Raw genomic sequence first — 72,089 nt, forward strand, 5'->3', positions numbered from 1 at the left:
ATCATTCCCTTCTCCAAAAAGACTGGAATAGACAGCTTTAGTGATTACAGACCTATAGCCCTCATGTCTGTAGTCATTAAGTGTTTTTTCAAAGATGACTGCTCCTCCCTAAACCTGGTTCTGCCGAAGGTTTCTTCTTGTTAAAGTTCTTCCTTCCCACTGTCACCAAGTGCTGCTCACATAGGGCCATTTGGTTATTGGCTTTTTTCTATTATCATGGAGTCTCTGCTTTACAAGATAAAGTGCATTGAGGAGACTTTTATGATTTGGCACCATATAAATAAAAGTGAATTGAATTTTACCTTTTATGCTGTCCTCTTGTGATTAGAGAACCATAAAAACAGCAAATTGATAAAAACCTGTAAGTCTGTAGTTTAAATTTCGAAATGTCTTTAACAAAGAATATGTGTCTAATTTTGGTTACTTTAAATTTCCAATAAAAGTGTGGTAACTTTGTTTGCAGAGTGTAGCACCATTTCTCTTATTGTCAATATCAATTAACTTCAATTTATTCAGTTCAGTTGATCTGGATTACTGTAAAAATTGCAATGCACATTGTACAATAACAGCTCTCTAATGACAGAGGAGCGTGCTGAGTTGGGAAATGCTGGCTGCACTGTTTTTGTTTTTGTTTTTTGCTTGTGCTTGTTTTTGTCATTCTAGAAACAAATGTATCTGGAATGTTCATTGTAAACTGGCAGGTTGGGTATTTATCATGTCACATGTAGACACACTAAAAATCCCACTTGGAAAATAGCAATTAGTATTATAACATTACATTCCTAATACTGTCAATGGTAAAGGTAAAAGTTATGGGTGTGTATGACAAGATTAATGTTAGTAATTTGTCACTGAGCTAAGCTCCTCGGACGATTTTCTTAAACCCATAAAGCATCTCTGCGCCACTTAGCTCAGCTCATCTCTTCGTCTGCGAGGGGAACAGTCAGAGTGTCAGAGAGCAACAAAGAGACACGAGGAGACATCGTTCCACAGCTGCTTAACAGATGGCTGGAGCTTACACTGCATTCACTGTTTGTCACATATAAACTGCAGGTAAGCACCAACTCTTTGTTTGGTAATATGACTGCTTACCACTGACCAACTAACACTGTGTATATGCAACAAATGTTGATGTCATCTGAAGAAACCTTTTTTTAAGCTATCAAATCTATTGGTGTCGATGCAAATTAAGGATGTATATGAATCATCATCTCTGAGTCATCTTGCATCATTGTAACAGTGACATTTTTGGTTTTAGGATTTCCGTGACCTTTAATACAAATATGTTTGGTGCCCTCAGTATGGAATGCAATAACCGAAGTGCTTTATTTTAATGATTTTGACACAGACTTCATCGTCAGCAGTAAATTACACTTGATGTTGTGTGAAAACAGAACAGCTGGGGGTTAGCATTTTTTATTTTTTTACGGGATGGCCTCAGTTACTTATTTTGGGCCTATTTTTGCTGTTTGTCTACTTCACTGTCAAGTTTCTTTATCTAATTTGAATTGAACAGACAGCTTTTAAATACAGCACTTTCACACGAGCGATTTAGGGTTGCGTAGCAACTGTGAACAACAACATTTCATAGATTTTGCACTGTGGATCAAAGTGACTCTTTCCTGAGAGTCTAGATCGTCTAGGCTATCAAGCAGGCCACTTCATTTCCTGAAGAAAGTGTAGTCTGAATAGCTGAATGATTTGAATTCAATAGCTGTAACCTTCAAATTTGGGGGAAACTTGTTGAATCAGAATATTGAAAGCTCACATACTTTAAATCACTTAAGTCTGTAATTATGTCAAATCTCAAACTCAAAACCAAAATATTTGCATGTTCTGTTCACTCTAATATATTGTGCGTGTGTGTGTGTGTGTGTGTGTGTTGTATTTTATTTTAAAATACGTATGTTTCAACTATACAGACTGAAAAAAGAGGAATTACATTAGATGAGCTGAAATGTGGGGGATTCACTACAGACAGATAAATGGTTGAAATTCTAATCATCCAGTCAGAAAAGACAAATCTGAAAACCATCAACTGACATCAACTGCCCAGATTTAAACCACCTGTCTGCCAAAGAAAAATTCATCAACTGAAAGTACCTGCCAACAGCTTTCGGTTGGACTGCAGGAAATAGTGACGTACTGTCACTCTGCAGCAAATCCCTGGTAAATTTGGTTCAAACTCCAGCAAGACCTTAACCAGCAAGTCCACTGGTGTTGCTCCTGGTAAATTGCTCCTGTTGAGCAATTTAAAAACTAGGGTCTTTCCTGCTGTTAAGACAATCTCCTCATTGAAAATACATTGTGCATCTATGCTTCAGTTACAAGGTACTCCCTCCAATCGGATCTGTTCACATCTGTTAGCTTTGAGAGATTCATCACTTTCATCACTGGAAAGAAGAGAAACGGTGCTACATTTTGAGGGTCAAAGAATGGCTGCAGACTGAAAGCTGTGGACACAGCAGCAGCTTTCAGATGAATCCTTTCTGCCACACTGCCAGTTGCTTCTCTCACTGTAGCTGTCAACAGTGCGTACCATGCATACGGGCTCAGGGGGTTGGGAAGCGCATCTGTATCCGGAAGGTCGCCGGTTCGATCCCTGGGCTCTCTGTCCTGGTCGTTGTGTCCTTGGGCAAGACACTTTACCCTACCGCCTACTGGTGTTGGCCAGAGGGGCCGATGGCGCGATATGGCAGCCTCGCCTCTGTCAGTCTGCCCCAGGGCAGCTGTGGCTACAACTGTAGCTGCCTCCACCAGTGTGTGAATGTGAGAGAGAATGAATAGTGGAATTGTAAAGCGCTCTGGGTGCCTTGAAAAGTGCTATATAAATCCAATCCATTATTATTATAAAGTTGTGTAGTTCAATGTCTTGGCTTCGTTTTAAAGTTTAAATGGTGTCTATAGATGAACGTATGTGGAAGCAAGTAGAGTTGAAAGAGAAGTAGGTTGAATGAGGATTTAAACACTGAAATACATTAGAACATATATGCACACATGTTCAAAAGAAGCAGAATCGACGTTTTTTCTAAGTTGAACAATGTTGAAGATGCCAAAAACGACTTGGATCTCATTACTGTCAATGCTTAATCAGCGTTCACACTAATCTTTCTATAGTATTGCTGAATCTAATAGCTTGGAGCCGATGAATGTTTTTTCCATGTCAGACGTCTCTATTCCCCTGTCATCAGAATATTGTAGGTTTTCCTCAGCTGTGAGCAGTCACATCATTTTAACACTTTCCACATCGGAGTGTTTTGAACTTACCAGTGACTCATGAATCACTAATAATTAAAGACCTCTCACAGAGTTAAGAAAGTGCAGAAAGCTAGATTTAAAAACAAAGAACACAACTGGTTGCTGTGAAAACACTGAAAACACAGTGTTAAGTATGCTCATTGTTTCTGTGATGGGAAGCTTCTTCTACATCCAGCAGTGTTGCTCTGTTTCAAGTTTGGTATAAAAATATTTAATTAAAATAAACTTTATCAGAGGATCCCTCATCAGATATCAGCAACTCCTTTCTACATTTTAGCTGATAAAATAACTTTGTCCATTCACATAATCTTCAGAACTCACCTCGTTCAATTTCCTCCTTCCTTCCTGTCTGTGATGAAAACATAAGCTAGCAGCTCTCTGCTGTCCTAGAACTGCACTAGCAGCAGTAAATTAACTGAAGAAGACAAAAAGAAAACGTGAGCCAACAGTGATTGTGTCCTTGTGTTTCTTCTGAACTAATAAATCATCATTGTGAGGCTCTCTGCTCAGGCTGCATGGCTCTGCCAGCTGTGGCTGAGTGTTGTACAACATCTGACAAGAGCTGAGACATGAACAGCATAGTCTTCAGCTGAGAGCACAAAGCCTGGACAGCAGCTGCTTAGAAAGCTCTGGAACAACACAAGTGAAAAATTCTGATGGTCTGGCAGCCCTGCTGGGGTCAAAGGGCATAGATGACATTAGGAGGGGAAAGGGGAGGGGGCTGGGTCATGCAAAGGTCTATGGTCTTTGAATTCAAGCACTATAATGTACCCGCTGCCTTACAGTATATATAACAACTACAGCAAAACTGTAGGATAAGGTAGAGTAAACGTAGTTCAGACACAAAAATGCACTGTGAAGGATTCGTCTGAAACTTTACAAAAATGCTAAAATCAAGAAAAGCAAAGTAATGCTCGTGAAACTGCTGCAGCGGAAAACAGACAAAGAAATAAAATCTGAAAACACTGAATTCAGTTCATTTTGATTCAGTTTTATTTATAAGGTGTTCACGTTATCATTTTGTACTTAAGCTACTTCTTTGTGGTACAGAAACCGTTCTGATATCAAAACGTTCAGCTGCTTCTGGAAAAGTGTGCTACATTTCTTTTTTCCGGCTTTTTAACATATTTAACTTTTCAATAATTTTTTTTCCACTCAAATGAATGGAGAATGCTTCTCTTCAAACCCACCATATTTTGAAACTTCATTCATGCTCACTTCAGCATACTTTGAGTTAGAGAAAATAAAACCAAGTGACTTCTTCAGTCTCAGGCTACGTCCACACTAATACAGGCTTTCAAGATGGCGGCGCACGTAGTTGCAGCAGCTCAGTGTTCTACCGATCGATGCTATGTTTGGATAATTTTGTACGCCTTATGTTTGTTTTTGTGTTCTACCAGCCAAGCGAATAACATCTATAGCCGACATGATCTCCTCAAGATTGGAGTAAGCTACCGCGAGAGCGTGACTAGCAAATTTGTCCGCTTACACAAGATACCGGTGGAAATAGCGAGGAGTCCGGGCTCCCCATGGATTGTTATCCCTTCGGGGTGGAGGCGCAGGCGGCGTCGAGAGAGAAGGAGACGGCGAGGCTGCAGGGCCGGCGCGCTAGCCAGGCTACGGAGGCAGCCACTCAAACCACCGCTCCCCAGCCTATTCATCACAAATGCCAGATCCCTCGCAAACAAGTTGGACGAATTGAGATTGCAAATAGCAGCGAATAACTTCATCAAAGACTCATGCATCCTTCTTATCACTGAATCCTGGCTACATCAATCCATTCCAGACTCTGCTATTGAGCTAGCAGGCTATACCACACAGCGACATGACCGAACAGTGGACTCCGGTAAGCGCAAAGGAGGGGGGCTCTGTATGTATGTGAACAACAGCTGGTGTACCAACACAGTGATAATAGACCGTCACTGTTCACCGGACATTGAATATCTGACTGTTAAATGCAGGCCCATCTACCTACCTAGGGAGTTCACCGTTGTCATAATAACAGCTGTTTACATACCACCAGATGCTAATGCTAACTCTGCGATCGCACTCCTGCATACAAACATCAATAATAAACAGAGCACTTACCCTGACGCTGTACATATCGTAGCAGGGGACTTCAATCACGCAGACTTAAAAAGAGCAATCCCCAAATTCCACCAGCACGTCAAGTGTGCCACTAGGGGTGACAAGATTCTGGACAAAGTTTATTCCAACATCAAAATGGGCTACAGGGCCAGACCTTTGCCACATCTGGGTCAGTCTGACCACTTGTCACTGTTTCTAATCCCTGCATATGCCCCCCTCAAGAAAACTGCTCTTACCATCACAAAGAATATTACCATATGGCCAGAGGGTGCCTCTCAGCAGCTGCAGGACTGTTTTGACAGGACTAACTGGGATATCTTTGAACATCAGGACTTGGAAATGTTCACAGACAGTGTCCTCTGCTATATAAAACACTGCATAGACACTGTTACAGCAGTCAAACGGATCCGGGCTTATCCCAACCAAAAGCCCTGGATGACCCGGGAGGTCAGGCAGCTGCTGAAGGAGAGGAACATTGCGTTCAGGTCTGGCAACAGGGATTACTACACCACAGCCCGATCCAACCTGAAGAGAGGCATCAGAGAGGTAAAGGGGGACTATAGGAGGAGGATCGAGGACCATCTGAAGAGTAATACCAGCCGGCAGGTGTGGCAAGGCATCCAGCACCTAACCAACTATAAGATCAATCTCGGAGCTGCGGACGGTGACCTGGAGCTGGCAGAGGAGCTGAATATCTTCTTTGCCCGCTTTGAGACCAGGGTACCGGAGGTATTGGAGCCACAGCAGCAACACGCCACCCATAGCAGCACCACCCTCACCCTGGAAGAGCACGAGGTGAGGCGCATGCTGCAGGCTGTTAACCCGAGGAAGGCGGCGGGTCCTGATGGTGTGCCAGGTCGAATATTGAGGGATTGTGCAGAACAGCTGGCTGGGATCTTCACCAGGATCTTCAACAAATCCCTCGCACAGGCGACTGTCCCACTCTGCCTGAAGTCCTCCACCATAGTCCCCTTGCCTAAGAAGCCCCACATCACCGGCCTGAATGACTACAGACCGGTGGCACTCACCCCAGTGGTAATGAAATGCTTTGAGAAGCTGGTCCGCAGACACATCACAGCAGCCCTGCCCCGCAGCCTGGATCCACACCAGTTTGCCTACAGAGCAAACCGATCCACGGAAGACGCTGTAGCCACAGCACTCCATGCTGCATTAACTCACCTGGAAGAGCATGGTAGCTATGTGCGGATGCTCTTCGTGGATTACTGCTCAGCTTTTAACACCATCCTTCCACACAAACTGGTGGCCAAGCTACAAGACCTGGGGCTTCCATACAGCACCTGCATGTGGATCAACAGCTTCCTCTCGGGCCGTAGACAGAGAGTCAGAGTTGGCCATCACACATCCTCAGCCCTGAGTCTCAGCACTGGCTCACCCCAGGGCTGTGTGCTCAGTCCACTGCTCTACTCTCTCTACACACACGACTGCACTCCTCGCCACCACAGCAGCATCTTTGTGAAATTTGCAGATGACACCACAGTGGTGGGGCTCATTTCCAAGGGAGACGAGTCTACGTACAGAGACGAGGTGGAGCAGCTGACGTCATGGTGTAAGGCCAATAACCTCCTCCTCAACACTTCAAAAACCAAAGAACTCATAATAGGCAGAGATCCAACCACTATTCATAAATGGGGACTGTGTAGAAAGGGTGGCAAGCTTCCGCTTCCTGGGAGTCAATATAGAGGAGAACCTTTCCTGGAGTGTGAACACCTCCGAGCTGCTGAAAAAGGCCCAACAGAGACTGTACTTCCTGAGAATTCTCAGGAGGAATAACATCACACAGAGACTGCTGGTGTCCTTCTACAGAGCCACCATTGAGAGTGTTCTAACTTACTGCATATGCATCTGGTACACTAGCTGCACAGGGGCTCAGAGGAAAGCACTCCAAGGGATCATTAACACCGCCCAAAAGATCACTGGCTGCCCTCTCCCCACACTGGAAGTTCTACACAACGCCCACTGTTTTAAAAAGGCCCAAAACATCATAAAAGACACCTCACATCCTGGCCACTCCCTGTTCGAACTGTTGCCCTCAGGCAGACGGTACAGGGCAATCAGAGCAAGGACTAATAGACTCAAACACAGCTGTTATCCAACTGCAATAACACATCTGAATACTACAAAAAAATGTCCATCACGCCACTCTTGTGTTAATCTATGCACGGTCTGAAGCATGTGTGTGGGAATGTATGTGAATGTTTTACTGTTATATCTTATTAGTATTTTAAGTATTCTATCTATTTTATTTATTGAATTTTATTGTTTTATTTATATTTTGATATTGCTAGGGATGATGCAATGATCGGGGACCATTCTTAATTTCGTTGTTCTCATGACAATGACAATAAAGTTTCTGATTCTGATTCTGATTCTGATACGTTATTGATTGAAAACACATCTTTTTCTCTCCGTTTTGGCGTCCCGTCCACACTGAGACGCCGTCTTTGGTCAAGGAAAACGCAACGTTTTGAAAACGCTCTCCAAAGTGGACACATTTGAAAACGCCGTTTTCGAGTCCCAGTGTGGACAGTGAACCCGGGGCCTTTTTGAAAACAGTGATGATGCATTTTAGTCATGTGATGCAGTCATGTGACCAATTAAACTAAGATAGCGGAGGGCGTTATACAGCAGTTGCGCTCCAGATATCTTTTCTTCAAATTCTTTAATGCACACTTGCGTTTGCAACTTTGTACTTTTGTGTTACTCGCAGCAACAACTCCACCTCATTGTTAGTCCATTTGAAAAACTCGGTGCTTTTCCTCGACATTTTGCCGCAACGTTTCAAAGAGCCGGAAAGTAAATAAGCGGCAGAAAGAAATGAGGCAGGTCGAGTCGTCATGCATGTCACGCATGCGCAGGACTGGAACGTAAGCGTGTTCGGCCATTTCAATGTGGACGCACAACTGTGAAAACGAATGAAAACGATAGTGTGGACGCGGAGCGTTTTCAGACACGGGCACCATTTTCAAATTTATCCGGGCTAGTGTGGACGTAGCCTCAGCTGACTGCAGGTTTCCAACCTTATAAACAGCACATCTGCACAATGACTGAAACCAGCCCACTGAATGAACAATGGGCTGTGAGGTCAGTTCCAGGTCATTAATATGCAAATTGTCATGACCACTGATCAATGGCCATGAGTCCCATTCACAGAGAGTTGAATGGCTGCAATCACAGCATTGTAAGATGGTGACAGATGTACCCTTGGGCCCCTCGTTGATTCAGAGATGGTCTTTCCCCTTTCATGTAAATGGCCTCCTTGACTCCGCGCTCAAACCAGCGTTCCTCCCTGTCCGGGATGTACATCCTCATCATTGAAAGAGTGTTGTAGTGTCCTGATGACACCCAGTTTGTGCTCCATCATCATCATCATCATCCACTGGAGCACAAACTGGGTGTCATTAGGACGCTACAACACAGAACAAGCACCGTTCCCACAAACACTGCATCTCTGTGGCTTTTAAACCCCAGAACATGCTGCACCAAAAATGAGCCAGGCTTCATACATGCAGACTGCACACTCCAGCCCAGGGGTGGGGAACTCCAGGCCTCGAGAGCCGGTGTCCTGCAGGTTTTAGATCTCACCCTGGGTCAACACACCTGAATAAAATGATTAGTTCATTATCAGGCCTCTGGAGAACTTCAAGACATGTTGAGGAGGTCATTTAAATCAGCTGTGTTGGGTCAAGGACACATCTAAAACCTGCAGGACACCGGCTCTCGAGGCCTGGAGTTCCCTACCCCTGGTCCAGCCTATGTTGGACAAAACCAGTTACCTTAAAACCATCCCAACCTTCCCTCCCAAGAAGATTTAATTGGGAATTGAAATGGTAATATGTTTGTAAGGTCTGAAAGTTTAACGTTATTAGAATCTATTTATTCTACTTCTATCCAACTACAAACTACTGAGCTTGTCCTGTAGACACAGTAATACATTTCCATCATATAAATTAATTTTGTGCTCCAATAGGGAGGTTTAAATACCTTTGATATTCCAATTCTCGTGTATTGTGACGACCAGTATGTCTGTGGAAAATTGCAAATAATATGGGTGACCGTGTTCATCCTTGTCTGGTCCCTCTCTCCAGGGTGAAACATTGTGATATGACCTGTTGGTGGGTAAGTTATATAGAGCTGTTATCCAATGAATAAAAGACTTTCCAAAACCAAAGTTGTGAAAAAACTATGAAAAAGGACCAGTCAAAGATTTGTTCTGATTCTAGTGACATTACTATACTATGACATTATGATGCTTCTGGTGCAATTATCTCATAAATAACAGAAAGCCAAAGGTTCACTGTGGTTGTGTTACAAGACAGAGCATCCACAGCAGTAAGAGGTTAATGGTTTAGGGCCCGGATGGCTTGGGGATAGAAGCTCCTCTTGAGTCTCTCTGTCCTTGCCCGGAAGATGCAGAACCTTCTACCAGATTGCAGAAGTTGGAACAGTTTGTTGCCTGGATGGGACGGGTCCTTCAGTATCTGCTCTAGTCCGGCATCTCCTGGTGTAGGTGTCCTGAAGCGGGGGAAGAGCAATCCATCGGCCCCTCTGGCCATCACCAGTAGGCGGTAGGTGAAGTGTCTTGCCCCAGGACACAACGACCAAGAGCCGGGGCTCGAACCGGCAACCTTCCGGTTACAAGACAAACTGCCAACTCTTGAGTCACGATTGCCCCGACGGATGTTAGAGAGGCATCTACCTACCCAGTTCTCCCAGTGAGGAAGTCCAACACCCATGCACACAGATGGCTGTTGAGTCCCAGATCCCTCAGCTTTGTGAACAGTCTGCAGGGCACTATTGTGTTAAACGCTGAAGTGTAATCAACAAACAGCATTCGCACATAGTTACCCTGTTTCTTGTCCACGTGGCTGAGAGTGGTGTGCAGGACGTGGGCGATGGCGTCCTCTGTGGATCTGTTGGGTCGGTAGGCGAACTGAAGCGGATCTATGGTGTCTGGGATGGAGGAGGAGATGATGTTTTTCAGCAGCCTCTCGACCGCCTTCATTACTACCGAGGTCAGTGCAACTGGCCGGTAATCGTTCAGGGATGAGGGTCTGCTGTTCTTGGGCAAGACGGAAGTGAACACACCTGCTAGCTGGTCAGCGCAGCAGACAGCCGGTGATGCCGTCTGGCCCCGCCGCTTTAAATAATTTCCCCCAGGGATCAATAAAGTATTCTGATTCTGATTCTGATTTCCTTGTGTTCACATGGTCAGAATTAGCCCATGAAAATGTGATAAAAGTTAAAAAAGGAAAACTCATTTTGTATTTTCATTTAAATACCCTGACAAGGCACACCTGTGAAGTGAAACCATTTCAGGTACATCATGAAGCTCATTGAAAAACAAATAGTGGCTACTTTGAGGAATCTAAAATATAAAACAGATTTAGAGTTATATATTATCTTTATAATCCCATATAATCCCATCTTCAATTCAATTCAGTTTTATTTATATAGCGCCACATCACAACAAAAGTCGCCTCAAGGCGCTTCTTGCTTCATATATGTGATGTTTTCAGTTTGTATCTACACAAAAATACAGAAAAAACACTGAACGAGAAGCTGTGTCCAAACGTTTGACTGGTAGTGTGTATATTTATGCAAATAATTAAAAAGTCACACTACGCCAGCTTGTAGCTTTGTTTGAGAGTGTGTAGAACAAACCTGATGACAGGAACTCCCAGAAAACTTAAAAGTAATAAAAAATCAATCAAAGTTTGAGAGCTGTGAGCAAAAAACGAAGCCGTAAACAGCTGGAAACCTGTGTGCTTATTACAGTAAACACAACAGTCTTGTATGTTTTACTTTATGAATTCATTTCTTTTGATCAACACAAATATTAACAGAGGGAGATACTTGATGAACCACACTGATCATTACAGTCTGCACTGGGCTTGTCTGCATCATCGTTTCACCGGACAGCATAATCACGATGTGGCGATAGCCAAACTGGCCAGCAGATGTCACCACGGAGTTGAGTTTCAGATCGTTTCAAAGCCTCGAGACACGTTTGGGTCAAAATCATCAGCAAAAGCGGAGCCGTTACACCACACGATGTCACATTATCTGACATCATCTGTACATGTCTTTCCTTCTAAAGGTATAATCTATAACTGGAGTCTGACAAACTCAATGCCTCATGTAATACGAAAATAAGTAAACATGGCTTTAAACAAAATAATTTGAGTGTCATATGCATCTGTTCAAGACAACCATGTGCTTATATTACAGCTGATGTGGGTACATTTGTGTTTTCAGTGACATATTACTGAAACACTAATTTCATGAAAAATAGTGCAAATTCCTAATTCATTCTCTCTGTAAATTAAATGCTGTATTATCCACGTTTTAAAAAGGGTCCAATTTTCAAGCATTTCCAGTAGTAACACAGCTGACGACAACATTAAGTTCCTTCTTTTAGCAATCAGTTGTGTTGGCACTGTATGAATATGGTCACACATGCACAGCAGTAAGTGTGCCTACATGTATGTATGGATGGGAATGTGTCTGTAGCCCCCGATCTTTAATCATTTGCAATGCATAAAACAAATAGCAGCAGGGGACAGGTTGTTCTGCGTCTGTCTCTGAATCACACACATCAAGTATCTGGAGTCGAGATTGAATGTTTTACCTCAAATACGAACACTCTTACACACTCCAGTTATTTTTGAGTTTGAGGAAGAAGCCGGTGTAATGAGTCATGAACTTAACAACCACATATCCTAAGGTTAACTTTAACTGAAGCCTGAGCTTTGCTTAACAGAAAATGACGACCTTGCAGAATCTAAACCTAACCTTTTCTGGTTCTCACCAGTTTTTATACACAAAGACGTGTTGCACGTGACCTCGGGGCCTTTGTACACTCACTGTCCTGTTGCATTTTTTATTGTCAGTCCCATTATCATGTTCTCGCCCTTCTCTCATTTATTCTTAATGCTAATTAGTTGCGGACAGCTTGCTGCTCGATTAGAAAGCTTGAGAACGTGGAGCATTGCTCCTATCTGATCCCCATCAGGTTTTTCATAGCTGTGTAAGTGTTTGTTGGGTTTTTGGTTTCTATTAGTCTACGTCTGACAACCCAATGTGTGTCTGGTTCATGATTGGTTCACGTATCGCTGGAAAAAAAAATTTTCTTTAAAGGTAAAATTTATGAATAATAATTTTAAAATCTGCTGAATTAAGAGGTTTACTTTTAAGTTATTAAATACTTTTCCATACTCCATCTACTCTGTTATACGCCTGCTAAGGTGGCAACTCATCTGTGACTTTGATAAATCACTTAATGTCATTTACTTGGTAATGCTAGCTGAGTTTCACACCAAGCACAGGTTGTAACTGATCTCAGTGCATTTAGCTGTGCATGTGCAATTCACCAGAAAAGCAGCTGCCGGCATCTCAGCTTTGCACAGCTTCAGTCGTTGTTAACGAGATGGACACAGAGAACGCTAGCGTAGCATAAGGATTCACGACAGCACGTCTGATATTAAAGGAGAGAGATCGCTTTACTTTCGTACGTTTTAATTTAGACAAGAGGAGCATTGCTTGTCTCGCTTGCTCTGAGGGAATGCCACAAGTTTCTCCCTTGGTTGAAACTCGTCAGGAAAATAAAGACACATCCTTGGAACAAGTTCTCAGTGCATTTTGACTTTCATAGCATAAGAACACAGAAAAAAACAACAATAAAGATTTCATAATTTAAACATTCGTGTCAAATGTCTGAGTGATAATGATCTAAAGAAGAGAATGAGTTGGACAGAAAACAAAACCAGTATCTTTTGACTGTTTTACAATACCCCCACCGTGATCAAATAAAATCAAACCCTTAATTAAACCACAGAAAATGTGTTGTTGCTATGGTTACATTAAGTGAACGCTGTGATCCCTTTAGCTGCAGCTACATTCTGGCTGTTGGCACTCGCTGTTAGAAGCTACGAGCACAGAGTGAGTATTGTGGTGGGGAATAAAGAGAAGAAGAGAGAGCAGAGAGAGACAGGACAGGAAGCACGCTACAGGAGAGAACCAGAGTTTAATCACTGCTCATAATTAAATACAGAGAGGTGAGTGAAGAAGAAGTGCTCCGTGCATCATGGGAAGCCCCCCAGCACCCGAAGCATATTGCAGCACATCTACAAGATGGTTCAGGTCACCTGATTAAAACTTTACTTTTAGTAAAAAGTAGAATGAGTATCTGTATCCACAATCAATCTATGTCCTCCCTATTGTAGTGTTACCTTACAAATCCATCAATAACAGCTCAGACACCGTGCAGCTAGTTATATAAATAGAAAGCTAAATAAAACTTGAGAGCACCGACTCACTGACCTCTGAAAGCATGGGACTGCTTTTGCAGGGGTTGTGGTGTTACTGTAAAACAGAATTACACTACATGTGATTAATGTCACAGAACAAAGTGGAAGACTTTTTTGTTCAGGAAATAAAACTAAACTGTAGCAGTTGGGCTAAACTCTGTTCAGGACACAGTTTTATGAACGCCCTAAATCATAGTTATACTCTGTTATGAATATTATTTACAGAGTTCTGGCATCCACCCCTGTTCAGGAGGCAAATCCCCAAAGACCCAATAAAACTCCTCTTTTCTTGGCTAACATTATCTCCTTCTACACTTGATTTGAGCTATTTTTCTCTTAATAAGCATCCATCTCCATCACCACCAAGCCACTGCTATGACACGTTTTCTTAAATCACATACTCACTTTCAACTAAAAGTAACTAAAGATATGCATGTTTATTAGCTGTTACTAACAATCAACTGTATTGCAATTTGCAATATTTAAAATTTACAACAGCAGCCCTCCTGCAAGAACAAGATTCTCACACATTCATTTTAAACTACATGTGGATATAGAGTGTCTCAATTTTCTTTCATTAATATAATTAGAAAATCTTTCCGACTTGCAGCAGGAATCCTCTGTTTGACTTCAGCGTTGCCACAGTAGTATTATAGCCTCCATAACTTGTGTTTGTTACAGATACTGCAGGTAAAACCCTGTTACATGGCATCGTTTAGTGTTCATGTGTACTGACTCTTATGCCTCAGGATGAGAGCCCAGTGGTTAAATTATAGTTCGGAGGATTTTGAGACATATTTAGGCTTATTCAGCAAAGCAGTTTCAAAAACAGTCTACAACTGATCTACTAGCCATAGTGTCCATACGGCTGATCAAGCCTACTGTTTATAGCATGGGCTCAACTGCTTAACAATTAATCTTCTTATTAAACTGATGGTATGTTTGATACTGTGTTAGCTCCATTTAATTTCGTGTGTCACTACCAACAAGAGTGAGCCAGGCTTCGTCCTGCAGCTGAGAGACGAGCAGCGCTTAGCTAAACGGAATCAGCAGAATTACCCTGACATCTGAAAACAGACTGAAGACGAAGCTTTTCCTGCTCTTCCTCCACCATCAGTCAGTAGTCCCTTTCAATCAGTGCAGTGTCTTCGTGGCTCTGCTTCAAATCTCCTCCTCTGCAGTGACTGGGTTTTAAAGAAATTAGGTTCTTTCACATGTCAACATTAATTTTTGGTAGCGCAGTGTCTCTCGCAGTGGAGTGACAATTTTATTTGTTTCTGATCTTTCCAGTAAGATTTAGCCGTCGTATTCCTCGTTAGATGTGAAAAGTTGTTCGAATCCATTTCTGTGGTGATCCATACTTTTAGACACGAGGCCGGTTCTTATTTTTTCAGTGCAGTACGGTCAGCTGACAGTTGGAGCTACGCAGCAACGTGGCCGATCAGGTATATGTTATCGTAGAGGTGGCCTACGAAGTCATCCGAAACATTGTGTGCTGCTCGTCGTGTGTTCCTGATAAACTCCCTCTTGGACATCTTGTTTTTCACGTGTGGGCTGGTGAGGTCGATGGAGAGCAAGATAAGGCTGTAGCACAGCACATACACAGCATCTGCAGAGAGAAGGCACCAGATTGGAATTGGAGAGAGGAACAGAAAGTGGAAAAACTCGTCAATCTGAGTGATTTCTACTACTAAATAGCTCTAGAGCATTCTTGTTTCCAAGACTTTCCAGAGGGGACAGGTGGTTAGATTACCACATCCATGAAAAGGCAGTAATCCATCCCTCTCTAGTCTTGGGCTCTAAAGTGTCAGACTGATCCTGCTACAATTCCTAACCACACAAGCAGTTCAGACGAGTTAGCAATAATCCAGAGAGGCATTGGTTTCTCTGTGTTCTGCTGACATTAACAAAGCCTTTGGTAAATGCAGGGAAAGAATAAAACCTTCTGACATCCTTATTATGTGGCAGTGAATGAGGTTTTCATGTCATGTCTGCATACTACAGTTTGTTGTTACTACAGCAGGACGATGAAAATCACACTCCCTCGACATTTCTGAATCCGAAAAACTGAAGCTTCCAGTTTTACTCTTATTATCATTTATCTGTTTCAGAAATCAAATACAAGACGGTTCGCTGTCAATGACAACATCAGTTTAACAGTTCTGGCAAAAACAAAATATCCACGAATGTTAGCATCTTAGTGTTTGCTGGGCATCTCTTTAATGCTAGCACCAAAGAAAAGGTTTTACAGAGAGTTGTGTGTGAGGGTGGACATTATGAAAGGACTTGGACTGGCAAGGCAGAGAGATTATTAAGATGGAAAAGATGTGCAGCAGATTAAGGATAGCAGTGGCTATGTGCTAACAGGTAAAGATAGTGTGTTGAGTAGATAAAAGGAGTACTTTAAGGAGATGATGAACACAGAAAATGAGAGAGAGGAGGGCGGATGGAGGACAGAGTGAATGAGACAAAATCAGGGCCGCTATGAAGCAGATGAAGAGTGGAAAGGCAGGTCGTTCAAATGACGTACCGTGTCTTATTTTGGAGGAGTTTTTGATCAGACTATTTAACAAAGGATGGCTGAGGAAGGGTACAGTGTTTCCAAAACAAGAGTGATGTGCAGCAACTACAGAGGGATAAAGCTGGTGAGCCATCTTCATGCCAAGAAAGAGCTCTACAGATGCAAATGAGATGTTCTTTGAGAGGGTCAAATGGAGCTGCTAGGAAATGTGTATGAGGAAGTCAGAAAATCAGAAGCATAAATAGCTGGGGAAGGATAGTAAGGAAGTGAGACAGTGGTGAGGTGTGCGGTCGGAGTGACAGATGGATTCCAGGTGGTTGTGGAATTAAATCAGGGATCAGCTCCGAGCCCCTTCTTGTTTGCTATGGTGATGGACAAGTTGGCAAATAAGGTCAGGCAGGAGTCTCCATGGACTTTGATGTTTGCAGATGAGAGCAGGTGAAAGAGAGCTTGCAACAGTGGAGCTATGCAGGAGCAAGACAGAATACACTTGTGTGTGTGAGAGGCAGGCGGGTGCTACGGTGAACACAGAGCAGAAAGAGTGAAAGGGGATGAATTTAAATATGCTGGGTCAACCGTTTAACGCGAAGCACAAGAAAGGTAAACAAGTGCACGCAGGGTGGAGTGGGTGGAGATGGACGTCAGGGTGATTTGTGACAAAAGGAAGGTTTACAAGATGATAGTGAGACCTGCTATGATGAATGGTTTGGAGATGAATTCAGAGAAGCAAGGATTAGATGGTTTTGGGCATGTTTAGAGAGGCGATAGTGGACACATTGGACAAAGGATGTTGAATTTGGAGCTGTCAGACATGAAGAAAAGAGGAGGCCCACAGAGGAGAGGACATGCACGGGCTTGGTTGGACAGAGGAGGATGCGAGGGATACGGTGAAATGATCCTATGTGACAAGCCCTAAAGGAAGCAGCTGAAGAGGAAGAAGACTATCTTCTATCAAAGAGCCATCTCGAGGCCCAGACACACTGGTGACACTTAAGTTAACTCCTGTACTTAAAGCAGGAACACTAAGTACTAACCAGGACTGAGGCCCAGCTCTCGAACAAGCCCAGGGTTACAGGTACAAAACCTGTGGCTGAACTTGGTAATAAGGGTTTCCAGATATTCTCCTCTCTCCTCGGGCGCATGGATGTGTCTGAAGAAATCCCTCAGAGCATTGGGGAGAAACTGGTTACTGAAGTTATGGAGCTTCACCAACTCATCCAGGACATCCCGTCTGCCCACACAGAAACATACAGTCACACAAGCTGCAGTCACAGAATAGCATACAGATACTATCTTTATTTATTTAACCTTTATTTATCCCATTGAGATTCAATTTGTCATTTACAAGAGAGACTTGTTCCAGACAAACATATTAAAATATCTATACTAACATGAAAATACATTTAATAGTTAGCAGTAAAGGCATATTTATATATTTGGGGATAGTTAGGACCAAATGTATTTGGACACAGTAGGTAAACATTTTCCCTCTGAGCACCATCACACTGGACTGCAAACTAATCTATTATGATGTGACTGTCTCTAAACATTCATGGACCTATGAACTGCAAGTGTCAACCTTTCAGCTTAACAAACTGTTGTGAATGTCAAGTGAAGAGTGGTGTGTGTGTGTGTGTGTGTGTGTGTGTGTGTGTGTGTGTGTGTGTGTGTGTGTGTGTGTGTGTGTGTGTGTGTGTGTGTGTGTGTGTATTAACCTCTCATCCAGATAAATCCTTAGCATCTTCCAGTTGAGCCGTCTGGTGTAGAAAATAAACTTTGCCAGCTCAGTGGGGTGATCCACTAGTATACCTTTGGACATGAAGTAACTGATACCCTACAAACACAAAGAGGAAAATGATGCTCTGAAATAGCAAAGACTTGTAGGACTAAAGTTAGAATCTAGACACTGACTCAGCGACTCAGGGAAGGGGGACGTCTGCGTCTCAGGGTCAGACACAGAAAGCCCGCCGAACAGAGAGGCAGCTCTAAAACAAATGCTTCCCAAGAGAAAACTACAAGTTGTAGCCGACAAATTCTTTTACTGTGAGCGGCAGCGTCTCCCAATCTACAAAACACTCAATTTTCATGCAGTATTTATTATATAGGCGTGGTGACAGCGTAACGACAGCTTGGTTCTTGCACTCTCACTACGATTAGCTGATTTCAGTCCGTGTGTTGGGGAAAGGAAAATAGTGGCACAGTTTATAGTGTGGATACGGACATTACTTCGATTTTTTTCGCACAAAGGGACACGAGCGCAATGGTAAAGTAGAGACTATTTGAGGACAGAAACAACAGCACAATGTTGCTAACACAACATGCACCTGCACAGACAGCATGCTAAAGCTAAGCTAGCCAATAACCCACAATGACACTAACGTTGAGTAATGCTGACCCCAGCCCAGCGCCGTCATTTGCGCTGTTGAACTACAAGAGTTACCAAACTAATGAGCAGTCAGGTTGCTAGTTTATTTTGTTATGCTAGCAATCTCCCACTCTAGCTTGTTGATCAACCAAAGACCTAAACAGAGTTTTCATTCATTTGAAAGCCTGATGCTTAGCCTTGTCCACCCCTGTTGGAAAACGCAAACTCAATTTTGACCATTCGAGAAAAAATTACCCATAATCATCTCACAGATGTAACATTATCTACAGCTACTTTCAGCACCATTGATATTTATTTAGAGATTTTTCTTTCTGAGTTAACTTCAATAATTACTTCCTCCAAACCATCAACGTGTCTTTTAGACCCCATTCCTACAAAACTGCTCAAAGAAGTCCTGCCATTAATTAATTCTTCAATCTTAAATAGGATCAACCTATCGACTCAATTGGTTATGTACCACAGGCCTTCGAGCTGGCAGTAGTTAAAAAGCCATCACTTTTAGCCACTTTTTAGCCATCACCAATCATAAGTCAGTCTCCTTTCATATCAAACATCCTTGAAAGAGTAGTTGTCAAACAGCTAACAGATCATCTGCAGAGGTTTATTTGAAGAGTTTCAGTCAGGTTTCAGAGCTCATCACAGCACAGAAACAGCTTTAGTGAAGGTTACAAATGATCTTCTTATGGCCTCTGACAGTGGACTCATCTCTGTGCTTGTCCTGCTAGACCTCAGTGCAGCGTTCGATACTGTTGATCATAATATCCTATTAGAGCGATTAGAACATGCTGTAGGTATTACAGGTACTGCACTGCAGTGGTTTGTATCATATCTATCTAATAGACTCCAGTTTGTGCATGTAAATGGAGAGTCCTCTTCACACACTGAGGTTAATAATGGAGTTCCACAGGGTTCAGTGCTAGGACCAATTCTGTTTACATTATACATGCTTCCCTTAGGCAGCATCATCAGAAGACATAGCATACATTTACACTGCTATGCAGATGACACCCAGCTCTATCTGTCCATGAAGCCAGATAACACACACCAATGAGTTAAACTGCAGGAATGTCTTAAAGACATAAAGACCTGGATGGCCGCTAACTTTCTGCTTCTTAATTCAGATCAAACTGAGGTTATTGTACTCGGCCCTGAAAAGCTTAGAAATATGGTATCTAAGCAGATTCTTACTCTGGATGGCATTACCTTGGCCTCCAGTAACACTGTGAGGAACCTTGGAGTCATTTTTGACCAGGACATGTCCTTCAACGCACATATTAAACAAATATGTAAGACTGCTTTCTTCCATTTGTGCAACATCTCTAAAGTTAGAAATATCCTGTCTCAGAGTGACGCTGAAAAACTAGTTCATGCATTTATTGCTAAAAACTAAAAGCTCCTTGAAAAGCCTTCAATTGATCCAAAATGTTCCAGCAGGAGTACTGACAGGGACCAGAAAGAGAGATAAATATTTCTCCTGCATTGGCTTCCCTTCACACAGATGCTATTCATTTATTTGTAAGTGAGCAAACCTACAAATTCAGCAGGGGATCAAATACTTATTTCCTCCAGTGTATAACTGTATCAACTGTTATCACTGAAGGTTTAGACAACAGACTGCAGATGCCCCAAATCCAGATGTGCGCATCAACCAATACTGACCCTTTGACTAAATCATTAGGTCAGGTGAAGGACGGGGATTAAGTTATTTTGTTCTTACACTGAAATCCTGGAAAAATTAACATATTGGCTGGCAGGAGATTTGATGGAAACAAAAGAAATATTCACAGTTGATGCGTCTCTACTACAGATCCTGGGTGTAACTTTATATATTACCTCCTGTGGGTTAGCATTGAATGTCAGGCTGCCTTCATCTAGCTGTAGGTATAGTCTTCTATATGAGAAACCAGCAGGAAGCCTTCTGTTGTAGATGGAGCAGTGGCCCCAAGTGGACTTACATAGCCTGGAGGAATTGACATGGATTATTAAAAAAAACAACAACAACATAGACATTTGTAACACTTCTAGTAAAAATGTAATTACCACAAGAAAAAACCGAGGTGAAGTGCCTTACCCCTGCCAAAGATATTCATCATTTCCCAGACCCTGCCACACACATCCAGCCAGGCACAGATCAGTAGCATTCAGGTATGACAGTATGGTGATGCCCAGTTCAGGTGGCAGCATCTCCAAGTCTATAAAACCATGAGGTTCCTTACCTACCAAAAAAGGAGAGACAAAATAGACAGACGTATTCAGATTTAGTTGTAGCATTTTTCTGTATTTGGTTGCACTGCGTGCTTTTAGAACATATGAGCTGTGAAATTGATGAAGACGTTTTCATAATTTGCTCTGTTTTTCGATTTGCATACATTTTCTTAAGCTGCAGTGTGTTCAGACCTCGGGGCCAACTAAGAGACCCCAGTACCAGGACTCCAAAATGCAAACTGACTTGAAGCACTGTACGCGTACTTTGTCCTGATTTTAAGTACATGCTAAAAAACTCATTTACTAAGCAGAACTCATGGCAGAACTCATGGCCAAACAGCTATGCCTCTCACTAATTACACCCAAATTTCTTGGAAACCTTCGGACAGCATACAATCCTTTCCTACAATAGAATAGTTACAGCCCACCAGCCTCACCTAATGGCAAGATCCAGGTTGAAACCCCGGATGGAGCCTTTCTGTGTGGCTAATAATCAAGTTGGATGAAAGTATTTATCTCTTTCTTAGGTTTAACGTCCTGCATATGAATCAAAAGTAATAGCCTATTAACTACAGCTATTCTGATTATGTACAAAATGTTAAAAGAAGCAACTAAACAGTACTGAAGTGGAGATGAAACACTACATTAATAAAGGCATCGATTTAACATTATATGTCAAGTTGGCTTTAAGAAATAAGTGTCTAAAGTTACATGTTTAGTACAGAGTATGATGTCATTGGGTTGTTTGGTTGCTGCCAATAGACTTTGATTAGTTTATGTTGGACCAACAAGCTGTAGTTACTGACACTGTTTGATTGTTTCTTGTTTAGTTAGGTTTATCAAGTGGTGCAATCAACTGACAGAGCAGATGTCTGCAAGATGCGATCAGCATGGTTTTATTCAATAAAGCGGTCCCTCTTCCAAACAGTTTACAACATAACAAGTTAGTACATGTGCATCACAAGTTTTTACCCAAGCACGATCGTGTCAGAGGGGGACCCGACTGATGTGTGGAATGGACAATGTAACAAACACACAAACAAAAATGGAGCCTCAAAGGACAGGATGCTACAGAAACCTATTTCCTTGTTTTAGTTTAGAAATCCTTATCTCACATGATCTCACTGAGTGGATTATTTCATAGTGAAAGTGAAGAGAAGTGAAGCCCAAATGAAAGTAAACGAGAATGAAGGACTTTTTCCTCCCTGGGGACATGGTCACAGATGTTTGGATTCCCGACAGGCATGAATTGTTAATACAGATTGCATCGTGTGTGTTTGTATGTTTATACCGCCACTGCGTGTTCTCAGCAGATGATAGATGTCAGGCCGATAGCAGTGCTGTGGAGCTCTTTTCTGCGAGCCTGCATCTCTCCCTGGGTAAAGAATAAAATGTTTTTCTATTCAGTCGCAGACATTGAAATTCACCTCGAGGAGAAAAATGAATCATTTTCTGACTCTAAGCTTCACCACTGGTTAATTGTTTTCAGTGGATTTGGTAGAAACTGCCAAAAGTTAAAAATAAACCTAAAGAGGAGAGGATAAATGCAGTTAGCTGTCAGTTCAAATGACAGCATGTGTAATTACTGTACATGGCATAAGAAACTCATTAATGCTTAATAATATATACAGATTTAGGAATAAATAAATATATGCTGACTTTAGGGCTGTCCAGCGGTGTGGTGGTTAGCACCATCACTTCACAGGAAGAAAGCCGTTGGTTTGAATCCAGGAGCCCTTTCTGTGTGGAGTCTGCATGTTCCCCTCTCTGGCCACACTCGAAAGACGTGTAATTAGTGAATTTAAATCGGCCATGAGTGTGACAGGTTATCTGTCTGTGTTAGCCTTGACAGATCAGTGACATGTGCAGGGTGAGCCCCTGCTCTTCCCCTGTTACAGCTGTGACAGCATCCCCACCCCATGACCCTGGACTGAGCGGAAGAAAATGTATATTTTTGATTCATTATCTTCACATATAAAACTATTACAAATAGGAGATAGTAATTTAAATCTATATCATTCAGAGAACTTGGCTACATCTATAAATGACGCCGCACCCTGGATTGCAGTCTAACACCGGGAATATTTATATAAATTACACCAGAACGTTTCAGTTTCAAAATTTCAGTGAAATATAGAATTTCCATCATTTCCAAGTCAATTCTGTGTCCTGCTCTGAAGCAGAGTACCTTGCTCCTGTCGTCCCCCTCCTCTCTCAGCCAGTCGATCAGCGAGCTCTTCCTGAAGCTGCTGCTGTTGTCTGGGAGGCAGCCTCCACAGTGCCTGACCCATCTGTAACAGGAGGGAGACACTTAGATGATATAAAGGAATATGCTACATTTCCACTTACCTGTGTGAAAAATAAAGTAGTAGACTACATCTTTTTTGTACACGCATGTTTCTTCTTTGCATACTTTGACATGACATTAAATACATGATCAATGGATGTATACAGTGAGCACTGTTCGAGGCAACATTTGACCATTTACTTTATGAACAGGGGTCATACTTTTTAGATCAAACCTGGTTATAAAAAATCGAGATTATAAAGGGTTAAGACTGAAGCAAAGTAATGAGCCGCTGTGTCCCGTTTCATGTATTAAAAAGCCTACGCAGCCACCAGAATCTGACAGCACTCTAACTGCTTCAGAATAAATAACGATCACCGACACAGGCCTACATTTAGCTGTCAGATCCACAGAGCACACATGCTGCTAACTAGCTTCAAATTTGGCTTGTTCGGTACCTGCGTGCCAACAGCAAGGAGACAGCGGCTAGTCTGAAGGCCGGTCAAACGTCAGCTGTTTTACATAAACAACTTCCATTACACTGTTGTAAACATCAACGCTGGAAGTTCCAGCCAGCACGGTAGTTTGACTTGCAGACCCGCCCTCCCTTCAATACCACTGGCCACAAAATCACAGTAGCATTGAACCTCTTAACCCATTGGTTGAACTGTCTTTCACTCTTATGCTAGTCTTTCAATTCATCAAGTTAGCCTACCAAGATAGTTTAAGTGCACCGAGGACACAAATGCGTTCTCTTTATTTCCATATTAAAGAACATATGAGTTCGTCACAGAAACGTAAGTGGCGCTACCAACCTGACTTCAATGATTCCTCTGACAACCTGACCTGCGCACAATGACAGCTGGAAGCGCGAGTTCCTTATTATCAAACGGATACTGCAGTAATTTCATTAAGCCGAGTACAGATAACAACAGAACAACAGGTCCTCCGGTTCAGCAGAGCCCTTCAATACAGGAGTCTACCAACTGAATTATGTTTCCACTCTCTTCTTCCTGTCGGCCCTCCCACCTTTTGTATCGCGTCATATAGACAAAAAAGGTTGAATCGAAAGAAAATGTGTCTTCCCCCGGTTTGTCTTTATCAGTGGATTAAAGTTTACGTATTTAACATGAATGTGATAAATAAGCTTTAAAAACAAAAAAAACAAAAGCAGAACCAGCGTCTGCGTCACTGACGTCAACTTATTGCATGACGTAGGCAACGCGCACAGACCCAAGAGCCAATCAGCCTGCTTTACAAGTCGGATCAGGGGACAGTGGTTAATGGTTAATTATTGGATACACCTGAAAGCTCATAATAAGCGTCATCCTGTTAAGAAAGTGTTTTGGAAAAATGAAAGGATTAAAAAATAGTTTTGGGTGGGTTGGTAGAGTATTTCAAGTATATAGCACAGAATTAGGACCCATGGAAATACACAACTGTAGACATCAGATATTAAAAAGAGAAGAAATATAACAGATATTTGTTAAGAATTTTATAACAGAGTAGAGATCAAGTAGAGTGATTACTTGCAGATTTATACAGATGGATCAAAAGAGCCAAAAACTGAAACAACTGGTGTAGCAGTAGTGGCTCCTGAATTATAAAATAAAATATCAAGATTTCAAAAAAGAACATCAATTTAGTTTTTAGTATATGTGGTGTAGAATTGTATGTATGTATGTATTTAGCGTAACAAAAGAGCAGATAAGCTGGCTAAGGAAGCTATTACAAGAGTAGATATTTTAGTAGATATATTAGTTTGGAAAATAGTACATTATGAAAAATGGTGTGGAGTAATGAGGTAAAAGGTAACTGTATAAAATACAGTTGGAGTTACAAGACAGAGGAATAAGTAGGCCGGAGGGGATAATAATAAATAGAATAAGAACAGGTCATTGCTCTTTGAATGGCACTCCTTTCAACATGGGGAAACATCTAGCTGGTTTATGTAATCGGTGTAATGCTATAGAAACAATAGAACGTGTGCTTATTAGCTGCCGGAAATAAGTCAATCAAAGAAGAATATCGAGTGTAGAAATGGATACTAACAGGGAATTGAAGTTTGAGAATGTGGTTGCTCAGTTAAATCATGATGAAGGGAAAGGAATTTCGTTTCTGAGAAGTACCAAAGTCATCAGGAGCATATAAGGAAATGATGTAGCAGTATAGCCCAAGAGATGGCAGTAGTGCAACATTGTTGGATGCAAGCTGCCGTTAATAACTAAGGAAGAAGAAGAAGAAGAGCCAATCGAGCGTCGCGTTGTTGACGACCCGGGAGAAACAAAACTAGCTAAAGGAAAAGGAAAAGCGGCAGAAGAATGATTCATACGAGTTATGTCTCTTTGTGGAAAAGAGGATAAAGGAGTGTTAATAGAGCTTCGACTTTTTAAACAATCAATTCGGCTTCTTTAAATTTGGCGTTGTCACAACAGAGAAACTCCTTCGTACCTTTTTGGGAATAAAGCGGGGATTGGCATCAACGGGCTCTTCTTTCTTTTACATCTATTTAAAATGTTGTCTACTGGAGATGTTCAAGGTTATCTCCGTAAACTGGAAGCTCTCCTGCGAGTGATCAAGTACCCGGGATACGTCGACTACAATGGGTAAGCGTCACCACCGCCAGTCCCTTGTTACTAAAGAGATCCAAACTAGCAGTATTCGCGTTACAATGTTTTATTAGTAATTTGTGTAAGAAAAACACTTTGATTAAAAACCACGGCTCTTCAGTTGTAGCATTTTTACTGCTAAAGGGTACAAAGCTCGTTCCCAAGAGTGCCTATTCGGCTCGACGCCATCGTTTTCCATTCCTATCTTCTTTGTTTGTTTGTTTTTAAATAAGATCCTTATTTAAAGATTGGTACAATACAAAGTAAAATGAAACAGTATTGCATTAAAGGTTTTGTACTTACAGAAACTGTACCAGAAACAAACAAACATTAGCCAGAACATACAATACACATACGCTAGGGGGAGAAGTTTATCTAATTAAACCAAAGAGCGGTGATTGAAGGATCTTCATTTTTCCACATACAACCATAGTTTTGGGTTAGCGGATTTCTTAATTGAATTAAGATATTGCAAAAACTCATAGAAAAGGAGGGATGTCTTCCTAAACATTTGGATTTGTGAATATGAAATTTAGCCTTTAAGATTAACAAGTTAATCATATCTATGTTGAATTGTCTTTGGTTTTTGTGGGGACCAAATAATACATGTTTCCAAAATAGTACAAAACCTTTAAATCCATCTTCTGAGATGAAGACACGTAATCTCTGCCAGAAGTTTTGTACAAGGGGACAAAACCAAAAAAGATGCATAGCAGATTCCTTACAAGTCTTACAAAAGCTACAGTTTGCATCAATGTCTAACTTGAATTTGCTTTGAAGATAATCTTTAGATGGGTAAATTCTGTGTATTACCTTATAAGAAATGTCTTTAACTTTGTTGGTAATTAAAAACTGATTAGGTAGTTTCCAAACTTAGAATATATATGTATATTCTGCACCACATCTCTGTGCGTTCATCATTTGTTTGAAGCCAGCTCACCTCCTGCAACCACTTTTCTGAGAATACGTGCTTCTTTTGTGGTTCGGACTCCTTCTGACATTTCTTTGGAGGTGGAGGAACATCACAGTAATTGCTTAAAGGAGCTTCTTGACATCTTTAAGAGTTCTAAACAAATGTCTGTCCTCCTCCAGAAAATCTTATGTACGCAAACACGCGTTGCAACTTCTTATCTTGTGCGCATTTTTTATTTTGACAGCGAATGCGCACCCGCGGACCACTTATGTGCAGCCCTGGTTATGCTATTCTGAAATAAAGGTCTAATAGATTTATTGTTGTTTTCAGAATACTTAGATAAGCATATCTTACCAATGACAGTTTGTATTGGAGATACCAACGGCATATGGTATGAAGGGATATTAGGTTTATTCTTAAAAAGCATACAAACCCCTGATGGTATTGAGCCAAATACTTTAGCATCATCGTCATGATTTATAGCTAAATTGAGATGTAGACAAAATTCTTCATTGGAGAGAAGCATACCATTTGATGTTTCCATTACATGTACTATCGAGTACAGCCTAATGTGCCTGAGGTCGTTATAGCAATGCAGTCGACCATCCCGTGACATCATTTGTATGTGACACGAACGCTAGAACAAAGGTGGATGTAATCAATATTGATATGAAGTACAATTAAGTATCCATCCATCCTCTTCAGCTAATCCTTTTCAGGGTCGCGGGGCGGCTGGAGCATATCCCAGCTTCCATAGGGTGAGAGGCAGGCTACACCCTGGACAGATTGCCAGTCTGTCTCAGGGCCAACACATAGAAACATACAACTATTTGCAATTACATTCACACCTATGTGCAATATAGAATTACCAATGAACCTAACCCCGCTAACTCCCAGAATATCACGCAAACACGGGGAGAGCATGCAAACTTCACACAGAAAGGGCCCGGCGAGGTGATGGACTTGAACTCAGGACCTTCTTGCTGTGAGGTATGCCACCGGGCTGCCCTAATGAAGTCTATGATATAAAATATTTTTTTGTATTTAATACATTTGTTATTCCAAATCAGAGATTTATGTCGGGAAAAATTATGTTTGTAAAGATGAAGCCAGCATGAAAATGCTTGTAACGGAATTGGAGTTTTGTTTGGGTGAGCAGGAAGAGCAGATCACCTTCTAATCAGAAGGTTGGTGGTTTGATCGCTGTCTCCTCCAGTCTGAATGGGCAATATACTAATACCAAGTTTCACAATGATCCATCGGAGTATGAATGTGTGTGAATGTTAGATAGAAAGCACTTGTGTAGAAAAAGCATAGAAAAAAGTGTTTGTGCAAATGGCAGCGAATGAGGCAAGTTGTGTAAAGCGCTACATAAGAAGGGATTCTGTCCCTCTATGTTTAAAAATAAGGTTTGGTATTAAATACCAGAATCTATGTTTGTCTCTAATGACACGTTTGATCCAGTTCAGGTTGAATTTGATGCTGAAAATGAGATATTTCTCTCTCAGACTGATATTGACAAATATGAATCCCCAGATAAGGTCATTACTACTTCTTTGGCAGGAATACCTTCAATTTCTTTATGGATACAAGCTTCTTTGAGAGGGAACAGGACACCTTTTGTTATTTGAAGTAAGACCTGATACTTCAGAGAAAGCATTAATACAGTTTTTTAATCTGAAACTCATCTTTCGAGGAGATAGCTGTATCATCTGTTAACTTCCTGGCCTGAGATGGCGATCCCTTCAAATGCATCATTGTCTTCCTTGCACAAAGCCTGATTAACACTCAACTATAATGGCATCCAAACAGAATTGAAGTCTTTCTGTAAAAATATAAGATAGTAATTTGACATCATTGTTAATTTGTGTAACTGGCCTCCAATTATCATTTTGTATCATTTGATTCTTATCAGGTTCAGGTGTAATTAAGCCCCGACACATTGGTGAAAGAAACCTACAAGCTTCTGTGGCCTCCTTTAAAACATTTAATAAGTCAGTGATGTGATCTTGAAAGAGCCTCTGAAATGTTCCAGTGAGTCCATCATCACTTGGGGATTTTTTCTTGTTCAGTTTACTGATAAACTGTTTGAGTTCTTTCAGAGATAATTCTTGATCACATCATTTCCATTGATTTTTGTCAATAATTTGTGCCCTCATTTTAATCTGTGTAAAGAAAGGTTAAGTTTTTTCAGACTGTAGCTTTTGGTAAAATCCCTCAATAACGACAGAGATTTGTTGAGTTTTCAGATATTTTCATTGTTCGTTCTAAGTTTATGTATGTGGTTGATTTCTTTTTTCCAGTTGGTGTTCCTTTTGCGTTGCTCCATCCATTTACTTTGAGTGCGACAATAAGCACCCATAGCCAATGCTAATAAATAAGATTTAATTCAGAGAGTAGTGAACTTCTCGTGCTCATGAATAAAATAGATTTTGTTTTAAGTCTTTCTTTGACTTATTCCTTCCTTCTCTTCATTGCAGAAATGTGATATTTTGTGAATTGCCAGTGCTTTCTTAAACATTTTCTTCTGTAGCGTTTCTCCAATTACTGCTAGTAATATTTGTCTTTTTTAGTGAGCATATTATTATGAATATTATAAGCGTATTACTTAATTTCCATTCATAAATGCTAGATAACATTCCAATGGATGCAGCCGTTCCAGTATTTTGCTCAGGGACACTTTGACAGGTGGGCTCGTGGAGCCGTGGATCAATCCATCAGCCTTCATAAAGAAAGACAGCCCACTCTTTACTAGAGGTGGGAATCACCATACATCCCACGATACGATATTATCACAATACTTAATGCACGATACGATATTATTGCAATTTTTAAAAATATTTTGCGATATTCAGATTCTGTACATGAAGTTAAACTTTATCAATATTCATTTTATCTAATAACAAAGTCTCGCACTCAGTCTTTCTCTCATCTCAGTCAGTTTTATTGTTGACAAACTGAACGGTTTGTATTACAGTCTAGTCCAACTTAACTGAATGCAACCATCTGGTACAATTACAGCTATTCTGAACTATGCAATATGAAAACTATGCAGCCCCTGCAGCAACTGAAGAATTTGAAAGTAAATTAAAACAAAATATAATTTTACGTTAAATAAAAAAGTTTTAAACGTAATTAAAATAAAACATGTCTTAAATTAAAATAAGTAAACTGTCATGTTTATTGCTGCCAAAAACCAGTTAAACACATTTGGACAGTGAAGGAATGTCAGGATTCTTGCTCAGAAAAAGGATCAACATGCTCTGAAATCAGAGCACAAAAACCTTTTTTGTTACAAAATATCGATTTCTGCTGTTCCTGTATCGATACATTATTAGCAAACAAAATATCACGATACTACACAGTATCGATTTTTCCCCCACCCCTACTCTTTACCTGACACTTGCTCCCCCCAAGCTGCACAATAATCTTTGTGAGTGGAGCCTCTTAGTTTAACTGAGCTTGAATGGATCGCCTTGATGTTGCCAGTTAAACACTAGGTATCACTGTTGTCACAAAATGAACCCTGCAGATTTTAACACGTTCTACGTAGTGTGGTTGAAGCCATCCTGATAACCTTATCCCACCGACGATGTGGAGATCCAACTTTTTTAGATCCAATTAAAATCAAGGCAGTCAAAAAGATGCTGGAAAAGAGGAGAATTCTTGGAACAGAGTTTACACTGAATCATATGAACAGCAAGAAAATACATACAGAGTATAGCAAGCAAAGCAAAAATCCCGGGGTGCACAGCCTTAAGCACAGACAGCAGAGCGACCCAGAGATGGACAGCAGCAGGAGAAAAGGGAGTGCTGGGGTGTCCTCTGGTCCCCTAATATAGGACCAGTATCCCCGCCCCTGCTGCTGGGTAACTTTCCCACCCGTCCTCAGGCCAAACACAGCTGCAGGGACGGGTACCGACAAAAGTCTTGGCCAAAGGCCAGTCAGCACTCTGACTAGCCTTTTCTTTGGCTTATCACAATAGGTCAGAACCAAGTCAAACATTGCACATTAATCCCAATGATTAAATCTTACAACAGGCAGTCAGCATGTGGCATAATCTTATATTATACATGTAAATAATACCTGACCTAACTACATAGGTTACATGCTTATTCTCATTGTAGGCTTATAGTAGGGGTGTGTGTGTGTGCATGCACGGGCGAAAGACAAAACACTGACTGGCTGCTCTCATCAAAAACAAGCCAGTCGTGTAGCTCACCATTGTCAGCTTGTTTCACGTTTTCGTTAAAAATAAAAAAAAATCACAGTTTAACTTTGGGTTCTTCCCTTGACTCGTCCCACTAAACTCCAGAAATGTAAATCTACATTTCAAAAGCTACTGTTGAAATTTTCCTCCTCCTTCCAGAGCCCCTTTTCCATTAGCACCTCCTCGGATCGACTTGTTTTTTGTAGCCATTTCTCCCCTTGCCGGGTTTCAAAAATGGCAGTTTTAATTTTTGTGAACAGGACGCTCTCATGACTCATCGTGTGACGCTACTGACCAGCCAGTCTGACGACGTCACATTTTAGTATCTGCTCGGATCGCATAGTGGCATTTAGATAGGAGAAACCCAGGCGCATCTCAAATTGAACGTATTTTTCTGTTCAAATTTAAACCCGCCAGTGGCGAGTGCTAATTTCCACCCCTGCCTGTGCATCAAATGAATGTTAGGTCCAATGTTTCTTTTTGTTTTGTTTTGGGGGTTTTTTGCCCTTTTTTTTTCTAACATGCTCCACCCAATACTGAGAAATATCTCTGCACCTTCCAGGTTTTTCCAGTATGTTTTTTTTGTTCAGCACTTTGGTCCTTAGCAGGTTGTTCACAATTCTGGCAATAGACTGGCTGCTCTTTGTGAAGACTGAAAGATAAATGTTTGCCACTTAAGGCCATGCAGACCAAGTGTCAGCCTCACACCGGGGTTCCAGTTAAGCAGAGGTTGTGAATTGGTATCAGAGCACATGTGTGTATTCTGCAGCTTTGGCAGCACCGCCCATCATTTCACGGTTCTTGGAATCATTTGTAAGAAATAGTAAGAAAATACTTGGCTTGTTCTACATGATTAAGTATGTGTGAATGTATGTTAATAATGTAATAACAAAACAACCAAAAGCCTGTAATACCCCATAATACTACATTTACCATTTTGGGAAGATGCAGGGTTGCATGATTGCATGAATTTGTACATATTCTGTAAGTATTTATGTTGAATGTAAATTTGCACATAATACAGATGGTTGTACCTCTGTCAGGTCTGTGTAAATACATATCAGATATACCAGATGAATAAAAAAGAACAAAATGTAAATCTGAATGTTCTGAACGACCTGATTCTGAAAAGCGACGAATGTGTAATCAGCACAGCAGATGGATTTCTGTATCTGCTCTAATGCTGTGAATGCTGTTGTGTGTTACTCTGCCAGGCTGTCCAAAGGAGATCCATCAGCTTTTCTGCCAATACTGAGTTTCACTCTCACCTCCTTCTCTCCACCTTTTGCTGAGCAACTGATGGCAGCTGGTTTAGAGCTGACGGGTAAAACTGACCTCCGCTTTACAGAGGCCGTTTATAAGGTAACAAATTCCTGTGTTTAGAGTGTTGTCTTTTTGCTAATGCGCAAAAACTGTTATACTGATTGAGCCGCCCCTTGTTTCTCCGTGCTTCAAAAGTGCTGAGGTCTGCGCCCTCGGGTTAGATGCCTCTGTCAGGTCTGTGCTAGACACAATTTAAGTTTGATTCTTTGTTTCTGTTATATGTTGACAAAGCACTGGTTCATCCCTCGAGTTAGGCCGCTTTTTATGCTCGAGTGATTTACAGGTTGGTTAAGAAATGAACAGAAGCTTATTGGAATAAAAAATAAGAAAGAAATGAAGGATTGCTTAAGAGTTTTGCAGAGCACTATATGACAACTGTTCAAAGATGGTATTGACCTAAAAGTGTTGACCCTACCATTGCCAAGAACATGGGTCTATTTGTGTTACTCTGTGTGAGGCCTGTTTCTGTGATTAAACATTGTTACGGGGATGCAACAACAGGAATAAAGGATGCACACAAACAGACTTAAGAAACAGTATGTTTGGTATAGGGAATGAAAAGCATGAGGAACTCACCCACATTAGTTACAACACAGAACATTTATCTGGTTCACCTTGTTGTTTGTTTCCAAATCCTGTCATGCTTCATTCATTGAGTTATGTTACGTTCAGTAATCACACAGTTAGCCTTTTGTTGTGTGAGGAAAGCAGTTATTACTGAAAGGAAAAAAATAAATATAAAGAAATGCTAAATATTAGGAAAAGGTGTATGGATAAGAACAGCTCTTATAATTTCATTGCACTGAAGAGTAGATCTGATGATGTCAGAGCGCTGCAGCAAGCAGGAGGCTAAACACTGACACAAAGCTGTCTGTGGCTGTAGCTTGGTATTTGTAAGGATAATGTGAGACACATTTAAAATAATACAACATCGTTTGTCAGTAGTTTTTACCTCTCAGTAGTAAAAAGCTGGTGGGGTGTTGTCGTCACCCTTCTACCAAAACCTTGGACAAGTTTGAATATCAGTGATGTCTACCTCCAGGTCAGAGGTCACGGTTTCTGAAAATCGTGTGAATGAGATCACTTGAGAGCAGGGTGATGTAGGGTATTGAAACTGATGCTGTAGGTGTATCTACGAGGATGCTGAGCGGTACCACTGGTCACTGCCAGTATTTTCCACATGTGTAGATATTATACTTTCACACGCTACACTTTAAGGAAGGCAAGCCAAAGTAAGGAAAGCTAGCCATGGTCACAAGCAAGGGTGCAGAGAAAAGGTTTGTTGACCAGGTATGTAAAGAATAGATATGAAATTAAAGGGTTTACATACAGTGTTAACACATGTTACACAAGGGATAGCTAATAGAGCTATAGCGTGCCCATTCCTAAACACAAGCCTAATGTAGCATTGCTCGATACTGTCATGTGTGTTTTAATCCAATAATGATAACGTTCACTGGGAACGAAAGAAGTGCTAAAAAACAGCAAACACCAAAAAATAAAGCATGAAAAGCACAGCAAAGACTGCAGTTTAGATCTTTTTGTTTTCAACACTTCAGCTCAGTATGTGCTTCACTCTTCATCACTGTCAGTATGTGCTTCACTCTTCATCGTGGACCAGCAACAGCAGGAGTACACACAGACTGGCTGTAGCACGTACTGTGTACACTGCCTCCATCTGACCAAAGAGCAGACAGCGAGCCCGCTCTCTCTACTTTTAATCCCATTTACAGTAGAAAAGTGCTTTATAAGAAAGTCCATTCAGTCCTGTAACAATGTGTCCAGCTTTGTGAGTGTGTTTCCTGTCTCCGTTTTGTCTGTCAAGGTGTTACGAGATATCTTCCAGTATAAGCCCTTGCTGACCAAGCAGCAGTTCCTGCAGTGGGGCTTCTCTCAAAGGAAAATCTCTGTCATCTGTGACATTATTAATTTGGTCCTGCAGAAACACAGCCAGCTGAAGAAGGTACGAAACCTGCCATTTGTTTTTATTTCCATGTATTTGCCTCAAATGGAGAGCGCTTGTTCCAGAAGTTTCTGTAGTGTGTTTGAGTTTGTGTTTGTTGCTGGGTCACAAGTGGCACACTGTGTTACACCAGTCATTTCTCACTCCAAGTTTCTCAAAGCAAACATTTAATATATGACTTGTCACAAGATATAATAATATCCAAAGGTACAGAGAGTTGCTCAATGTTTTATTCCTGAGTAAAAAATACTGTTAACTACTCTGAACAGGATCTCCACAGGGACCAGTATAGCTCACTGGTTCAAGTAGGTGACCCATATGCTGCACGCCTACTGGAGAGGCAAAGGTTTGAATCCTTCCTGAGGCCATTTCTTGTGTCTTCTCCCTGTTCGTTCCCAGCTTTCCCGTCTTTTCTTCACTGTCCTGTCTCAGTAAAGAAAGGACAGTGAAAGAAATAAAGAAAAGCCCCGAAAATAGCCCCGAAAAAACCCCCCCAAAACATTTGAATGGCTCAGAGGACAAACCACTGAGACACACACAATTCAGCTGAGTAACAGTGTAACACAGCAGTGTAATGTACTGATTATTAGTTACTACATTAAACTATAACTGTTACATACTCACCACAAATCATATGTAGTATAGGATGAATATATTAGGCCAAAAAAGTCTAATATTAAGAATGTTTCTGATGATTTTTCTGAACCAAATACAAGTGTGTTGACTTTTAAAAGTCAGACTTGTTTGTTCTCACAGTGATAAATAGAAATACCATTTGTACCACAGTTTGCAGCCACACAGAAAACAGCAGAGGTGCTAAAGTGGTCAAATACACTGTCATTTACTTCATTGGCATTCAATACATTTCATAACATCAGAGAGCTGCCTTGATATTCTCCAGCAGTGGAAAAAAGAGACAAATTATGGACATGAGATGGGGTGGTTGCTGCTGAATAATCGTGCCAGTGGACCTGCCAGTTAAAAAATAAAACAGAACTGCCACCCATGTGCTTTTTTTTGTTTTTGCCAGTTTAAAAAATGGTAACAATAAAGTACATATGCATTTCTTCCACTGTATGGTACAGCTCAACCCCACTCGTGGGCCATTTATCAATATGTGTACTTGTGTGTTCTTGTGGACTTTGGAAGCTTCATCAGTCACAGCCCATAGTTCCACCTCACAGTGTGAGAAACGGTTACCATACAGCAGTCCTGTAGCCCAGAGTCGAATGCTCTGGCACCTAAGTCTGGTGTGAAGTCGTACATGACCAGCTGATGTCCAGAGAATGGCATAGCATTGTACACAACTGTACATCAGTGATGCAGTTTACTCAATGCGACAGGCACTCAAAGAAAGTCATGTCTTTGTTAACTGAAAGCCGTTCACAGATGTTTGGAGGATCACGTTTACAGAGAGGCGTGACGATAATAATGTAACATTAACAGCTGATCGTTGTGTTTTTATCTATTTTAGGTATCCAGGAAGTCATTTGTTATACATCACATGGAAAATCCTATGACATCTCCCACAAACTCCTCCCATACTGAACCATTGTCCTTGTATAATGGAACATGTGCCTCTGGTGACGTACACTCCCCTGATTCTTCCAGCAGTGACGCTGCAGAGCTGCCAGGAAAAGAGGATAAGGACAACAGCCTCCATGTTAGTGAACTCCTGTGACAGATGTTGGTTATTTGAGATTTTACTAACACGTGACTGCTAACCATGTGACATTAACTTGTCTCCACCCGTGAAAATCGTGATGATAATTTAGAATAAAATGAATAAGGCCCAAATCACACAGGCTTTGACGATAGTCAGTGGCCATCTGGCAAGTACCGGTTGTGAGGGGGAAACTGGGTACTCCCTGACCAATTGCAAGTGGTTACTCGAGGTTGATGGGAACATCTCTGGTAAAGCCCCGGTCAGACAGACCTGTGATTCGCTCACCAGTTGGCAAACAGCACCGTGTGATTGATTTGTTGGCAAGCATGGTAAATGGCCTGTATTTGTATAGCGCTTTACTAGTCCCTAAGGACCCCAAAGCGCTTTACATATCCAGTCATCCACCCATTCACACACAGGTGATGGCAAGCTACATTGTAGCCACAGCCACCCTGGGGCGCACTGACAGAGGCGAGGCTGCCGGACACTGGCGCCACCGGGCCCTCTGACCACCAGTAGGCAACGGGTGAAGTGTCTTGCCCAAGGACACAACGACCGAGACTGTCCGAGCCGGGGCTCGAACCGGCAACCTTCCGATTACAAGGCGAACTCCCAACTCTTGAGCCACGATCGCCCCATAGTTGCCATAGTTGTCCGTAAGTAACAAATTTATTTATAAACACTCGCTGGCAACTCTCCAAGCTATAATGAATCTGTGGAAAGTGCAAATTGGAAACTGAGACCATTTGTGCTTTGAGAGATGTTGGGTACAGCTCTTTCACTTTGAAGCTTGTGTCACACTTTCTGAAGTTTTGCTACCGTCACCTCCCGCAGTCACTTACAACCAGTCGGTAAATGCACATTGTTTTCCCTAGCAGGGTGGGTGTATCATGTCCAATATACTGGACATTCTTTAACAAATGATGTCAAAAAATCTTAAAAGATTCAGTGCGTCTCAAAGTTTAATAGGCATGAAAGTCTGAGGATATGTTCAGGGTAGGTTGAACACATGTCAACACCATGAGTGGTGTATATGGCAGACAGGTTTTGGACCCAGTATGCAGGTCTCGAGAGGCAAAACCTGAACTCAAAAACGGCTTTATTGCATGTGACATTCCAGAAATGCAAAATAAAGAGCTCACTGGAGCCAGGAATACAGAACACTAGGCAATTAGAGAAAACCATGGCACTAGGTAGCAAAGGAGTCACACAGCAAAGAACACACATGGAGACAATAGAAACATGGCAGGTGATGAGGACAAGGAAGAAGAGTGGCAGGAACAAACTGGGAGACACTGGGAGAACAACTGAGCATTCATATGCTTGACACAGACAAAAGGTCAAAATACATGGACACATGACTGACTGAGGAGATGAGAGTAACTACAGAGGGACACAAAGGGAACAAATAAGGCATGACAAGGCAACTGGACCTAAACTGGACATTGAAGCACAGGAGACAAAAGCCTACTTAAGTACAGGAAGTAACAAAACATGGAATCACAAACAGACAAAGCTACAGAAGCACAGGGACCACAGTGGAAACAAGATTCATTGGGGACCCTAAGGATGCAAAATAAACTAAAACCCAGAACTGAAGTAGATGAGAAAGCGCTCATCTACTTCGCTTAAAATATCAATATTGAAAAACGTTCAACTGAAAACACTGGGTCCAAACTCAGGGATGGTAACAAAAGCTCAGCTATGCAGTGTCTGGCCTCAGCAAGGTCAGTATTCTGGAGAAACGCCTGGAGCAAGGCAGGAAAACAGACAAAGCTAAGATACTCCCTACTTATTTAAAATATGTTGCCCTTTCTTTAGTCTTGTTTTAGTCTTCTCTCTGATAGACAACAGGAAAGAGAATAACCCGAGCGCTTCTTTTCTGTAATTATCATATTCTTTTCCAGAATGTGGGAGAAGTCGTCACCGTATCCAGAGAAAGCTGGGAAAAGCTGATAAGCAGAGTCCTGCTGTTGGAAACAAAATTCGAACAGAGAAATACAGAGGTAGGTGTGTGCACATGCTGTGACGTCTGCTTTTCTCCCTGTAATTCTGTTGATACGTGGCAATTGATTAGGGGTGGGTTTAAAACATTGATTTCCTGATTCAAATCAAATTTATATCGAACAAATGTAAACTTGATGCCAAATTGCAAAACTCTCAGCTGTGTCTGTAATCAAACCTCTAACTTTGCTCTGCTTCACTTCAGCAGCATCAGGTCATGTTCAGATGCTGATTGATGGTTTTCTTACGTTTTTGTTCTACTGCAGAATATTTTTAAGATTATCTGCTATAAAAAGCCAATCCAGGAAAATCTGCTTCATGTTTCTCTGTTTGATCCTCAGTCACTTTGACACAAAGGCCTCTGCTGTGATGCTCACACCTCTGATGAAGTCTCACAGTGTCAGCTTTGGTTTTATACATAGACAGGAAATATATTATAATTCTGATCATTTATAAGTGCATATCCAAATTTAATTGAATCGAATCAGGACCTCGTGAATCGGCTTTTTCAGATTAAATTAAACCACCTTTTCTAAATGATTGGTAATCTGCAACCAGTTTACCCAAATGGTTTAAAAATGGCCATTTTAGTTGCATCTCCTTTTGCCTTCTCGTCTTTTTTTAGGTGCACAATACACAGCCATGCCAGTCGTCTACCTCATCACATGCTTCCAGTTACACAATTGATCCTTCAAAGGTGAGTAATTTGCTCCTTATCTGTCCTGTGTTGTAGTCGTAATAGACCAAAGTGTAGACATGTGACCTTCTTGACTGTTTGTGCACTGAGTAATTTGGAAAAAAAGGTAATTAAGCTGAGTTGAAAACCTTATGTTTTCAAGCTTTCTCATGATTGGAATGAGTTAACCATACTTTAAATTTTGTGTTATTATTTTAAATTCTGTTCTGTTATGCTGTCTATGCAATTAAGTACCATTCATTTAGACCTGCTGGCACCTCCACGACTTCTTTGGCTGCGAGTCACAGTGACACGTATCTAAAGAGAAACCTCAACATGATATGGTAGAAATCACACCGTCGTTTAGGAAAATTCATTTGAGATGTTTGTAGTTTTGCTCAGTCACTAACATGGAGTGTTCTGGGATTTTGTGGAATCATTAAATCACTGCCTATAATTAAGTCTCAGGACACCTATTTGTACTTTATATCAGTCGCACTTACACTTAATTATGTTTTTATATTTATGCTTTCCATCAGACTGTTCAACACCATCTGGGATGCAGCTAAAAAATACAAAACTGTCTTATGCTAATTTAAACGTTCATTTAATGGAATAAGTCTGTTGGCATTTTTGCCAGCTTTTCTTTTCTTTCTTTATAGTAGATTTTTTCCAGTCTTACTGTCTGACACATTTAAAGCTGCTGCTCAGTATTCAGTGGGATTGGTCAGATGTTGCCAGTGTCACCCCTTGCACGCGCGTGTACCTAGATTAGGAAAGCCAGGGTAACTTAACAGGTTGATAACCAGCTTCATGTGACCATTCACCGTGATTGCTGATGTTAGTGTCAGTGAATCCAGAACAAAAAGATACCCTGGGTATGTTAAACTTGCTTCCTGGTACAAGGCCCATATTTGGGCGTATGAGGACGACTTCTGGCTTATCTCTGCTCGAGCCCCGGCTCGGACAGTCTCGGTCCTTGTGTCCTTGGGCAAGACACTTCACCCATTGCCTACTGGTGGTGGTCAGAGGGCCCGGTGGCACCAGTGTCCAGCAGCCTCTCCTCAGTGCGCCCCAGGGTGGCTGTGGCTACACGCAGCTTTGCCATCACCTGTGTGTGTGTGTGTGTGTGTGTGTGTGTGTGTTTGAGATTGTGTCATTTGAAAACAGAAAACTTTCCAAGGTGTCCAAATTGAAGTGTTTATTTCTTAACCTGCTGTTTGTTTGTTTGTTTGTTTAGGAAGAGTGTAAATGGGCTACTGACGGGATACAAAACGTTGCCAACTTGTAAGTACCTGATTGTACTTCTGCAGTAGAAGCAGCCTGATTTTCAGTGTAAAGCTGTTTTGATGCAGTTATACTTCTTTAACTGTGAGATTTGCAGGCTGAAGAGCACCTCCAGTCTGTTGCACACTGAATAATAACACTCAAAGCTTTAGTGCACTAAAGCTTTACTATACTTTAGTATACTGTATACTTATTATACAGGTACATATCCACCCATTAATGAGTTTAATCAGAGAAAAATAGTGAGGCTTAACAAACAGACAGAGATATCAAAGGGAGTAAAAGGTTTGACAGCATCAATATAATTCATGCAGAGATGTAAACCGGAGCACTCACAGTCAGCTCAATGCATCAACAGAAAGTTATCAGCACAACGATTCAGACAAAGAGCTTTTTAGGGTAAAGACTGAATATTATCAGTCACCTGACCTGCGTCCGACTGAACGGCATTCCACCAGAAACAGAGCGCTCTGGGAGAGCCTCGCATACAAGAGTCTGCTGGTGTCACCAGTTCCAGCACTAAAATGGAAAATTGTGATTTCACATGATGTTTTTGTTACTTTTGTCTTAATAAAGGTCCTGGTGCACCATGAGTTCATCAGTCAGTGACCCTCCCTCTTTAACGTTTGGCTACAGATTTGGTGGGCTTCCTGAACTCTTTTACTTTGCAGTAATACTACTTACAGCTGGTCACAGAATATAGGAGAGAGGGACTTGTTGCAAAGGTGCCATGCTATTACGTTACCATGCTCAGAATTCAGAGCTCCTTAGAATGAGCCACTTTTATACCCTTGTAGCTTGTTGACTGCAAATACCTGAATTTTATCTCTATAGTGTAGCTGCACAAGCTGATGAATGACCTGTTAGTGCCAAACAGACATGAAGTGTACTTCACAAGTGCTGCTCTTTATATGGCAGCTGTTAACCTTCTAATTATGTTCTTAGAGCTTGAGCTCAAGTAATTAGTGATGTGGGTGTTTATCGTTTTCATTATGACTGAATGTCATAGTTCAAAGAAGTGGATCTGTACAGTTCAGCTGAGGGGGTACAAGGACCTTTGGCCAATAAGAAACGTCATTAATGTTAAACTTACTATAAATGTGTCATATGGTCATTGTGTGAATAATTATCAAGGAAGAGCACTGTCCTGTCCTCTAACACAATCAACCCAGTGTGAGTTACATGTGGGCGGGTCTACAGGAGGCTCTTCAGCCTGCTGTGGAGAGAATGATATAATAAATAGTTTTAAAGTGCTTTATTGGCTCCATTTACATATAGGTGATTTTCACGTACTTTACCAAAGACGTATATGCCACCCTGCCCCACCCCTGTAAGACTTTCTCGATCCGCCACTGTGACCGAAGAAGCTGCAGTCCTTTGAAGCAAAAGTCAGGGCAGAAAAACTCCTCACAGTCCGGCCTTAAGCGCGGGAGATTTCTTCCTGTGTTGTGACGTGGTTCACGGTGTCGTAGCGACCATCGTGCGGTATCAACAAAGGCTGCCGTTGTCAGAGGGATTTATACCAGTTACTTGTTACAATATGGAAGAAACCCAACAGCGTTCTAGTTTAAACAGGTAACCTTTCTCTACACGTGACGGGAAAGGCTCGGATTTCCACCGAGAAGCAGCTGAGTCTGTCCGCGTGTGGTGCGCTGTTACGTAGTGTTTTAGTATATGTTCCACCCTGAGCCAATGTCTTTCATTTATCAGTCCGTCACAGTGTTTTTCACATTTATTTTTAATGCTCGGAGGTCGTAAAACTGTCTCACTGGGCTGTTAGTGACGTTTCGAGTTTTATGGTGCGTTCCTGCATCGCCGGAAGTTCCCAGTTGGAGAGATTTTGTGGAATGCCAAAAAAAAAATTGCATAAAAGGTCGGAACATACCCCAAGTTACCGATCCAATAGTAAAAGCGTGAACCTTTAATCTGCACTGTTGTGGATTTTGACTCACCGTGTGCAGAGGCTCTATTCCTGATAAGCGCAAAGTATTATGCTGCTCCCGGTGATACCTGCACGGCTCTACCTTGCCGAGAACCAAATTAAATCCCGTTTTTTCTACATTTATTCTCTCAAACACGATAATCGGGAGTGACGTCAGTCCCAAATACACTTCCTGTACTCCAGGTTATCTGTTTAGTCTCGCTTGAAGTGGAGTTTTCCGAGATCGACACATGTTTTGGTCCTTGTTGCAACAACAGACCCAGTTTTGCTGTTGACTGCTTAAAGCTTTCATCATCTTCCCATTATCCTTCTGTCTTCATGATTTCTTCCACCTCGATGAGTTCCCCCTTTCCAGACACTAGGAAGCATCTCCCACAGCCTAACACTGCCGCCTCTGCTTTTTCTCTGCTGGGACAGTTTTCTTTGGTTGCACATCTGGCCCTTGTTTCTCCAAACATAAGCCCCGTGGCTCTCAGTAGTTTGTGTTATCGTTTGTGGCTCAGTACAGAGGTTTGTTTGTCAGGGGGCTTATGTGAGTCATTTTGGGGGAAATATTATTTTTATTATTCATAATGTTAATTAAAAAAATAATGTGCAATACTAAATAGTAATACAATTCTTATTCATCTTTTAATATAATTAAAAACTCTCAGTGTTGTCATTGTCTGTTGGACACTAACGCTGGCACCCTACCATCCCTGTAAACTGCTGCAGAGGGCAGCCAGAGCAACATCCCAGTGCCAGACACAACAGGCACTGTGTCCACTCTTTCCATACTCTGACAGCTTAGCTGATTTTGGGGCAGGAGGAAGATCTACAGAGTATTAGTGACATGGTTTTAATGTTGTGACTAATTGGTGTATATCTGAATAGTATCAGTCTTGTTACAAGTGCTGATACTGAAAACCATTATGTTCAAGCTTTTACTAAAGGTTATGCACATTGAGCTTCTACTCAGGAGACTCTGTGGTGTTTATATGTAAATGATTGTTTTGGCAGCTCATCAATTAATACATACGAATGTACACATCAGATAACACAAACTGAATCGTAACATTGATGGTGAGGTACCAGAGTGACGGCTCACAAAGCTGTGAAGTCCCTTAAACCAGAATTGGACAGTTTTTGTTTTCTCTCACATAACTTCATAAATCTCTTGGGTTTTTTTCTCTATAGTGGCAAAACCAAGAAAAGAGAGGACTACCTTGAGTGGCCAGAGTACTTCATGGCTGTGGCTTTTCTGTCAGCACAAAGAAGCAAAGACCCGAGCTCCCAGGTACGTCTGCGTTTGCTTATGTGTCAGGGCTGAAACAGATACTTTACTATGAGTTCATATCCAAATTTCTGGTGTACAGAACTGAGGTGTGGTTCAGGTTTAGAAGAGTCTTTTACTATGAGTTTACTGTTGTTGTTGTCATTTGCATGTTGGCATGAGAATGTGTGGTTGCTCGCTCATCTCTCCCCAGCTGTCTGAGGACACTGAGGAGCTCCCAGGCCGGCCGAAAGGCACAATCTCCCATTGTGTTAAAATATAATGTATTAGCAGGAACGTTTCTAATGCAATAGTTTAATGTGAAAACGGTCAAACGTCACCTTCATTGTCAAGCTGTCTTCGCACAATCCTAGTTTAGTTTGTTTCCTCTTGCTGTCCAAAAACAGGGAGACAAGGTTTAGGCCTGCTCAGATGTGATGTTCACTGTTGATGTAATGATTATTTAACACAGTTACTCAGACTCTGAAGGAAAGAAAAACAGGGAAAAATTGAACGTGCCCCAAAAATTGTATTTCCTCCCAATTTAAATATGCAGATGAAAGAAAGAGAAAACACACACAAATTTAAGGTGAGCTGAATATTAGAAAGTCTGTCAGGGAGCGAATTTGGGGCATGCATTATTGTAAAATAGGACGTGGTGGTATAATAATTTTAATTTGATGGTCTTGTTTTTATAAATATAGGAATCAGTTCTTTGTGTGTGTCCCTCTCTTTATGTCCCTCTGTCTCGGTGTCTCTCACAGGTGGGAGCATGTATAGTGAACCAGGAGAATAAGATAGTGGGCATCGGTTACAATGGTATGCCTAATGGCTGTAATGATGACCTGCTGCCATGGTCTCGCTCTGCTGATGACCGGCTTGACACTAAATACCCTTATGGTGAGAATGCACACTGTCATTTTTGCTTTCTTCTACAACAGCTTGTTTTAAAATGGTGTATTTGGTGCATTAAAGTAACAAAGCACTCCTGCTTTCATCCACCTTATGTGTGGGAGAATGTCTGGAGTAAACCAAATCCTATCTACATTTGCACCATACTGCCAAAAGTATCTGTTCATCTGCCCTCACACCTGAGCGACTCATTCTTTCACAGATGTTTATCTGTGTGTGATTTTATGCACCTGTGATCATGGAAGTGGGTGGAACAATTTTCAAACGTTTGGCCAGTTGGGGGCAGCAGAGGCTACATGATGAAGTGCTATCAAACTTGCAGTGTGTTTTAGTGACTGAGGTTTGTTTCGATGTCGTGTCTCACAGTGTGCCACGCAGAGCTGAATGCTATTATGAATAAGAACAGTGCTGATGTGAAGGACTGCACCATGTATGTGGCGTTGTTCCCCTGTAATGAGTGTGCCAAGCTCATTATTCAGGCAGGTGAGTATTAACAGCACACACTGTAACTGTTTCTACATTCATACTGATTCATGAAGGTCCAGGTAATAATATTAGGAGTCACAGCCGCCAATGTTGGCAGAACTCACTTCATTTTTAATAATAATAATAATAATAATGGATTATTATGGTCTGATTGGTTAGCCATCACCAGTTTGTCTGAATAACAAATCTAGCAGACACCCAACAAAGTCAGACCACTGTATTTGTCTTTCTGTGACTTGTCCCTTGTAAGAGTTATATATTCAGTTAAAAGTCCACACCTCCATCCCATAATGACTGATTTAAAATATGTTGTCAAGTAGAGTCAAAACTATTTAAAAAATTGTGATTAAAGCACATTTCCATTTGTGCCCAGCTATTATTCTACAAAGAAACTTGTTAGAAACAGTATTTTTATGGCCTCTCTCGGCTTTGATAACAGCTTGCATGTTTTCTGGCATTGCTCTTGTACTTGCTGTGATGCTCTTTTGTTAGTGACTTACAAAAGGTTTCTAGCTGTTCCCATCGACCTGCTTTGGATGAAACTTTGTGTGATCCATCCAAATCCCAAAAGTGTGCAGTGGAATTAAAGTCCACACTTGAGTACTTGAACTGACGGACTGTCCGAATCAAAGTTACTTTTTCTTGGTTAGTTAAGCTCGGCGTCGCTTTAAAGTTTGCTTGTGGCCTTTGTCTTGTTGGTGCCCACAACAGTCCAGAAGGGTTTCCATGATGCAACAAGATGCTGTCGTAGACAATGTCAATTTTCACAAATTTCCCCATGTTGTTTCCAGAAATGTAACCCCGCGTGCGTGCGTGCATGTGTGTGTGTGCGTGCACAGGAACAGTACCTAGTTGCAGTCACCTGCAGCTCCCTGACAGATCTGAAGTCTTCCTGTACATTTGTTGACCTCCTTAATGCTCAGTCGCTGCTTCTTAGCAGCTATTCTTCCTTTTTCAGCCTTGTTCATTCAGTTGTCTGATTATGGTCATTCTGAAAATCTTCTCAGACTAGTTAAGACTTCTTCGTAGCAGTAATCTTCTTTTCTCTCCCAGTACTTAAAAGTTTGAGGTGTGTGGCATCTGTTTCAGTCAGCTTTCATTTTCTGCCTCTTCTTGGCACATTTTCTAAGTACCAGTGTTTGCAGCATGCTTGACCACATCGTGAGAACAACATCTTTCCCCCTATTTGTTTCAAAGACCACCCAGTTATTCACATTTTCATTTAATTCTAGATGATTTAGACTGCTCAGAGAAGACATAAATTATAATAACAATGCGATTTGCTGTCTGTGCAGGTACTCGGTCACCCAGGATGTGGTCGTCTTAGGAGCTTGAAAGGAAGGCAGTTTGACTTCTTTAGGTTTTTTGAAGATGAAAACAGCCTCTCATCCAAGAGGACGAGAGGCTGTTTTCAAACCAACAGTGTTTAAACCCCAGTGGTCGCTGACCATCTATTAGTCATCAGTGTTATCATATGAGCCAAGGTGTGATAAGAGGGCGTAGGGGGCGACCGTGGTTCAGGGGGTTGGGAAGCTCATCTTGTAACCGGAAGGTTGCCAGTTCGATCCCCAGCTCTGTCTGTCTTTGTCCTTGGGCAAGACACTTCACCTACCACCTGCTGGTGTTGACCGGAGGTGGTGCAGCCTCGCTTCTGTCAGTCTGCCCCAGGGCAGCTGTGGCTACACCTGCAGCTGCCTCCACCAGTGTGAATGTGAGACTGAATGAACAGTGGAATTGTACAGCGCTCTGAGGGTCTCGAAAAGCGCTATAAATGCAATCCATTATTATTATTATTATTATTATTATTATTATTATTATTATTATTATTATTACCTCCAGGGGTTTCAGGTGAGCCACATCCTATCACCTGACTTACTTGTCAGATTAAAGGTTCACGCTTGTGATTCTCCACAAGCCTAGGAACTTTTAAAACTGCTCTTAAAACTCACCTCTTCTCATTGGCTTTTAGCAAGCTTTAACTTATTGTTTTAATTTATTGTTTTATCAGTGAGGTGTTTTATGTACTTGTGTTTTATTGTATTTTATATTTGTATTTTCTTGTACAGCACTTTGGTCAGCCTTGGTTGTTTTTAAATGTGCTTTATAAATAAACTTGACATACACGATGTAACCTGGTGCAAAGTGTGAGTGTGGGTTGTGGCCACCACCTCTGTTCAATAATGGTCATTCACAGTGGACATAGATGGCCTTTTTTACATTTAAGAATGTGATTCACTGCTACATCAGGCTGCAGAGTGGGTCAGTCCTTTGGAACAGAAAAGCGTGTATATTTAAAAAGTGTTAAACCCTCATCGGTGTGTCTGTTACTTAGTGTTTAATCAATTAACCTTAATTGATTTGCAATATTCCATCCTCTGTAATATCAAATAAGATTAATTTATGACCCCTCCCTCACTTTCTCCAGGTCTGAAGGAGGTGGTGTATCTTTCTGATAAGTACCATGACACACCTGAAATGACTGCTTCCAGAAGGCTGCTCAGTATGGCAAAGATCGAGTGCAGGTAAGTTACACGTTAGTCTAGAAGGAGAAACTGATGCTTTGTTGCCTTAAGTACGGCCAAACTACTCCGGACCAGAGACTGAATTCAGGCCAGGCGGTGGTTACGTTTCTGCAGTAGTCTGTCTCGGACACTTTCAGAATGTTGTAACTCAGGATGTATCAGGAAGCTTTTCCATGCTTGCAGAATCCCACTGCTGCAGATATTATGGCCAAATAGCAAAACTAAAGCTTGTGCTTGTTCTTAAAAGTTGTTGTGATGATGGTGCTTCACCTAAATTTCACACAATTCCTCCTTCATTCAGTACAGAGAAAAATCTCTGTGAATGTTGTCATACTGTGACTGTAGTTGAGACTGCCCAATAGATGCATGCTAAATCCAATAGCACGAGTAAGTGGAACTGCATCCAAATCTTAAACTTCAGATTTTATATCAGTTGCAATAAAACATTTCTTGAGTGCAGAGGCTAAATTGGTTGAATTTTATTCTATTTCTATTTGATTGCTTTACAAAGTTACCAAGAACTCTGCAAATTCACAAAATTCAGGTTGCATTTGTAAATTGGATGAGTGACGAGAGGTTTCTCCCTCTGACAGCGCTGCGTCCAGATGAACACAATCAAACTGTGGGATTTACCTGGATGACTGAGCATGCATCAAGACATACAGTACGCTTATTTACATAGCCCCAATTAACAACAACAGCTATCTTTTAGACGTGTTGACTTACAATAAGTCAGTATAAACAAAGGACCACCAGATCTGAGAACTAAGCGGACAGACATGGAAGGGAGCACAACAAATGAACTGTGCAAGTGAAAATGTGGTGAAAGGGTTGGAATTGTTATGGAGGTCAGAAAAGGATGATTGATGTATTTGATTTAAAGGGAAAAGAAGATGTAAAGAAAAGTAAAGCGCCTGTTTCAGCGGGAGAAACGTGTCGTTTTCCTCAGCTGGGATGAACGGCTGAAAAATAGGATCAAGGGTGTGCAGAGCAGCCACAGCTCCACCTGCTGGTGATCCCAAGAAAGTACCAAATCAAGATTTCACCAACCCTATAGACCAGAGGGATCAAAGTCATTTTACATTTTACAACCACAAACAGCTCACTTTGATCCTAAGGTGGCCAGACCAGTGAAACTCTTTTCTGTCAGTGTAAAGAAGTTACACATTTAACTGTTTGTTTGTTTTTTACTAAAGCAAAAAAGGTTGGAGATTGGCCTATAATTAGACTGCTGGGTCTAGAGATGGCTTTTTGAGTAAAGGTTTAACTACAGCCAGCTTGAAGGCCTGTGGTACATAACTGATTATTAGAGATAGGTTGATCATATTTAAGATCGAAGCATTAATTAATGGCAGGACTTCTTTGAGCAGTTTTGTAGGAATGGGGTCTAAAAGACACGTTGATGGTTTGGAGGAAGTAATTATTGAAGTTAACTCAGAAAGATCAATTGGAGAAAAAGAGTCTAACTTAACATCAATGGTACTAAGAGTAGCTGTAGATAATATTACATCTGTGGGATGATTACTGGTAATTTTTTCTCTAATGATAAAAATTTTATTTGTGAAGAAGTTCATGAAGTCATTACTAGTTAACGTTAAAGGGATGGTTGGCTCAACAGAGCTCTGACTTTTTGTCAGCCTGGCTACAGAGCTGAAGAGAAACCTGGGGTTGCTCTTATTTTCTTCAATCAGTGATGAATAGTAAGATGTTCTGGCTTTGTGGAGGGCTTTCTTATAAAGCAGCAAACTATTTCTCCAGGCTAAATGATGATCCTCTAGATTTGTGACACGCCATTTCCTCTCCAGCTTACGAGTCATCTGCTTTAGGCTACGTGTTTGAGAATTATACCACGGAGTCAGGTACTTCTGATTAGAGACCTTAGTGTTCACAGGAGCTACAGTATCCAGAGTCGTACGTAGTGAGGAGGTGAAATTATTAACAAGATAATCGACCTCTGTTGGGGTAGCGTTCAGATAGCTGCTCTGCTCTACGTTGGTACAGGGCATTGAAGATGATAACAGTGGGTGGATTATATTCTTAAACTTAGTTACAGCGCTTTCAGAAAGACATCTACTGTGATAAACGTCTACTCTCCACCGCTGTGTAATCAATTATTGTAAATGTAAATGTTATCAGGAAATGATCAGACAGGAGAGGGTTTTCAGGAAACACTGTTAAATGTTCAGTTTCTATGCCATATGTTAAAACAAGATCTAATGAGCTGTAGATAAGGTCTGCTGTTAGACTAAAATAAAAAGGTACCTACCAGAGCACTCACTGTGAACGATGCACTGATCACACCTGCATTTTAAAGATAAGAACACACCTGGTCACAACAAAATAAGAAACACACTAATAAATAATCGTAAAGGTAGAAATGATCAACTTTATTATCTTGTACAGACCTGCATGCAGCCTCTCTGTTCAGGCCTGAGTTGCAGCTGTGCTGCTCTGGATTCGACTCTTTATTTGCTACGATTAGTTCTCTACAGTCTGGACTCTGCTGTTAGTGAGGGGAAGAGCTGTGTCTGTCTGCAGCCACAGCACTGTTTGTATCACAGTTGTTTCAAACGAGTATCGTAACCCTGCACTTCTAGAAAGCTCATCATACAGACAAGACTCGGGGAGGCCTGTGCAACTCGGGGGGCCGTTTCAGGAACACCTGCTAGACCCAAGTTATGATGCTCGATGTGGCTTAAAAAGATCCCAAGACGTGTCTGTGAGCTGAACTATGGATTTTTGTGGTTACAAACCTCTACATGAACCTTGTTATAACTTATCAGAGTAGGAGGCCAATAAAAATCTTTCAAAGGTGCATTTTCTTTTCTTTAAGCATTTTCTGTGTGTAAAGGTGCGTCTCTGACCAGTTTGTGTGTGTTTGGTGTTTTCACAGGCAGTTCAAGCCCAAGAGGACTGAGATTGTCATTGATTTTAGCTCCATTAACTGCTCTGGAATGCTGAACTGTGCAACCAAGTGAAAATGCAAATGCCTCACCTTGGTAGCTGTTGAATGAGGCAGTGAGTCAAAGGGACTTTGATGCCTCTTTTTGTGTTTGTCTTCTCGCCTCCTGCTTTGTCCAAAGGAAAACTCAAGGATAACCTGACTTTGGCATCTTAGATATTTTGATTTGCTGCTTTAACGTTTTTCTTTTAAAACTTCCTCTGGGTCAAGGAATTCATAAGGCTTATGAACAAACTGTTGTGAGTAAATCAGAAATCTGTTTCTGTCAAGCTTCCAGGCTCGTTCTCCTCCATGAAGATCACTTAACCTTTGTTCACATTCACAGCTGAGACTGGGAGATCCTGTCATTACTGCTGGCACTCGGAGCTTCAGCATTCAGTATTTTATCACTACTTCCCTCCTCTCGGCTGATGCCACCTCTACAATACTGGGCTTTAATATTGTTAATACGAGTTAGCTTCATGCAGCTGAGCCTCATCACTCATTAGAGCCAAATGCTAGTTTTAATTAAGCAAACAAGCTGTGAAAGGCTGATTGTGTATTTTTGTAAATATGATTACTGCAGATCCAGGTGACGTAGGTGCAGCGACTAAAGATCTTGGATGAGGTCGAATCCTGGTGACCTCAACATCTGACCTCAAAGTCGGTGTCAGAGGTCAAGTTTTAAGTCTTGGTGATAAGTCAGGACGATTTCCCCGTGTATGTAGTGCAGCTGCATCTACTACAGGATGAGGTGTGACGCTGGAAGCTGCCAATATTATTTGCAATTAAGTTCATCAAACCTGTTTACCAAAAGTAATGTCTGTAAATTTGACCCCATCCCTGACGTTTTACTTCTACTCTTTAATGCCTCCTCTGTAGTGAAGAATGTCTTTACTGCAGCTGGAGTCAAGTGTCAGAAACAAGAGCACACCGTTGTTATTTTGGACCTTTGTAACAGAATGTTTGATTGTACCACAGTAAATCTTTCATTCATTAAACACGTGTGAAAACGAATCATTTGTTTATTTTGTGTCCGTGCACCACTGAGGCCCACACAGGTAGGAAACACTGCTCACAGCCATGTCAACTGTCACTGCAGCTAAAAAAACTGGGACACATTAATACTGCCCATGTTACACATTATATTATTTATGTTATTGTTATTCTTAGTTAGTGGGTGGGGGGGGGGGGGTGTTCTTACCACTGTTTTTTCCTGCTATGGTGATGGTAATCATCAGAGATGGGCGGTAACGCCATAGCAGGAACAGTGGTAAGAAAAAAAACAACAATCAGAGATGAAGTGTTCGTGATTTCTCAAGGTGGATAAACAAATACACTCATGAAGGCAACAGTGGTCGTCTGAACTGTCCAAACTGGGCCAGTGGCTCCAGTAGAGCCCAGGAACAACATCCCTGATCTCTATCCAGAAGAGTGCAGGGGTAGGACAGCAGACCCTGGAGCTCCCAGGCCTCTGGTAGAGGCTCGAAGGATAAAGACTACCTGCAGATAAAGATGTAAGAAAACAGATGAAGGGAGAGATGCAAGGATTCAGTTAAAATAATGGCTATTTTGATGTTTCCATATTTACTTGATTTCCCTTTTTACATGTATTACTCAGTTGTTCCATTGCTTTAAGAAATTGCACAAATCTGCACACATTTAACTGGACCGTGGTGGGCCTCCTGAACCAAAATTGCCAGGTTGAAGGGGTTTTTTGTTTTTAAATCTCTGTGAAGTCTTGCCTCATGGGGTGTGAATAATCAGAAGGCAGAGCATTAAAATCTTGCAGCACTTGCCCTTGCTCACAAAGGCATTTGTTGAGACCCATTTCAAGTTTGCCAGTGAATATCTACATGGTTTAAGAAGACTTGGCAGAAAGTGCTGAGGTCTGATCAAACAAACTGCAGCTCTTTGACCTGCCATGTTGGGAATGTGAGAAATGCTGCATATGATCCAAAGAGCACAATCCCCACAGCTGTGCATGGTTGTGGAAACGTTATCCTTTGTGGTTGTTTTTCTGCTAAGGGTACAGGATGACTTCACCGCACTGAGAAGCCAATGGACACAACCATGTAGTGAAAGTCTCGTGTTCCCTAACACTGAACATGGGTCGTGGATGGGTCTTCCAGCATTAGAATGAACCAAAACACACTGTGACGGCAACAAAAACGTGGATAAAGAGCACATGGAGTACCCTAGCCTGTCTCCAGACTTCACTCCTGTAGTGAGAAAAACACACTGTGTTCATGTTTGCAGTTTTGTCTTGTTATGCAATATTTGACATTTTAAAAAACAAACAAAAACTATGTTTTCAGAAATATTTGTGGGTGTTTTCACGTTTGCTTGGTTGGTTTTTTGTACTGCTTGAACACTAAAGTGGCCCTCCAATGAGAGGACAGTGCCAGCAGGGGCCCACACCTGAGTTTGAGTGTAAGTGGGCCAAAATATCTCCTGAAATGTGTGAAAACGTGGTGACAAAGAAATGTTTTACTGCTGCAGCAATGACTGCATTATGAAGTTCTTTCAGGATTGTAAGTGTAACACTTACATATTTACAACAATGACGGGTGGCCCATGATCTCATTCAGGTAGTCTGGATTCCTTGGTTAGAAGCTGGAGAAGAGATGGGAAGAAAAGCCGGACAATGAGCAAACTTGATGGTAGTGTGAGAGAAGCCAAAATCAGACAGCAATGTGGAGGGACTTGATAATGAGCAGAGGTTCTAAAGGTGAAGCATGCTAGGATTTCTCAAGCTGGAGGTAATGGACCAGTGTCTTCTGAGGGCTTAGTGGGTTTATCTGGGGGGGTATCTTGAAATAGAAAATTGAAAGGGGGCTGCCTGGCTGGCTAGTTTCACTTTGTCAAAGCAGTGATGACTACTTTGTAATTTGTTTAAACGAATGAAGGTGACGCTACACAGTTTTGGAGGTATTTGCTGAATTTGGAAGGCCAATTAGGGCAGAACTAGCAGAAGATGTAGCTCATAATGCCATCAGGCAGGACAGCTGATCGTCATAGAAGCTGTTCAAGGTGGCAGGGAGATGTTGACCGGAATGATTATAACAAGAAAAGAGGGTTTAGATGATGCAAGAAGAATCGGATAGTAGTCTATAGGATGACTTTGGTGATCAAGAAGAGGACCTGAGTGAAGGCAGCGCATAGGATTAAGTGATGGAAGATGAATAAGGAAGAATGTTGCACAGAGGTCAGGAGGAGTTCAGACGTGCTCTGGGTGGTACAGAAGAGTTACCATATAAGAAAGTCCATCTCCAAAGCTAAGGCAAACTGCAAAGAGGGTATTTCCTGTATCCTCTGGAGAGAGGAAAGAGGCCAAGAAGTCTTTGTGGTGGACTGACGAAGTAGAAATTAGCAAAGAGTAAGAACTGGGAGGCTAGGTGTACAGCAAAGAGCGAGGTGGCAAGGGCAAAACTCATAGTAAGCTGTATGAAAAGGCAGAGAGACCTTGCTGGAAAACAGACCGCTAATGTCACAACACTCATCTTTCACTTATTCATTAAAGTAAAACATCACTACTTCCACATCCAGTTGGTTGTAACTGAGGCAGAGTACGCGCTCCCGATTCAGGGAAACAGATTCTGTTGGGCATACCTGTCTTGGCACGACAACTGTCTGCGGCAGTTTTCATTTGCTGCATGTGTACTTTGAGTTCAACTTTTTATTTCATTTGAAAGACTTTCAACTCAGCATGTGCTTTTTGTTGTTTTTTGCTTTACAAAGTTCTAAATGTTTAAAATGTTTTTTGTACATAAATAAAATTTCACAAGCAAGACACCAGCCATTTTTTATACATAGCATAAAACAGTATATGCAGTGTTATCTTTAATTTACGTGTCTAAAAAGATTTGCAGATCCAGGTGCTCTCTCCTTATGGTCCATTTGGCTCTTTGAGTGTTGCCGACCCCTAATGTAGCCGGTACTGACTCAGGCTCCTCACCTACCAGAGAGGTGACTTTCCATGTCCCACTCACTAGTTTTGGTAGCCTGGGATCGGTACGCCAGGCCTTCGCTTCTGGCCACAGCCCAACACACATTGCACTCGACTCCTATGGCGCCTCCTGCAGGTGGTGGGCCTAAAGGAGGATGGGCCCATGTCCCTTTTTCAGGGCCCCGGCCACCAGACGCTCGCCCTCAGGCACCTTCACCAGACCTGGCAAAAGCTCCCCGACAACATAGCCCCTGGAGTCCCTGGGACACAGAAAGCCCCTCCACCACAATAAGGTAGCGATTCACAGAATATTTCAACAGTCTTATTGTTTTTTAAGAATATTCCAGTAAGGATGGTATATACTGCAGATGGTGAGTCTTCTCTCCTTTCATAATTCCTTCATAATTTTGCACTGAGCAACATTAATCTGAAACTGTTCAAAATTTGTAGACAGAGGTTTGACTTCTAAGACACTCTGCCTGTTTTCATACTGAGCTGTTGCCATTTAACCTAAATGAAAAGAATTAAATGATAAATATTCCTCCAGCTATTCTTTTTAGCAGCAATTCTTTTTCCACCCGTTGTTGCCCTCCTCTGATCTTTTTTGGGAAAACATACTTTGATGAACTATATATACACAAATATTTGTACTATGGTTTTCATGAAATATCAAAATGTCTTAGTTTGAACTTTTTTTTATTATTATTATCCCCATTCGGCCAATCAGATCACTGCTCCATCCTGCTCCTGCCCGCCTACAGGCAGAAGCTGAAACAGGAAGCTCCAACCCGGAGGGGGGTGCACTGTTGGACGGACCAATCGGAGTCTGCGCTGCGGGACTGTTTTGATCACGCGGACTGGGAAATGTTTCACGTGGCCGCCAGAGACATTGATGAATACACAGACTCAGTCTGTGGATTTATCAGGAAATGCGTGGAAGATGTCGTCCCATCCAGAACAGTCAAATCCTTCCCAAATCAAAAACCCTGGATTAACGGAGATGTTCGCGCGGCACTGGCGGCACGGAGCACCGCCTTTGCCTCCGCGAACACATCGGACTACAAACACGCACATTACCAACTCCGGAAGACGATCAAAGCAGCCAAACGTGAGTACAGGGACAGGGTGGAGCAACAGTTCGACAACCCTCGGAGTATGTGGCAGGGACTAAACACGATCACAGACTTTAGAGGGAAAACCAGCACACCGCAGACCACGGCTTCTCTGTGTGAGGATCTAAACGTATTCTACGCTAGATTCGACACAGCGAACACCATGAGACCGGACAGTGTGCGCACCGCGGATGACGTCAGTGCGCACACTGTGTCTGAGGAGGATGTGCGGAGGTGCTTCAGGAAGGTGAACGCACGCAAAGCTACTGGTCCGGACGGGATTCCCGGCCGCGTCCTCAGGTCATGCGCGGCTCAGCTGGCTGGAGTGTTCACGCACATCTTCAACCTTTCCCTCTCTCTGTCTGTAGTCCCAGCCTGCTTCAAAATGGCCACCATCGTCCCTGTACCCAAATCCTCCACCATCTCCTCATTGAACGACTGGCGACCTGTAGCCCTGACCCCCATCGTAAGCAAATGCTTCGAGAAGCTGGTCAGGGACTTCATCTGCTCTGCACTACCCGACTCACTGGACCCTCTACAGTTTGCATACCGCCACAACAGGTCCACTGATGATGCCATAGCCCTGACACTACACACTGCCCTGTCACACCTGGAGAAGAGAGACACGTATGTGAGGATGCTGTTTGTAGATTACAGCTCAGCATTCAATACCATCGTTCCCTCGAAGCTGGACAGGAAACTGCAGGATCTAGGACTGAGCAGCTCCCTCTGCAGCTGGATCCTTAGCTTCCTGTCTGACAGACGCCAGGTGGTCAGACTGGGCAGCATCACCTCATCCCCCATCACACTGAACACTGGTGCTCCACAGGGGTGTGTACTGAGCCCTCTCCTATACTCACTCTACACCTACGACTGCACAGCCACTAACAGCTCCAACATCATTGTGAAGTTTGCGGACGACACTACAGTGGTGGGTCTTATCACCAACGGTGATGAGACGGCTTACAGGGAGGAGGTCAGCGCCCTGACCCACTGGTGTCAAGACAACCATCTCACCCTCAACGTCGCAAAGACAAAGGAGTTGATAGTGGACTTCCGGAGGTGCAGAGAAGTACACACCCCCATCACCATCAACGGCGCTGCTGTGGAGAGAGTGAGCAGCTTCCGGTTCCTTGGAGTACATCTGGCTGAGGATCTTACGTGGTCAGTACACACAAACAAAACAGTGAAGAAGGCGCAGCAGCGCCTCTTCTTTCTCAGGAGACTGAAAAGATTCGGCATGAGCCCCCGCATCCTCAGGACCTTCTATCACTGTGCCATTGAGAGCATCCTCACTGGATGCATCACCACCTGGTATGGCAACAGCACCGCCTACAACTGCAAAGCTCTCCAGCGAGTAGTGCGGTGTTCTGAACGGATAATTGGAGGTGAGCTTCCCTCCCTCCAAGACATCTACAGGAAGCGCTGCCTGAGGAAAGCGGGGAGGATCATCAAGGACTCCAGTCACCCCAGCCATAAACTGTTCAGACTGCTTCCATCAGGAAGGAGGTTCTGCAGCATCCGGTCCCGTACCAGCAGACTGAGAGACAGCTTTTTCCATCAGGCCATCAGACTGCTGAACACGTCATAGACACCTCAGCTTCACTACTGGAACTTCAACATTATGCACTCCATACTGTACAGTAATGCCACTGTTTTGCACATATTCAACTCTGTATATTTTATATATTTTATTATTATTATTATTATTATTTTATTTTATTTTTTTACTATTTAATTTGTAAAAATGTGTATACACACACACACACACACACACACACACGTAGGAAAATATTTAGTATACACATCCAGAAATGCATACACTATTATATATTGTACATATATTTATTAGTTTCAGGTTGGCCATTCTTGTATTTTGCTCGTTTGTGTTGTTGTGTTTGCACATCTCTGTTGCTTGTGGGGCTCGCACACAAGAATTTCACTCGCATGTGCTGTGCCAGTGTGCCTGCACATGTGATGTGACAATAAAAGTGATTTGATTTGATTTGGTGATTTGATTTTATTGGGACAGCTGTTGAACATAACAGTAGTTTGCCTTTTTACATTTTCTTTGCTGTCACATTTTAACTTATAATTGAAAAATAAAGAAGACAGAAAAAGAAGAGAAAAGAAAAGAAGAAAAAAACAAAAACAAACAAAAACACCCCCCCCCAAAAAAAACAACAACAACAACAACAAACAAACAAAAAAAAAAAAACAACCTAGGCTTAGGAGGCAGCAGGACAGGTAGGTTTACGTAGAACTCAGGGTTGTAACATCATACACAAAATCACACCTCATATGCTTAACATAGTCTGTCCATTTAGACCATATTCCGTAGAAGGTATCCCTCTGAAGTTTAAGAGAAAATGACACTTTTTCCATCGTATAGATCTCTTGTACAGAATGTATCCAGTCTTCTATCGTTGGTGGTTCAGGCTTAAGCTATCTTCTCGTAAGAGGCTTTTTACTTGCGGCCAGAAGGATGTACAGGAGTCTTCTGTCGTTGGAATTCAGTTTATGCACTGGTGCATTGCACAAAAACATGGTCTCAAAAGTTGAAGGAAAAACAAATGAAAAAACATTTTGTAAATGATCATGGATTAGAGACCAATACTGGCGAATATCTTTACAGTCCCAAAAGATGTGGAAATGGTTAGCTCCATCTCCCCCACATCTCCAACATTTATCACCAATTCCTCGATATCTTTGTTGAGCAGGGGTAATGAAAAATCTCATAATGCTTTTCCAGCAAAATTCACGCCAAACATTAGACCCAGTGGTAGCCCACTGTATCTTGCATGCGTGAGCCCAACACTTCTCTGTAATTGTCAAATTACCCTCCTTTTCCCACTTCACTTTAATATACAGAGTGCTGTCGTTTTTACACCGCCGGATGCTGTTATATAATTTAGAAATAATTTTACTTTGCACTTCAGAGTTTGAACATTTGATGTTTTCTATGAATAATCATAAAGGTCTGTGAGATTTGCAAAGCATTACATTCTGTTTTTTATTTACAATTCACACAATGCTTTAGCTTTTCTGAATTAGGTTGTACAACAATAACAATAACATTAATAATAATACTTCATCATTTAAACTGCTCTAAAAATAATTGTTAGTATTTATCTCACCTTATAAATGTCTTTAAGTCTGTTATCTGTACCATATGTGTTCTTGTAAGCAGTTGTCTGTACTTTGTTTACCTGTTTTTTGTGTGTTTTATCCATCAAGGGATTTAAAGCAAAAGCTATCCTGTACAAATCCCATTCTCTCCCTTCAGCCTGTCATGAGTTCTGCATAGTGATCTCACGTGAAACAGAGCTTTGCTGACATAACATAAAGGACTAATGCCACGAGAGAGCCTTGTTCTGCTCCTACAGTCTCAATAGCTGCTGTTTTAAAGCTGGAGCAAAAAGAGTTTATGAGAAAAAGAGTCTTTGAAGAAGCCTTTGTGTGTGTTTGTGGTTGAAAGTGATGACACATTAAGGTTGTTACCTGCTTGCTAGTCACTAGTAAGTTTGATTGTTGACTGAGCATTCTTCTCTTCATTGTTTTGAACAATCTTAAAAACAAACAACAACAGATATTATAAATAAAGAGCCTACAATAATAAAGAGAAAATCCCACGGAGGCCTGGGGCACCTCCCACACTGCAAACAACAGTCTGACCAGTGTTCCCCATCGCGTTCAACCTCATGAATAAACGTACAAATCATGGACTTTAAGGTCTTAATCCGGTCCTCCACCACCCCGTCAGCCTGGGAGTCGTCATGCTCGTCCAAACAGGCTTAATGTTCAGTCACGTAGATCTTTGTGCGAGTGTCAGTATCTCTTTATGGATGCCAACTCAGGTGATAACCTGGAACAGCACCTGCATCACACTCCTTGCCAATATCCCGCACAGCAGCACTGCTTCAGGATATCACATGGCATAATACACGAGAACTCATTTAAAGCGATATTCCTGTATACTTTATTAAAATATGCTGATGAGGTTCATACCAATGCGCTCAAACCGGACCTCCATTAATGGTAATGGGTGCCACGGAGTGGCCGGCTAATTTACCAGTTGACCCTACAGACAGCATGCACACCACTGGGAATGTACACCACAGTGCACAGAGACGCTGCAGGCTCAGTTGTACCGAGGGCCCAGACCGAGCTACCAGGTTTACCAGTACCTCTGTGTGCGGCTGAGAGCGTGCCTGCAGCGTCTCCAGCTACTGCTGCTGCCCCGCCCCCTGTTCATGGTGGATGGTAGCCACCATCTATGCAAACAACCGCCCTGCCCGTGAGTCCATCATTGCCTCATGCTGGGAAACCACTCATTACTACCGTGGGACCCAACACATGCACACTGACACTCCTTCAATGACAATTCAGACTTTATTCTTTCAGTGCTTACATACACTGCCTCAGCAGCACTCGCTGGTCCTTGTCAGCTTGCAGTCACTGCTGCTGTCAGCCGCAGCTCTGCTCTTCATCACACATAACTAACCTACTGAGATTTTGACTCATGGAAGTCACGATTAGGTGATGGCTGGCAGCCGTGCCAATTAGACTCCCCTGGCACTGCCCCCAAACCACAGCCAACCACCACAAGACTTCAGATACCTGAGAGTCCAGAAGCTTCTTGGTCAACAAACTTAAAGAAGTCCAGTCGCCTTCTTTTCACCTTTACTGTCCAAAGCAGCCTGAAATCTTACATGACAGCTGTAAGGCTTCTCTCCAGGCTTCTTGACATTCACACAGCCGTCTGTCTTCACCGAAAGGATGACCCTGGATCAGGCCATACAGTTTTATATCCCAACAACTAGGGCTGTGCGATATGACCACAATCTCATATCCCGATATTAAGACATCTATCGTCCGATAACGATATAAATCACAAACATTTAACATTTTCTGTAAACTCTGTGAATCTCGGGCAGCTCGACTTGTGTGAAGTGTTTCCAGCTGGGCGTCCTGTAATTGGAGTCGAGTGTTTTAATCGATGCATGAAACGATACATTTTTAGTCATAAGTTGTAACGGCGCCGTTTTCTTTGTGAGTATTTATTACACGGCGTGCTGCGGGGAAAAGCCTGTTCTAACGTTTGAGTCTAAGGTTTATTTATTAGCACCTGACGGCTCTTTTTTACTTCTCATCCATAAACTCTCTGCATACTTTTTCATATGATTCAGTTTATTTTGAAAAGTCTCAACAGGATCTTGAGCTTTATTGTGAAAGGTTTATGTGGAAAATAAACAAGCAGACACGCGATGGTGTTACCATCGTTGTTGCTAATGACAACGCATAAAAACAGGCGCTTGTCCGTCCATAGTGTGGTGATATTAAATATAAGAGAAAGAGAGAACTTGAAGAAATTAATGTAGCCACTACAGTGACATCAAAACATGAAAAAATATTGCTGTAAACAGTTTATTTTGTGACACCACGAAACAAACGACAGCGTAAAATGAAACGATAGATGTTTTTATATCGTCATCCGATATATATCGTTATAGGGCTTTGGAGCGTGATGTCACGGGGGTGGGCATGGAAAGGATTTTGGCCCAATCCGCCATTTTGGGGGTCTAAACAAAGCGCAAGTGAAAAGGGAGCGAAGTCACACACAACAGCCATGGTTTGTATTTGCTGTGTGCTCAGCTGCAATGTTCGATCGCACGACCGGCAAGAGAATAAGCTTGAAAAGGGTTTATCTTTTAATTCTTTCCCAACCCGGAAGCAACATGACGCAGCTCGTGTATCGATGTTACCAAACGAAGGCGTCTAGCCTGGATAGCAGCTGTGAGATGAGCTGACGTGCAGTTCTCTTCCATCTCCAAATATCTGTTGGTGCTCCTGACATTTTCATTCCGGTAAGTTCTAAATATGTTCATATCACACTTTATAGCCTATTAGTATTATTTTCGATGCGCTCTGAGCTCATAGCAAATTAGAACAAACATCCTACTGAGTAATTTTGCAGAACTACCTTCTATCTATAGAGATGCTAATTATTTGGCATTATTGCAGCAAACCAGCCCATGAAATGGATGAAACATCATGACTGGGTTCCAGTGCTACACAAGGGACCTGCTTCAAACAAACCACCATGCCAATCAGATTACTTCTTCCATGTGAGGGTGAAGAGGTGACCCTCCTGGATAAGATGGTGAAGGTTTGGTGAACAGTGTGATAATAAAACCAGGGAACAATGAAACCTGCTCCTGTTGAATATTCTTAAGTCTTTTGCTGTATAAATAGCAGTATTTTTTTTTTCAAAAGATACAGTAAATAAAGTAGTGTTAGTAGTGGGTGATATCATGTAAACACTGTCATGATTTTATGTAAACATTTTGTCATTTGTAAACTATAAATGACATCATCATTGTAACTGATGTGATGAACAGCCCTACCAACAACAACACATTATTATTATGACTGTCTTCTTCCTGGAATCAACGCAGCAGTCCTGATGTCTCCCTCCTACTCCGCTCACTCCCGACCTTTTCCTGGAATGACAGAGACAGAAACACCTCCCTGCAGTGGCGGTCCTAGCCTGTTTGCCGCTCTGGGCGAACACTGACTGGGGTCTTTGATGATTTTCCCAGCCCTTTTCAGACACCGCTTCCTGTAGATGTCATTTATGGCAGGAAGTGGTGCTCCGGCGATGCGCTGGGCAGTTTTCACGACCCTCTGCAACGCCTTCCGGTCCGAGGCAGAGCAGTTCCCGTACCAGACTGTTATACAGTTGGTCAGGATGCTCTCGATGGTGCAGCGATAGAAGTTCACCAGGATGTCTGAGGACAGGTGGTTCTTCCTCAGAGTCCTCAAGAAGAAGAGGCGCTGGTGAGCCTTCTTGACCAGCTTGGAGCAGTTGGTCGTCCAGGTGAGATCCTCGGAGATGTGGACTCCCAGGAACTTGAAGCTGCTCACACGCTCCACAGCCGTCCCCTTAATGTGGATGGGTGGATGTGGGTCAGCATTCCTCCTGTAGTCCACGATGAGCTCCTTGGTCTTCTCGGTGTTAAGCAGCAGGTTGTTTGTGTCGCACCACTCAGCCAGACGATCCACCTCCTCCCTGTAGGCGGCCTCATCGTTGTCACTGATGAGGCCAATCACCGTGGTGTCATCTGCAAACTTAATGATGGTGTTGGAACCATCAGCAGGTCTGCAGTCGTGGGTGAAGAGGGAGTAGAGGAAAGGGCTCATCACACAGCCTTGTGGTACACCGGTGTTCATTGTGATGGTAGATGAGCAGCGGTTATCCAGCCGGACATGTTGGGGGCGGTTGGTCAGGAAGTCCAGTAACCATTTGCAGATGAGGGAACTGATGCCCAGGTCTGTCAGTTTCCTGATGAGTTGTGAGGGGTGGATTGTATTGAATGCTGAACTGAAGTCTATAAACAGCATTCTGGCGTAGGTGTTGTTGTTGTCCAGGTGTGAGAGGACAGAGTGCATTGCGATGGAGACTGCATCCTCTGTGCTCCTGTTCTGACGGTATGCGAATTGGTGGGGGTCCAGGGTGGGGGGGAGACAGGATTTGAAGTGTGCTAGGACCAGCTGCTCTAAGCACTTAGTGATGATGGGGGTGAGTGCTACTGGGCGGTAGTCATTGAGGCAAGATGGGTTGGAGTTTTTGGGTATCGGGACGATGGAGGTGGAGTTGAAGCAGGCCGGTACCACAGCGTGGGCCAAGGACAGGTTTAATATGTATGTAAGCACTCCTGCAAGCTCCCCAGAACACGCTCTGAGAACACACCCGGGGATGCCATCAGGACCTGCAGCCTTGTGGACATTGATCCTGCTCAGCACCGCTCCTACATTGGTGGGGGAGAGAGTCAGAGGTTGGTGGTCTCTGGTTGTGGTTGTGGGGTTCCCTCGCTCAAAACGAGCATAAAAGTTGTTGAGCTCGTTGAGGAAGGAGACATCAGAGGATGCGGGGGAGGGTTTGCTGGTCCTGTAGTCTGTGATGGTCTGGAGTCCAAAACATATTAAGAATTGTACATTAACATAAAACTGTTGTCACTGTTGTCGGAGCCATACTGAATTTTACCAGAGAAACACACACACACATATGAAGAGAGACAGAGAGAGTATGCATTGTATGCAAACAGCTACCGAACAGCCATCATAATTCGTCATACAATGAGAACAGGACAAATCAACAACTGACAACGACTAATTAATATTAAAATCTGTTTTCTGATTTCTTCTTGGAGCAACTGTAACCCACATCATTTCTTTAGGGATTAATAAAGTATTCTGACTCTGATTGGTTCAGGATGAGCTGCCATTATCCAATCACACATCTGCTTACCTGCATCTTTTGCTCGTTTCTCCTCCTCTTCTTTTCTCTTTTTTCTAAACTGAGCACCTGATGGCTTTGAACTTTTCTTGTCCATCTTCCATTGGTTTTAATTTTGCACTCCAGTATGAACACCCATCCCTCAACCCGAGGATCACCACAACATGACCTAACACACCTACACCTTAGTTCACAGTTTCACTTTGTCTAGGGTTTATTCCTGGGATTTCACACAACCCAGGATTCAAATCATGAATACATAATTTACAACATTATGAATGAAATGTGCTCTATTTGGAAGCAGCAGCTCCCCCCCCCCCACCTCCCCTTTCGAGGGATTGTGTGTTAGACTTTAAATCATCAAACACTAAATTATAAATGTTAAATTGATCTTGATCCCTTTACCCCGAGTCCTAAAGTGTATATTTATTTTCTTACTCTTCTTATATTTATTGTTTGTTTACTTGCACTGCTGTAACTGGAGCCTCGTCGCCTCGTCTCTCTATATGCTGGACTGTATGTAGCGGAGATGACAATAAAGTTTACTTTGACTTCAGCAGCGAGCAGGCGCACCGAGGGCTCTCACGCTCAGTTTTCGTGTATAGAATTTCGAAAAAACATCGGTGCAAATGTTGCTTAAACAGGGGAAATAGTGAGGAGAGGTGAAAGAACGGCACAGACACACAGCTCTCACTCTCACTCGTCTGTATTGAGTGAAGGAGGAGGCGTGCGAACCCACCTACTGGAGCCCTGAGGCATTAACAATGGATTGACGCACAATCAACCCAGGCAAAACTTTCACTACTTATCTCCCTCTATATTCCCACTGCATATTCTATTCGAAAACAGTCAAAGCAACAAATAAAACATTAATAAGGGCATGACATGAAATGTAAGGAACAGAGATGTACAACTTCAAAACTAATCAAATTTATGATCCACCACACAAATTATAAGTCTGTGTCATGATGTCTGGTGTTTTCGTGTTTGTTGTTTTGTTTTTATCTTTGTTTTATTTTGCGAGTTGGTTATTAGATGCTGCTCCAGCCAGCCAGAGATTCCCCCGCTGCCCCGCCCTCTCCTCCCTGTGCCGCCAGCAGCAGGCGCACCTCGCAAACGGAGGGCGCCCTCTCCTCCCAGCAAATGGGCGACAGAAAACTAATCGGTGCCTGTGACATTCCCAATATGCGCTGGCTGATGTCGGGACAGCATGAGTACGAGCAATTTCTTTTCTTTTTTTGCCGATGCCCGTGATACCGCTCCCCACCACGATGTCGCCCGTATCAAAAACCGCTACTGGTGATGGTGTTGTGTTTAGTATGTTGCTCTGTTTTTTTTCCTTGTTTTCTCTTCTCTTTCTCTCAACAGATGATCCAGGAGATTTTTTTCTCTTCATTCTCTTTTGAAGTTTCCTTTCTCACTGTCCCTCTTCCCTTCTGTTTTCCTTTTCCTTCATCTTTCTTTCTCCCTTTCCTATTCCCCAGTCATGTCTGTCCCGTCTGTAACAACTGAAAATAAAATAAATAATAACAACAAAGGTCGATCAAATGGACCAATACGGCAAGGCCGTGATGATCCATTTGAGAAAGTAAATCCATTGGGTCTCCTTGTTGGTCTTCAGACAAGAATTCTGACGGCTAAAGGACCAAATGGGACAGGCAGAAAAAAAGTGAAGTTGACTAAAAGATCTCAGAAAGCAACATCGTGGACGTCTAAAGAAACAGCTAAGAAACACTGAACTCTATCAGTCTGGAAAGGGTTACAAAGGCATTTCAAGCGCTTTGGGAATCGAACCACGATGAGGGCCTTAATCCAGAAAATGTGGAAAACCTGAAGGTCTCACTTGTCTCATTTAATGTGCCCTGAAGCTCAAGTGCACCAGGACAATAATGCAAAACACAGCAGCAAGATCATCTCTGAATGGCTCAAAAAACAACATGGAGGTTTTGACCTGGTCAAAGTGCAGACTGCAATCAGATTGAGATGGTTTAGCATGACCTTAAAAACTCAGCCTATGCTGGAAAACCCTCCAAAGTGGCCGAATGAAAACAATTCTGGAAAGAAGAGAGGACCAAATTTCCTCCACAGCGCTGTAACACACTCATCACCAGTTATTGCAAATGCTTGATTGTAGTTCTTGCTAGATGACAAAACCACTTATTAGGTTTAGAAGGAAATGACTTTTTCTACATGAGGTAAAGTTGGAGCTGTTTCCCCAAACTAAATGAAATCATCATTTAAAAAACTACAATCTGTATTTACTCTGAACATCTGTGTTAACATTTGGAAACATGTAAGTGTAACAACCATGTTAAAACATAAGAAATCAGGAAGGGGCATGTATAGGAATTTCTTTTACTTATGTATTAATCACATCATTTTATTGTATGATACCTTGGTGCCACTGGATTTAAACATGTCTCACACTCATACAGTAAGACAGATGGTGGGGGTGTAGTAAGGAAGTTGGGGGAAGCAGACAACTCCACAGGAAGAGTCTTTTGTGTCTTCGAGGACTCTGGGAGGCAGCAAGGGAGTGTGAAACAGCTGTGTACTGCCTTTTGTTCCTGGAGAAGGTATTTAACTGAGAGCCATGCTGGGCTCAGTGAGACTCTGCTGACCGTCTGTCCCGCGGTCATGCAGGGACTTCATCAAGCTTGGTTGTCTGTTCTTTGTGTGTTTGATTAAAGAACGTTAGCTACCGCTCACCGCTCGTCTGCAGGCTTTATTTAATGGAAAACTTCCACAACAGGCAAAAAAAAGCTTTTTGATATAAAAAAGATTCAGAGCAGAAGTTTTTTGCACTGCATTTTAAAATGAAAACATATTGCATTTATTTACAATTAAAGACACAGAGCAGAAAGTGTGTTACTGTTTTACATCCACAGACACACAAGAAAAGAAGCAGGCAACATGAGGTCAAGTTATGGCAATTTTATTTGTGTGTTTCAGTGCATGTATTTAGATTAGAGTTTTTAAAAAACAAACAAACGTCCCAAGAAGAAGGATGGGGAGAAAGAAAGGTGGAGAGAGGAGGAAGAAACTATTGAGATGCTGCTGGGTCAGTTCTTTCTCAGCAGTCTGCTCCAGAATCCCCTCCTGTCCTCGCCTTGCTTTTCTTTTGCCTTCAGTTCTTTTAAGGTCTTGTTGAGCTGCTCCTCGGCATCTTTAAATGTTTCTTTCAGCTGCTGTTTGGCCAGTTTCCCTTTGTGTTTGAGGAGCTCTTTAGCTTCCTTTTTGTGCTTTCGTAGTTCTTTCAGTGCGTCTTTGCAGTCTTTCTTGGTCACCGTCATTTCTTTCTTCAGTACCTTCACCTCAATTTTCTCTTCTGCAAGTTCTTCTTGCACTTTCATCAGTTCCTTCTTCATGTTTTCAGTGTGACTCTTTGTATCTTCCATTTCTTTCTTTGCTTCCTCTATTTTCATTTTCTCTTCCTCGAACACTTTTTGAGCTTCCAACAATTCTTTCTTCAAATTTTCAATCTCATTTTCTGCCTCGTGTTTACGTTTTTTCTCCTCTTCAAGTTGTTGCTTCACATGCAGTAATTCCTTCCTTAGTGTTTCAGCTTCAGCTGTTACATTTGCAGCTTCTTGAGTTGCCAACTGCATTTTCCTTCTTTCCTCTTCAAAAGCTTCCTGCACCTCCTGTAATTCCTGCATCACATTTCCTGCCTCCTTCTTTGCAGTTTGATATTTATTTTTGGCTTCTTGTGCTGTGCTTTTCTCTTCCTCCAATGCTTTTTGAGCTTCCAACAGTTCTTTCTTCATCTTTTCATTCTCCTTTTCTGCCTGTTGTTTTCCCATCTTCTCTCCTTTAAGTTTGAGGCCCACATGCAGTAATTCCTGCAATACTACTTCAGTTTCAAACTGTGAATTTTTAGCTTCTCCTCTTGATTTTTCTGCCTCTTCGTTTAATTTGACATTTTCAGCCTGTATCATTTGAAGTTCTTCTTGCAGGTTAATCAGCTGTACTGAATTGTGAGGTGAAGCACTCGCCGATCCTCTTCTCGTTCTCCCCTGATTCATTTTGGCCTTTTAAACAAAGGAACCAACGTATTGTAGAGGAGTGAAGTGAAGTTTTCGATGTTTCTTCGTCAACTGTCGTTTGTCCTGCACAGAGATGCTGCTGTAGATGTGTCTCTAGCTGTGTCTGGATACAATGAAACATGCTGGAACTAAGTGCTTGTGTTGCACAGTTCTACTAAACATTCCATTTCATGCATGCTCCGCCCACATGGTCAGGAATGTCAGGTGCTGCATCACCAAATGCTGCTCCCGTTGCCTAGCAATAACAGCTGTTTACTTTTTGGGGTCTGGTTCATTATTTAATAAAGAAAATATGTCCAAGTATTGGGTGCTGAGGCTCAGCGCATATTCTAGCCTGCTGTGTAACAGTGTTGGTCAAGTTACTTGAAAAAAGTAATCAGTAACTAATTACTGATTACTTCCCCAAAAAAGTAATCCCGTTACTTTACTGATTACTTATTTTCAAAAGTAATTAATTACTTAGTTACTTAGTTACTTTTTAAAAACACGATTTACACCCTGAAGAGGTAATAAAGCGATAGATCTTTCAGCCCAATTCTACTTTTTCTGCATAATCCATCATACAAAATGTGATCAGATGGAAAAGTCTCTTTTTAAAACTTGTTTTATTAGTTTTAATCTTTTAATTTTATGCATCAAGCAAAAATTTAATTATATGCAACATTCTCTGACTGGAAGAAATTAGTTTAACATTTAAACCTATTTTCTGCACATAAAATAAAATATTTTTTGTGTTTACACTCAGTCTTTCAAATAGATGCAAGTAAAACACAGCAGAACATAAATAAAGTCAAAGACTCAGCAGTCCTGTTGCTCTATTTTCACCTGTAAAGCAGGAGTGAGGCAGGCGGAGGTTTACCCTGGTGCAGGTGTGCAGCGGTCAGTGGAAGAATCCGCGAGTTTCTCTGTGAGTTTCCCATTACGTCGTAGCTACTCGGTGCTTGCTCAGAAGTTTAGGGGTTTTTTTTCGCTGTAAAAAGAAGTTTTCTTCCCACGCACAGCGGACACTAATGTTTTTGTCACTTTTTATGGAATCAAACTCAAAGTAAGGTCAGTACTTCCACGCTTTAAACGCTGCACGCTCATACTCTCTCCCACAATCAATATGTGATCCATTGTTGATCTGCACACAGCTGTTGTCACTAACGGCGCACTCGCTTACGTCACTGTCATGAGACATTCTCGCAAAAAATCACGGTTTTAGTAACGCAGTAACGCAGCGTTACTACGGGAAAGTAACGGTAATCTAATTACCGTTTTTGCAATAGTAATCCCTTACTTTACTCGTTACTTGAAAAAACAAGCGAGTGCTGTTGCAAGTAACGCATTACTGCCCATCTCTGGTTGTTAACATGTTTAATGTTATGTATTTTCTTCTATTTGATCTCAAAAAGCTCCTAAAACAGTCAGTGATCACTGTTGACCTCCCTCGGCTTTTATTACCGCTAATCATTTATTTAAGCTCAGTTTTTAAAACCTTAGGATGTAACTACAGCCCAGCCCATGCAGTAGTATATGAATGACTAGCCTCGTATTGTGGATGGATTATCTCAGTTGTTCTCCTGGCTGAAGTTTGGTCCTTTTACAGCATCCTGCCATGCGATTACATTTGTTCCTGACCACCGAGAACACTCACGTTAACTTTTATCGAGTGGAAAAAAAAGTTAGCTTGTTTATATTATGCTAACATAGCTGTGTCGCTAGCGGTCACGTAGCACATCATTATATACCAGCTAGCCCAACTTCAGTAACCCTACAAACGTCACTGCTGTTTAGTTTTCTGTCTTCATTTATGTTGGAAGTGATAACAGAGCTGTACGTTTTCATTTGTTTCCAAAACCCAGCAGTCAGGACATGCTATATTGTATTTAGATAGAAGCTAGCGAGCTAACTTCCTGCTAACTTCTAACTCCGTTAAATGTCATAAATTCCGTTTTCATGGATGCCTGGATGTTAAACTCAATTGTTACACCTGGTAGAGCAGAACGCTGATCATTTTATTAAAGATGAAAGACTTTAGACGTTACATCTCTCTTCACTTGCATCCCAGTCACAGAAGCGTTGGAGGTAGTCCGTAAGAGATTACAGGATGACACCAACCTCAGCAACAGGACCACTCTCAGCATCCACCAAGTGTGTTTGAACTGTGTCTTCATTCCACCCACTTCACACGCAAGGGTCAGTACTACAGGCAGAAACATGGGTGTGCCATGGGCTCCCAGTTTCACCCATCATGGCCAACTTGTACATGGAAGAAGTGGAAAAGCTTTGCTATCCTACCCTGGAACACCACCAAGCCATTGGTTCAGATATGTGGATGACACCTGGGTAAAAATCAAATCTCAGGACGTTCCACATTTCACGGATCACATTAACTCGATGGACCGACACATCAAATTCACCAGGGAGGATATGAACAGTGGCGGGTTAGCCTTCTTAGAATGTGAGATTTCCATCAGTAATGGGGGACATCTAAAAGCTGACGTGTACCGTACATACGGATCAGTATCTAAGGTTTGACTCTCATCATCCACTGGAGCACAAACTGGGCGTCATCAGGACGCTACAACACAGAGCGAACACCATCCCCACAGACACAGTGGCCAGGGAGGCAGAAGAACATCAAGAAGGCTCTGAGTAAATGTGGTTATCCCAGCTGGACTTTTGTCAAAGCTGGAAAGGCTCCTAAAGAAAGCTCCAGCTGATCCAGGAGAGAAGGACAACCGCTGCCCAAGCAGAAACCTGTAGTGATCCCATATGTGTCAGGAGTATCGAAACAGTGCTTTATGGTTCGATCCCAGTCTGCATGGGCAAGATGCTAACCCCAAGTTGCTCTCCCATGCATCCATTGGAGTAGGAATGCATATGAGTGTTAGATAGAAAGCACTTATATAGCGCTCAGGTGAAGTAGAATGCGCTATATAAAAACCAGTTCTTTTACCAAACTGACTGTAAAGTTAATCTGCTTTGCATTTAAAACTTAATTTTAACTTTTTATATTCTAACAGGTGAAACGAACCATAAAGCTATCAAAAAAATTTGAAACTACAAAAGTCAAAGTTTTGTGAAGAAATCTCTTATTGCTCTTTTCCACTACTACCTACTCAGTGATCCTGTAGTCATATTGGACATCAAATGCACATCGGTCAACACCAAAAACAATTTAATCTTAGCTGCCACTGACAAGTTTTTCATACCTCTGCTTTAGGAAAATAAGCAACACTACGAACACCTCGGTATTACTGGAAAATTGTGCTTAGGCTATCAAAAGTAACACAGGTAAAATAGGGGAACAGTGTGTTTAGGGCACAGGCAGGGAGATGGACACGCCTGCATGGCAGGGAGAGCTGCAGTCTCCAGTCAGATTAAAATAAGCGCAGCTTGCAATGTCCGACTGAGGCCACAAGGGGCCAGTAATGCAAAGAACTGAGGAGGAGCTTTAGGACAGTGCTGTCCAACATGAAAGGAGAGCAACTGCTTTATTTTGGCACATTTTAATTCATGTATATTATTAGATTTGACAATGCAAGAAGTGCTGCCACTGATTTGCACAAAATCTCTAAAATTAAAAACATCCTGTCTCAGAGTGATGCTGAATAACTAGTTCATGCTAGGGTTGCCAACTCCCTGAAAAATAAATAAGGGACACCTCGTGGCCAGGGCCGGGCAACCCAGTTGTCTTCACCCTTCCCAGTGTGGTAGCTCTTTTTTTGTGTGTGAAATTATTTTTTAACCATTTGACTTGAACTTGATTTAAGCAGATGCATATTCTTTGTGATATGACCATATGGGAAACAAATGATCATTTAGCCATTTATTTTTAGCTCACAATGACAACATTAACACAGTAAAACAGGTCTCTTTCTTAAACAGAAGCCTGTCATGCTTAACTTTTGAGAATATAAGTAAATCTTTCTTTAAAAGAACTCTGTCCTGCTTAACTTAAAATTATATAAATTAATAGAAAACAATAGAACGCAAAATATTCTTGTAACAGTGCACATATAGTGCATTTAGTACAGTTGGCTTCAGCTGAGGTATTATTTCAGCTTTTCTAATGCTAATCAGCTGCTCCTGTTTGTAAACCCACTTGTTCCCATGATTACGCATCATAACTCATCATCATTATTCATCTATGTATTACTTTTATGTATTAGTCATCAATTTGTTGTAATCATCTATCCTTGCAGTTGTTTATTACACAAAATAAATGATATTATCACACTTCTGGCCACATAGCGCTGATATTCACTGCACATGCCCATATTAACCTTAACCAGAGGGTTTAAAAAAAAACAACCAGTGTTTACATATCATATCTGCTTCTGCCGTGGCCTGGTGGACAAAAAATTGGTTAAGGGTTCCCCGAGCTTTCACGCCCCTCATGTTCTTCATGTGCCCACCATTAGAAGCATGCCTATGGAAAAAGTGCGCCGGCACACAGTGCAGTGCGCTTTATAGTGCACTTTTCCAGCCAGGTGTTTTCCTTTTCCCAGTCCTCCCTGTACTTTTGCAGCCTTTTTTTCCTTTCTCTGAGCGAACAAACATTGCTGCTCTAACGCTGGGCTCACACTGTGCGATTTTTGGCCCATTTTGAGCCGATTTTTGAGTCGTGCGACCGATTTGGTGATCGGCCCGATTTTGGCCTTCATCGTGCGTCGTGTAGTATACGTGGGGTAACGAGAAGCGATTAACACCTCACGACCAGCTCCCGATCATCAATCGCTCGTGAGGGTGTCACCGCAGCTGCTCACGCGCAAACATGTAAACGTCGGTGAAAAAGACGGAGCAGCACAGCTGTGCAGCGTGTGATCTGGACACAAGCGATGGAGGCACAACTTGTAGAACTTTGGAAAGCTCATCCGAGCCTTTTCGATGTGGCCTCACAAAATTATCACGACCAC

At 42.0% G+C, this 72,089-nt stretch overlaps 2 protein-coding genes across 7 annotated transcripts; one reads left to right on the plus strand and one right to left on the minus strand.

Moving 5' to 3' along the window:
* Positions 1-13,371: 13,371 nt before the first annotated feature.
* On the minus strand, positions 13,372-24,249 carry fbxo8 (F-box protein 8). Of its 3 annotated transcripts, none has more exons than XM_085275822.1 (8): positions 24,102-24,249; positions 22,974-23,076; positions 22,077-22,160; positions 20,652-20,796; positions 20,414-20,540; positions 17,910-18,028; positions 17,229-17,425; positions 13,372-15,282 (listed from the first exon to the last, which is right to left on the minus strand). In XM_085275822.1, the coding sequence occupies exons 2-8, from the start codon at positions 23,074-23,076 to the stop codon at positions 15,095-15,097; spliced, it is 963 nt and encodes a 320-aa protein (XP_085131948.1). In that variant the 5' UTR covers positions 24,102-24,249; the 3' UTR covers positions 13,372-15,094. The 3 variants fall into 3 exon arrangements, with proteins under 3 accessions (XP_085131948.1, XP_085131946.1, XP_085131947.1); XM_085275820.1 differs by lacking the exon at positions 24,102-24,249 and adding an exon at positions 23,888-24,095; XM_085275821.1 differs by lacking the exon at positions 24,102-24,249 and adding an exon at positions 23,531-23,646.
* A 704-nt stretch (positions 24,250-24,953) lies between these two features.
* LOC146571851 (deoxycytidylate deaminase-like) lies at positions 24,954-50,790 on the plus strand. Of its 4 annotated transcripts, none has more exons than XM_085275825.1 (12): positions 24,954-25,678; positions 32,020-32,167; positions 33,954-34,091; positions 35,566-35,754; positions 37,665-37,763; positions 38,387-38,458; positions 39,678-39,724; positions 42,843-42,942; positions 43,683-43,818; positions 44,197-44,313; positions 46,742-46,838; positions 50,366-50,790. In XM_085275825.1, the coding sequence occupies exons 1-12, from the start codon at positions 25,587-25,589 to the stop codon at positions 50,373-50,375; spliced, it is 1,245 nt and encodes a 414-aa protein (XP_085131951.1). In that variant the 5' UTR covers positions 24,954-25,586; the 3' UTR covers positions 50,376-50,790. The 4 variants fall into 4 exon arrangements, with proteins under 4 accessions (XP_085131951.1, XP_085131950.1, XP_085131949.1 ...); XM_085275824.1 differs by lacking the exon at positions 50,366-50,790 and adding an exon at positions 47,432-49,716; XM_085275823.1 differs by having other exon boundaries at positions 24,958-25,678; positions 49,732-50,790.
* The last annotated feature ends 21,299 nt before the right edge of the window (positions 50,791-72,089 follow it).

The sequence above is a fragment of the Mchenga conophoros genome, linkage group LG6 (genome assembly GCF_057382185.1).
Source record: "Mchenga conophoros isolate Kocher_MC1m ecotype Shallow Benthic linkage group LG6, M_conophoros_male_GT1.1, whole genome shotgun sequence".
Taxonomy (NCBI): Eukaryota; Metazoa; Chordata; class Actinopteri; order Cichliformes; family Cichlidae; genus Mchenga; species Mchenga conophoros.

Excerpts from the sequence above, each read along its gene's own strand:
- fbxo8 (XM_085275822.1), bottom strand. The coding sequence starts at position 23,076 with ATGGGTCAGGCACTGTGGAGGCTGCCTCCCAGACAACAGCAGCAGCTT. Across the intron at positions 17,426-17,909 it reads AGGATTTATCTGGATGAGAG|ACGGGATGTCCTGGATGAGT; the intron begins GTTAATACACAC and ends CTGTGTGGGCAG. Across the intron at positions 15,283-17,228 it reads AGAGCTGGGCCTCAGTCCTG|ATGCTGTGTATGTGCTGTGC; the intron begins GTTAGTACTTAG and ends TTCTCTCTGCAG.
- LOC146571851 (XM_085275823.1), top strand. The coding sequence starts at position 25,587 with ATGTTGTCTACTGGAGATGTTCAAGGTTATCTCCGTAAACTGGAAGCT. Across the intron at positions 34,092-35,565 it reads AACACAGCCAGCTGAAGAAG|GTATCCAGGAAGTCATTTGT; the intron begins GTACGAAACCTG and ends TATCTATTTTAG. Across the intron at positions 38,459-39,677 it reads ACACAATTGATCCTTCAAAG|GAAGAGTGTAAATGGGCTAC; the intron begins GTGAGTAATTTG and ends TTGTTTGTTTAG.